A 72,089-nucleotide genomic window follows, 5' to 3' on the forward strand; every position below is an offset into this window, starting at 1 on the left:
AGCAGGGTTACGAACCTGTATTCATTATAAAAATAGTACAGGTTGTTGCAGATATCCAACAGGTCACTGATGTGGTACTGACTTTACAAACTCAATTGAACTCCCTGATATCTGTCATCCTACAACCAATCAGGTTAGAATGCTGTTTCTGTTAAACCAGTCAAGAGTGATGAGACAAGGTTAAACAGCTCTCGGACCACATAGAATATGGAAAATAAGTCTGAATCAGAAACCTTTTCAAATCTCAAATAGTGATTTTCAATATAATAAGTATACAATGTTACCCATCTTAATATTTCCTTTCTTAACGAGTCCTATCTCACAGCAGGTGTATTAAACCCATATGTTTTATTGTCTGGACTTATTCATGTGCAATATAATGCCTCACAAAATATATGTTATGTTAAATATGAAAACTGTATGTTACAACAATGTGCCAATCACCTTATGATAGAGTTCAGGGCAAATTTTTATGTTTCCCAGAAGACCAGTAGTCACCTGGGTCCCTGTGAAAGTGCTAAACATTTTATCTGAGGACTAATAGCTGGCATTGCTACCTTTGCTCAGATAATCACCTCTGCATCTACTGCAGGGGTGGCAATGTACCAGCAGGAACCAGCAACTCATTTCCTTCAACAATTTAAATTTTACTGAGACCTCATATACTCAAGTACATATTGATCAGAAACTTGATCCTTTTCATAATGCCTCTTTGGATGTGTTAAAATTACAATCTCAGGTTCTGGCCATCACCCATGCAAAAGTGCCTACTCACAATAATGAAGAAGTTTGGGGAAGTTTAGCTGAAGGAATTTCTTCTCTGAACCCTTTTAAATACTTTCTATACATGTAACTGGGTTACTAGTTATAATTATACTGTTAATTTGATCTGTGTTCTTGTTTTGCATAGTTTGTTAAGCAGGATGGACATTGTTAAAACATGAGGAAATTATGGTTCTGACATTAATCATGCTGGCTATGCTCCAGAGGACACAACTCCTGAAATCATGGAGAGGGTACCTTCAATTTAAATGGGGCACAAAAGGCCCTGACTAAGGACAATAGGGTCCTAACTGCACTACCACCTGAAATTATTCCCTGAGTACTAGGAAATCAATTAATTTTCACATTTCTTATAATCACGTGATTTCACTGAACTTGTAATAACGTTGTCTTTGCCCACTCTTAATTCCATATAGGAACAATTTCTTAATAAGTTTACCTCCTGGGACCCAGCTGGCTCCTGGAACACATGGATGCCATTCCCCTGCTCACCTCCTGACTCACTGAGACAACAAAGGGTAACTCCACCTATGAGGACTTCAAGATCCCCTCCCCTACACCTTTTTCCACCAGGGTCTCCATGCTCTGTTCCACAACACTGAAAAAAGGGGTCTCCCCACTTTGCCCCTTCTCAGTTCAAAGTAGCCAGATCTGACACAACACCCCATTTTTTATTTCCAATTCAGAGTCTGGAATGAAGGGTTATGGAAAATTATATTCCTATAACACAGCCTTCCAAGAAAAATGACGGGATGGTTTGGTTCAGAAATAAGAATGGGAAATTGACCAAACATTAAACATCTCCCAGTGCATTCTTTCCAGAACACAATGGGCCCTAAAGGAAAGGGATTGATATGCGTGCTGTGCTCTAAACTTTGACTTTTCTCCATGGCATTTTAGTCCTAAATGACAATGGGTAAGATTTGAGTACTCATCCCTCATGGTCTGGTTTTAACCTGTACAACTAGCCCCTGACAGTCAAAATTGCATGGTCAAAAATGCACATACATAATGGTTTCCAATGATTACATCATCTTCATCATACCCTTTAACACCAAAATCCCTCTGTAACTGAAAGCCATTTTTCCATCTGGATAATGGGCCCCAAATGTACCTGGATCCACAAAGGTATTAAGACTTCTCTAAATCCATTGAGGTCTGCTTCCCATCCTTTCATGCTTACAATTTCTATAACCTTTTTAAACAAATTTAGTTTTGAGAACATCAGCTTGGTAAAGTGCTTGCCTTGCAAACACAAGGCCCTGGACTCAATCCCCAACACCACAAAAAAACAAACACACAAACAAACAAAAAAACACTAATAGAGTCACCATTACACACAAGTTCTTATAACAACCAGGTTTAACTTTCACAGTAAAATTCATGATCCACAGATATTTAAAGGCTTGCAGAGTTTAGAAGTATTAGCAAAAATCAAAGTTAGCCTTAAATCTCTTAGAGAACATTGTTAACAATCAGAATTAAATAGGATAGAATATCTGAAAGACAGAACCTCAGACATTGCAGACAAAATATTTAATCTTGAAAACAAAGCGACCAAACAGAAAAGATGGTAAGAAATCATGAACAGAATCTACAAGAATTATGGGATATCAGGAAAAGGCCAAATTTAAGAATTATTGGGTTTGAGGAAGGCTTAGAGAATCAAAGCAAATCAATGAACAAACTATTCAATGAAATAATATCAGAAAATTTTCCAAATCTGAAGAATGAAATGGAAAATCAAGAACAGGATGCTTATAGGACTCCAAATATACAAAATTACAACAGACCCACACCAAGGCACATTATTATGAAAATACCTAATATATAAAATAAAGACAGAATTTTAAAGGCCATGAGAGAAAATTATCCAATTACATTCAGGGGGAAACCAATAAGAATATCAGCAGATTTTTCAATCTAGACCCTAAAAGCTAGAAGGGCCTGGAACAACATTTACCAAGCCCTGAAAGAAAACGGATGCCAAGCAAGAATCTTATACCCAGCAAAACTTACTTTCAGATTTGACGATAAAATAAGATCATTCCATGATAAACAAAAGCTAAAGGAATTTACAAAAAGAAAGCCAGCATTGCAGAACATTCTCAGCAAAATATTCCATAAGGAAGAGATGAAAAACAACGATGCAAATCAGCAATGGGAGGAACTAGCCTAAAGGAATAGCCAAATAAAGGAGAAACCAAATCATGTCAAAAAACAAAAATGAGTCAAATGGCTGGGAATACAAATCATATCACAATAATAACCCTGAATGTTAATGGCCTGAACTCATCAATCAAAAGACATATACTGGCAGATTGAATTAAAAAGAAAAATCCAACAATTTGCTGCCTGCAAGAGACTCATCTCATAGAAAGAGATACCCATAGACTGAAGGTGAAAGGATGGGAAAAAATATACCATGCACACAGACACAGCAAAAAAGCTGGAGTATCCATCCTCATTTCAGATAATGTGGACTTCAAGACAAAACTAGTCAGAAGGGATAAAGAAGGACATTACATACTGCTTAAGGGAAGCATAAATCAGCAAGACATAACAATCATAAACATCTATGCCCCGAACATTGGCTCATCCATGTTCGTCAAACAAATCCTTCTCAATTCCAGAAATCAAATAGACCACAACACAATAATACTAGGCAATTTTAACACACCTCTCTCACCGCTGGATAGATCGTCCAAACAAAAATTGAATAAAGAAACCATAGATCTCAATAACACAATCAACAATTTAAACTTTACCGACTTATATAGAATATACCATCCAACAAAGAATGAATATACTTTCTTCTCAGCAGCACACGGATCCTTCTCTAAAATAGAACATGTCTTATGCCACAAAGCTACTGTGAGCAAATTCAAGAAGATAGAGATACTACCTTGTACTCTATCAGATCATAATGGATTGAAATTAGAAATAAATGACAGAATAAAAAACAGAAATTCTCCAATACCTGGAGATTAAAAAATACACTATTATATGATGAATGGATAACAGAAGAAGACATCAGGAGGGAAATGAAAAAATTCTTAGAAGTAAATGAGAACAAAGACACATCATATCAAAATCTCTGGGACACTATGAAAGCAGTACTTAGAAGAAGATTTATTTCATGGGGTGCATTCAACAAAAGAAGTAGAAATCAACAAATAAACGACTTAACACTACAGCTCAAAGCCCGAGAAAAAGAAGAGCAGACCAACACCAAAAGTAGTAGAAGACAGGAAATAGTTAAAATCAGAGCCAAAATCAATGAAATTGAAACAAAAGAAACAATCAGGAGGGATCCAAGATCGTGGTCTAGAGGAAGGCTGCGTTCCTTGTCGCTCCACAACGCCGGATTCAAGCAGAGGATATCTGTTTCTCGGTGAGGCAGTTTTTGCTGCTTATCGATCCCCTGCTCTTTACCCCATTTGTCTGCTGTGATCACCTGCAATCTGCCAGCATATAGACGCCTTTTTTGAGAGCAGATTGCTCACTGTCAGGCGTCTGTCATCTGCCTTTTGCCTGCCTCTCGCCTGTCCATCGCCTGCCTTACCCCTATCCATCACCCAACACTCAAGGTTCACCTCCCGAACGTCCGACAGCTGCCAGCAGATTGAACGCAGACCGCCAGTGGAGAACCAGCTGCCTGCTGCTGCCTGGAGGTTCACTGTTACAGTCCCTGCAGGTTTGATTACACGTGGCTGCCACCATTTTGAGACAACAGCCAGGCCCCGTAGGACCCCTGGCGGGAATGACTGAGTCCCGTCTCCAGGATCCCTCAGCCCAACCGATCACTCCCTGCCTCTGGGGCCCTCACATCAACTGACTGCTCCCTGCTGCCAGGACCCCCAGACCAACTGACTGTGCCCTATCACCGGGAACCCAGACCAACTGATTGCACCCGGCCTCCTGGATCCCACAACCACACCAAACACACCTGACCTCCAGGACAACTGCTGGACCAACTGCATCCTGTCTCCAGGACCTCCAGCTGCCCACGTCCATCCCTGAACTGCAGCTCCCCATTTGCCAACACATTTGGAAGCCAGAGCAGCCATCTTGGATAATCCTGGAAGCCATAGCTCCGATCTTCGGGTGGGGCAAATCCCATCCTGAGACGCCTGCTGGGGCTTGAAGCTCATTGTCAGGTACATCTCATACATCAGGCTACTGAACACTGGGAGGTCTGATTAGTATATGACTATTATACAGTAGATTTTCTTTTTTCTCCTTTCTTAAAAAAATATTTAAGTTTTTATTTCTTTACGTTTCTTGCTTTCTTTTCCTTCTGTTTACCAGTTACCTCAGAGTCACTTTCTCCCTTAATTTCATGATGTTATTGTCCCCATAGGGGCTATTTGGTCTAGGATTGCATAGTGTCACATTTGGGCACTGCTAATATTGATCTCCCCTTAAACAAAGGGTTTTGGAAACCTATAGGGCCACTATAAGCCTATAGGGGGAAATCTGCAATACCCCAGATCTGCAGCGCTAGAGGGGAAGATACATGAACAACATGAAAAAACAAGGGAAGAAAATGATCCAAACAAATCTAGATTCTACAGTAATAGAATCCAATGACAGTATGCTAGAAGAAATGTCAGAAAAGGACTTCAGATTATACATGGTTAAGATGATTCGTAAAGCAAAGGATGAGATAAGAGAGCAAATGCAGGCAATGAATGAAAATACCAATAAGCTGAAAGAGCAACTGCAGGAAGCAAAAGATCATTTCAACAAAGAGATAGAGATTCTCAAAAAAAAAAAAAACAAACGGAAATCCTTGAAATGAAGGAGACAAAAAAACAAATAAAAAACTCATTGGAAAGCATCACCAGCAGACTAGACCACTTGGAAGACAGAACCTCAGACAATGAAGACAAAATATTTAATCTTGAAAATAAAGTCGCCCAAACAGAGCAGATGGTAAGAAATCATGAACAGAATCTCCAAGAACTAAGGGACATCATGAAAAGGCCAAATTTAAGAATTATTTGGATTGAGGAAGGTACAGAGATACAAACCAAAGGAATGAACAACCTATTCAATGAAATAATATCAGAAAATTTCCCAAACTTGAAGAATGAAATGGAAAATCAAATACAAGAGGCTTACAGAACACCAAATGCACAGATTCACAATAGATCCACACCACGGCACATTATAATGGAAATGCCTAACATTCAAAATAAAGATAGGATTTTGAAGGCCGCGAGAGAAAAGCATCAGATTACATATAGGGGGAGACCAATACGGATAGCAGCAGACTACTCAACCCAGACTCTAAAAGCTAGAAGGGCCTGGACCAACATATTTCAAGCTCTGAAAGAACATGGTTGCCAACCAAGAATCCTATACCCAGCAAAACTAACCTTCAGATTTGAAGATGAAATAAAATCCTTCCATGATAAACAAAAGTTAAAAGAATTTACAAATAGAAAGCCTGCACTACAGAAAGTTCTCAACAGAATATTCCATGAGGAGGAAATGAAAAACAACAATGGAGGTCAGCAAAGGGAGGAACTACTTTAGAGAAAAATCACTGAAAGGAGAAACCAAGCCAACTTAAAAACCAAAAATAAGACAAATGACTGGGAATATAAATCATTTTGCAATAATAACCCTGAATGTTAATGGCCTAAACTCATCAATCAAAAGACATAGACAGGCAGAATGGATTAAAAAGAAAGACCCAACAATATGCTGCCTGCAAGAGACTCATCTCCTAGAAAAAGACATCCACAGACTAAAGGTGAAAGGATGGGAAAAAACCTACCATGCACATGGACCCAGTAAAAAAGCGGGTGTTTCCATCCTTATCCCAGATAAAGTGGACATCAAGCCAAAGTTAATCAGAAGGGATAAAGAAGGACATTTCATACTGCTTAAGGGAACCATAAATCAGGAAGACATAACAATAGTAAATATTTATGCCCCAAACAATGGTGCATCCCTGTACATCAAACAAATCCTTCTCAATTTCAAGAATCACATAGACCACAACACAATAATTCTGGGCAACTTCAACGCACCGCTGTCACCACTAGATAGATCTTCCAACCAAAATCCAACCAAAGGAACCATAGAACTCAATAACACAATCAATAACCTAGACTTAATAGACATATATAGAATATTCCATCCATCAACGAGCGGATACACTTTCTTCTCAGCAGCACATGGAACCTTCTCGAAAATACACAATATGTTATGCCACAAAGCAGCCCTTAGGAAATGAAAAAAAAATAGAGATACTGCCTTGTGTTCTATCAGATCATAATGGACTGAGAGTAGAAATCAATGACAAAATAAAAAAGGAAATTACTCCAACACTTGGAGACTAAATAATATGCTATTGAATGAAACATGGATAACAAAAAACATCAGGGAGGAGATTAAAAAATTCTTAGAGGTCAATGAGAATGATGATGCAACCTATCAAAATCTCTGGGACACTATGAAAGCAGTACTGAGGAAAATTCATTTCATGGAGCGCATTCCAGAAAAGAATGAAAAGTCAACAATTAAATGACCTAACATTACAGCTCAAAGCCCTAGAAAAAGAACAGAATAACAGCAAAAGTAGTAGAAGACAGGAAATAGCTAAAATCAGAGCTCAAATCAATGAAATTGAAACAAAAGAAACTTTTAAACAAATTGACATAACAAAAAGTTGGTTCTTTGAGAAAGTAAGCAAAATAGATAAACCCTTAGCCACACTAACAAAGAGAAGGAGAGAGAAGACTCAAATTACTAAAATACATGATACAAAAGGAAATATCAAAACAGACACCACTGAGATAAAGAACATAATGAGAAGCTACTTTGAAAATCTATGTTCCAACAAAATAGAAAGTACCGAAGACATTGACAAATTTCTAGAGACATATGCTCCTCCCAAACTGAACCAGGAGGACATACACAATTTAAATAGATCAGTATCAAGCAATGAAATAGAAGAAGCCATAAAAAATCTACCATCCAAGAAAAGCCCAGGACCATACGGTTTCTCAGCCGAGTTCTACAAGACCTTCAAAGAAGAACTCATTCCAATACTTCTCAAAGTACTCCAGGAAATAAAAAAGGAGGGTACCCTACCAAACTCATTCTATGAAGCTAATATCACCCTCATACCCAAACCAGGAAAAGACATCAAGGAAAGAAAATTTTAGACCAATATTCTTGATGAATATACATGCTAAGATCCTTAACAAAATATTGGCAAAACATATCCAAAAACATATTAAGAATATTGTGCACCTTGATCAAGTGGGGTTCATTCCTGGAATGCAAGTATGGTTTAACATCCATAATTCAATAAACATAATCCATCATGTCAATAGACTTAAGGATAAGAATCATATGGTTATTTCAATCGACGCGGAAAAAGCATTTGACAATATACAACACCCCTTCATGCTGAAAACACTAGAAAAAATAGGGATAGTAGGAACATACCTGAACATTGTAAAGGCTATTTATGCTAAGCCCATGGCCAACATCATTCTTAATGGAGAAAAACTGAAACCATTCCCTTTTAAAATGGGAACAAGACAGGGATGTCCTCTTTCACCACTTCTATTCAACATTGTCCTCGAAACTCTAGCCAGAGCAACTAGGCAGACTAAAGAAATTAAAGGGATACGAATAGGAAAAGAGGAACTTCAGCTGTCACTATTTGCGGATGATATGATTCTACATTTAGAGGATCCAAAAACCTCCTCCAGAAAACTTTTAGACCTCATCAATCAATTCTGCAAAATAGCAGGCTATAAAATCAACATGCATAAATCTACAGCATTTTTATACGCAAGCGATGAAACAGCTGAAAGGGAAATGAGGAAAACAACTCCATTTGCAATAGCCTCAAAATAATTAAAATACTTGGGTATCAATCTAACCAAACAGGTAAAAGATCTCTACAATGAAAACTACAAAACACTGAAGAAAGAAATTAAGGAAGACCTTCGAAGATGGAAAGATCTCCCATGTCCTTGGATAGGCAGAATTAATATTGTCAAAATGGCCATACTACCTAAAGTGCTATACAAATTCAATGCAATTCCAATTAACATCCCAATGACGTACCTCACAGAAATAGAGCAAGCAATTATGAAATTCATCTGGAAGAATAAAAAACCCAGAATAGCTAAAGCAATCCTTAGCAGGAAGAATGAAACAGGGGGTATCGCAATACCAGAACTTCAACTCTATAACAGAGCAATAGTAACAAAAACAGCATGGTATTGGCACCAAAATAGACAGGTAGATCAATGGTACAGAATAGAGAACACGGACACAAACACAAAAAAATACAATTTTCTAATACTAGACAAAGGTGCCAAAAGTATGCAATGGAGAAAAGATAGCCTCTTCAACAAATGGTGCTGGGAAAACTGGAAAACCATATGCAACAGAATGAAATTAAACCCCTATCACTCACCCTGCACAAAACTCAACTCCAAATGGATCATGGACCTCAGAATCAGACCAGAGACCCTGTATCTTATAGAAGAAAAAGTAGGTCCAAACCTTCAATTTGTTGACTTAGGGTCAGACTTCCTTAACAGGACTCCCATAGCATAAGAAATAAAAGCTAGAATCAACCACTGGGATAGATTCAAAGTAAAAAGCTTTCTCTCAGCAAAGGAAACTATCAGTAATGTGAAGAGAGAGCCTACAGAGTGGGAGAATATCTTTGCCACTCATACTTCAGATAGAGCACTAATTTCCAGAATATATAAAGAACTCAAAAAACTCTACACCAAGAATACAAATAATCCAATCAACAAATGGGCTAAGGAAATGAACAGACACTTCACAGAAGAAGATGTACAGGCAATCAACAGATATATGAAAAAATGTTCAACATCTCTAGTAATAAGAGGAATGCAAATCAAAACTACTCTAAGATTTCATCTCACCCCAATTAGAATGGCAATTATCAAGAACACAAGCAACAATAGGTGTTGGAGAGGATGTGAGGAAAAATGTACACTCATACATTGCTGGTGGGGTTGCAAATTAGTGCAGCCACTCTGGAAAGCAGTATGGAGATTCCTTAGAAATCTTGGAATGGACCTACCATTTGACCCCGCTATCCCACTCCTCGGCCTATACCCAAAGGACTTAAAATCAGCACACTACAGAGATACAGCCAAATCAATGTTCATAGCGGCTCAATTCACAATGGCCAGACTATGGAACCAACCTTGATGCCCTTCAATTGATGAATGGATAACAAAACTGTGGTATATATATACAATGGAATATTACTCAGCTATAAAGAATAATAAAATTATGGCATTTTCAGGCAAATGGATGAAATTGGAGAATATCATGTTAAATGAGATAAGCCAATCTCAAAAATCCAAAAGAAGAATGATCTCACTGATAAGTGGATGATGACACTTAATGGTGGGTGGGAGTTGGACAAGAATGGAGTAAGGAAGGACTGTATAGACGGAAAAGAGAGTTGGGAGGGGTGGGGGGAAAGGAAAATTAATGGAATGAATCAAACATCATTATGTAAATTTATGAATATCCAAACGGTATGCTGTTGCTCCATGTACAAACAGAAACTCATATATACATTTGTTTACAATAAAAATAAATTTAAAAAAATTTAAAAAAAAGAAACAATCGGAAAAACTAACAAAATAAATAGTTGGTTCTTTGAAAAAATAAACAAAATTGATAGACCCTTAGCCACACTAACAAGGAGAAAGAGGGAGAAAACTCAAATTAATAAAATTCGGAATGAACAAGGAAATGTCACAACAAACACGAGTGAAATACAAAACATAATTAGAAGCTATTTTGAAAATCTATACTACAACAAAACAGAAAATCTTGAAGACATCAACAAGTTCTAGAGACATATGAATTACCTAACCTGAATGAGGAAGACATACACAACTTAAATAAATCAATTTCAAGCAATGAAATACAAGAGGTCATCAAAAGCCTACCAACAAAGAAAAGTCTGGGACCAGATGGGTTCTTACCGAGTTCTACAAAACCCTTAAAGAAGAGCTCATTCCAATACTTCTCAAAGTATTCCATAAAATAGAAGAGGAGGGAACCCTCCCAAACTCATTCTATGAAGCCAATATCACCCTGATACCTAAACCAGACAGAGACACATCTAGGAAAGAAAATTGCAGACCAATGTCCTTAATGAACATCGATACAAAAATTCTCAACAAAATTTTAGCAAATCGCATACAAAAATATATTAAAAAGATAGTGCACCATGATCAAGTGGGTTTTACCAAGGGATGCAAGGTTGGTTCAACATCTGAAAAAAAATAAATGTCACTCACCATATCAACAGACTAAAAGTTAAGAATCACATGATTATTTCAATAGATGCAGAAAAAGCATTTCGTAAAATAGAGCATCCCTTCATGCTCAAAACACTAGAGAAAATTGGGATAGTGGGAACATTTCTTAACATTGTAAAGGCCATCTACACTAAGCCCATGGCCAATATCATTCTAAATGTTGAAAAACTGAAAGCATTCCCCCTAAAAACTGGAACAAGACAGGGATGGCCTCTTTCATCACATCTATTCAATATAGTTCTTGAGATTCTAACCAGATCAATTAGACAAATCAAAGAAATTAAAGGGATATGAATTGGAAAAGAGGAACTCAAACTATCCCTGTTCGCTGATGACATGATTATATATATAGAGGAACCTGGAAATTCCACCAGCAAACTCTTAGAACTCATAAGTGAATTCAGTAAAATAGTAGGTTACAAGATCAATGCTCATAAATTCAAAGCATTTTTATACATAAGTGATGAATCATCAGAAAGAGAAATTAGGAAAACCACCCCATTCACAATAGCATCGAAAAAAATAAAATACTTGAGAATCAATCTCACAAAAGACCTCTACAATGAGAACTACAGAACACTAAAGAAAGAAATTAAAGAAAACCTTAGAGGATGGAAAGATCTCCCATGTTCTTGGATAGGCAGAATTAATATTGTCAAAATGGCCATACTACCTAAAGTGCTATACAGATTCAATGCAATTCCAATTAAAATCCCACTGATGTACCTTACAGAAATAGAGGAAGCAACTATGAAATTCATCTGAAAGTATAAGAAACCCAGAATAGCTAAAGCAATCCTTAGCAGGAAGAATGAAACAGGGGGTATCGCAATACCAGAACTTCAACTCTATAACAGAGCAATAGTAACAAAAACAGCATGGTATTGGCACCAAAATAGACAGGTAGATCAATGGTACAGAATAGAGAACATGAACACAAACACAAAAAAAATACAATTTTCTCATACTAGACAAAGGTGCCAAAAGTATGCAATGGAGAAAAGATAGCCTCTTCAACAAATGGTGCTGGGAAAACTGGAAAACTATATGCAACAGAATGAAATTAAACCCCTATCACTCACCCTGCACAAAACTCAACTCCAAATGGATCATGGACCTCAGAATCAGACCAGAGACCCTGCATCTTATAGAAGAAAAAGTAGGTCCAAACCTTCAATTTGTTGACTTAGGGTCAGACTTCCTTAACAGGACTCCCATAGCATAAGAAATAAAAGCTAGAATCAACCACTGGGATAGATTCAAAGTAAAAAGCTTTCTCTCAGCAAAGGAAACTATCAGTAATGTGAAGAGAGAGCCTACAGAGTGGGAGAATATCTTTGCCACTCATACTTCAGATAGAGCACTAATTTCCAGAATATATAAAGAACTCAAAAAACTCTACACCAAGAATACAAATAATCCAATCAACAAATGGGCTAAGGAAATGAACAAACACTTCACAGAAGAAGATGTACAAGCAATCAACAGATATATGAAAAAATGCTCAACATCTCTAGTAATAAGAGGAATGCAAATCAAAACTACCCTAAGATTCCATCTCACCCCAATTAGAATGGCGATTATCAAGAACAATAGGTGTTGGAGAGGATGTGAGGAAAAAGGTACACTCATACATTGCTGGTAGGGTTGCAAATTAGTGCAGCCACTCTGGAAAGCAGTATGGAGATTCTTCAGAAAGCTTGGAATGGAACCACCATTTGACCCAGCTATCCCATTCCTCGGCCTATACCCAAATGACTTAAAATCAACATACTACAGAGATACAGCCACATCAATGTTCATAGCTGCTCAATTCACTATAGCCAGACTATGGAACCAACCTAGATGCCCTTCAGTTGATGAATGGATATAGAAACTGTGGCATATATATACAATGGAATATTACTCCACCATGAAGAATGATAAAATTATGGCATTTGCAGGCAAATGGATGAAATTGGAGGATATTATGCTAAGTGAGATAAGCCAATCTCAAAAACTAAAGGACGAATGATCTCGCTGATAAGCAGATGAGGACATATGAGATGGGGTAGGAGGGGGTAGCATTGAGCTAGGGTTAGATTTAGGGTTAGGGATAAAGAGGGTGGTAAGAATGGAGGAAGGAAGGACTGTATAGAGGGAAAAGAGGGGTGGGAGGATTGGGGGTAGGGGAAAAATAACAGAATGAATCAAACAACATTGCCCTATGAAAATTTATGATTTTTAATTAAAATAAATGAATAAATAAATAAATAAATAAAAGAAAAATAGGGACTGAGCAGGAAGAATCACTTCCTATTCATTAACTATTACCAACAGTGCTAAGAACAGCAGGAGGGTGGTGGGTGTTCTCTAAAATGAGCATAGGTCATACATGGAATTTTCTTTCTATTCAAGAAATTAGAATGTCATATACTACATTTGTTTCAACTTCATAGTATGGAATAATTTATCAATGTAGAGACAGAAAGCTTTTGCTGTCCTACATTGTTTTAGCCAACTGTCTCACAGAATATGCTATTGGTTACTAAGGAGTTAGTGTATGAAGGTTTGGGGGTTGGGATAAATTCAGCCCCATGACTGACTTAAATTTCTTTCCACACCCCATGCTCAAATATGCTGTGTATGAGAGAAAATTTTCATCTTGAATTATATGACTTGATAGCAGCACACCAGTCATACCATGAAAGTATTAATTTTATTCTGAATAATAGAGTATATGTTACCCAATAGAGGTTTCAAACTGGCAGTCCTTGAGCTGATTTTGACGAACATGCACAGATGCATTGCTTGAACAAGACGGTGTATACCCCAACGTGGCTTACAAGAAGTGAAAAGGTCTAGAAATTTCACCTAAAATCCAGGTTTATGACTTCTTTAAACTTGCAGTATCTTGACATGTAAGTCTGTTTTCATACTGGCAGTAGTAAGCACCTGCCCAAAAGACTCTTAATAGTAATACAATTTCCACCAATACCTATTTATTTATTTGCAGTGCTGGGTATTGAACCTACAGATTCCTGCAGAGTAGACAAGCAATCTGCCACTGAGTTACACTAGCCCAATCTCTATTTTAAGCACCCAGTTCACTTTACATATTTATATTAACAGACTGGACTCTGAGCAACTGTTTGATCCTCTTGCAAAACTATCTATCTGGATTAAACTCAGTCTGAATCAGTGAAAGATGAAAATTACAATAATTTTTTAAAAAGACAGTTGTTCTCAAGTACGTAATTTATCATAGCACAAAACTAATCTTTGAATCATAGTTTGTGATATTGCTCCCAGAGTTCTTAGAAATAATCCAGCCAAAGAAAACCTGAGACCCACAGAGGATAAGCAAGTTGCCAAGATCTTTATAGTTACTTTATAAAACAAGGTGTATCAGAAAATTTTTTTATATTTGTTTTAAAACAATCCCACTATTTGTAGTTAATAGATATGATATTTTGAAATTAGATGTGATTCACATTCTTCTCTATTTTAATGACTCAGCTCATATTACATTTCTTCTCAGAAGTCTTCCTTGACTATTCAAACTTACCAGGTTCCCCTCTCATATGAGCTGCTTCAGAATGTAAGATCCATATCACTCACTTGGACACTTACTCATATATTGTCAATAAGGTTATAAGTTCTATAAGGGAAAGAACAGTATTGTGTATTTCTTTTCCCAACAATAGCATTGAACACCTTCCTCCATGCTTATTGAGTTCTTGATTAATAGTTGTTTTGTTTAAATTAGTTGAATTAAATAAACATGGCTGTAGCACAAATCAGGAAGTCTAGTTTACTTGTATGTGTGTAGAATAGCCAATCCCCTCCCTCCAGAAGAGTAGGGACAGTACTTTAGTTGAGATAACAAATTCATCTTTTGTTCTTTATTGTCTAACCTCTGGCCACATCAGGTTGTTGAAATATCAATTAAGAGATATTCCTTTAGCCAGAAGAATCACAGAAGGATCTTTGGGAAATACCTTTACAGTGAAGAAACCTAGAAGTTACTACCTTAACCTAGTTGTCTTTTTTTGAATTTAGATTTCCACAGTGTTTTTCACTGTATCATTCCACAACCTCTATCACTTTCTATCTTATGTTACAACTATTTTTGGTGATTGATTTGGATCTTCTAGAATTTTAAGAATTTAATCAGTCAAAGAGGATAGTATGTGGATATCCATAGCAAAGATAATAATACTGAATTTAGAAGTTCAAGAACGTCAAGAAAGAATAAATTCTCAGCATTTATGAGTCTATTCACTGAATATATCCATTATTTGTAGTTAAACACTTCTACCTCATAAATTCTTTTCACTGTTATTCTGGAACTACTGGACTGCTGTTACTTATTGAAGATTGGGAGAAAACAGAATTACAGTCAAAAGTAGGTCATGCTTTCACTCATAGTTTTTTGTTTTGTTACATAAATGGTAGTTTCCATGGCATTGCTTGGGGACCAGGGAATCTCATTTCTGGAGATAAAGCTAGAAGAATCTTTTTTTTTTTTTTTTCTGGTCCTCTTTACCACTCAAAATATCAAAATTTTGTTTGGAGACCTGGACATATTAATCATTTTACTGATCATTAGTATTTTATCACAGCCATTTTTTTCACAAGAAATGATAAAGTTAATCCTCTGAATTATGATGTATTCTAGTATTAACTAAATGCTTAGGTATTGTATCAGTTAATTCTAATCTGATTCAAATTTGGGATAGAAACTTCAGAAGATGATTAATATTATCTTTTTGTGTTAATTTTAATGATAAAGAGGGCACAGGAGTAAAAACCTGATATTTCACTTATATTGCATAACAAGCTATCCAAACTGGACATGGAGGATAAATTATAAAACAAATCATTTACTTATTGTTTCTATGACTTTTTTGATCAGATTTATGTCTTTTGAATAAGGCTGAGGTATAGTACACTGGCAAAAATAATAAGAGGCAAACAAGAATAGTGCCAAAGTAACAGATACCCAAAATCGAATACCATGTCAGAAAACATCATATAGTAACCATTTATCAGATTAGAGCAGCAGGAGAAAATTACTTCTAAATCATAATCATTTTAGTGGTATTTGTCAACTTCACCACGGTAACTTGGCAACATCATTCTTCATTTGTGAAGTAGTAAAATTCATGTCAAAAAAGGAAAGGGGGTTTGGGAAAGTCAGTTAGTTCATTCCAATAAATTACCTCTCCAGTTCTTATAAACATGCCCATCAGCACAAAATTGAGAAATACCTAAGACTAGAAGAGACTTGGTTTAAGTTATGAAGCAAATTAAAATGGAAAAATACAAGAAAATAGAACCAATGGGGTTGAAATAGTCCCTCACTGAAAATCTGTATTAAAAAAAATAAAACTAATAAAAATAAAAATAGAAACAAAACTCTACTAGTACAACCTAGCCTGAGTGGTTTGATGGACAAAGTGATGGGTCAACTGTCACTATACTTCCACATAAATGGATTTTCTTCATTCATGTTAAAGTAGCACATGAATGTAAGTTCTATTAAGGACAGGTACTATATTTTCATAGGACCCCAAAAGTTACTGTATATCCTATAAATAAAAAATATTTTACTTTGATAACTGACTGAATGTGTGGGGACTCTTTACTTTGATAACTGACTGAATATGTGGGGACTCCATGTAATCCAACCACATGGGTGTTTGCTATACAGTCCTGTGCAAATATAAAAATTTTCTTTTTTTTTGTATAAGGCTTTGACCCTACAGTTTTCACAGCAACATAACTACCATCCAGCATGTACCATATTTTGCAAGCCTTCAAGTTCAACAATCCAAATTGTCGATTCATATTATGTCCAAATGCAGCATCCTTGAGGAGTATAGTAGTAGGTCAGTTAATCATCCAGAGACATACAGATATTTCCTGATTCATCCCATCTAGATGGATCATTCTGATCTTCTCCATCATCAACCAGCTCTTCATCAGCTTCTCCTACGTCATTCTCCTCATACTCTTAATCCCAAGGGAATTCTGTATCCTGTCCCTGATCTATACCTTCTTGCCCTCCTGGTTGTGATTTATCTGCACAGTCTACACAAACACCATAGCATAGAGATCCATGTCTTATTCCAACACTGGCTGCTACCATGAAGATCTTCTTACACACCATACATTTGTATTTTTTATCCTTTTTATGCACCAGGGAATGTCTTTTTACATGTTCTCTTCGAGTAAACAGCTTTCCACAAGTATCACAGCTAAAAGATCTCAATCCCGTATAAATGAGCAAGTGCCTTTTTAGTGTTCGTCTGTATTTGGCTACATAGCTACAATGAGGGCATTTCAATTTGTTCATGATTAGAGATGATTCACCATTTTCCCAAGTTTCTTGTTTTGGCCACGATTCTGGCAATAATCCATACTTGAAATCATTTGAAGCACTTGGTAGCAATCCATACTTGAAATCACTTGAAGTACCTGGTATTAATCCATACTTGAAATCACTTGAAGGACCAGGCATCAGACCATACTTGAAATCATGTGAAGTACCAGCATCACCTCCATCTTGACCAGAACAGGCTTCAGCCAATAAATTTGCATTCATATTCCTATCACATCTGGCCCTGAGAGTAGAGCCCCATCCAAATCTAGTTCTTCCTTGATGATAAGGGTCTTATTTTCTTCTGGATAGGCAACAAGTGGCTGAATCACTGAGCAATCTTCTAAAATTGTTTCATTATTAGGTGGTATATTATAAATAAATCTCTTTGTAGTTTGGTTTTTCCTCCTTGTTTTGCCAGTGTCTTGAATTCTCTGGGAGCCCATATTATTCCAAATAAATACTTTCATTTGATCTTGAGACTCATTTTCACCCAATTCAGGAGAACCATCCTGGACCCAATTACTGTCATTCATTTGGTAGTTTTCTATTTGGCCCTCGTCGACATTACAACCATCATTTTCAATTTTTATATTACTTGCCAAATTGGTAAGATTCCTTGCTGCCCAAAAGCTGGCAACTTTTTGATCCCGTGAAGACAGACCATCTCTATTAACTGCTTTTCTGTTATTATAGTCCACAACTACAGACTCTGGAGCTTCTGATTTAATGCTCCAGGTTTTTCATGACTGAAAAACCTTGAAATGCAGCAATATCTAAAGGAGTAGTATTGTTTTGGTTAGGGCTTTCTTTGTTTGAAATGCAATATAAAGTCTTAAAGAAAAGGCTGCCTGCAACCAGGATGTTCTTATGAGCTTTAAAGCTTTTCCCGCTCACCACAATGCTGACATCACAAAGAATGTCTTTCTTTCTCTGTTCATCTAGTTGTCGAAGAAGTTGATAGCAATAAGAGTTCTCATTTGGCCTACTATTAAAGTCACAGTACCCCTCCTCTGATGGTCTTTCTGACTCCTGGGCATTGGCTTCATGGAGTTTGTGCTCGGTGGAGACGTGGTGCCTCAGAAGCAGGGTTTTCTTGTAGCTACGGGTTCCGGAGAAAGCTCATCATGCCCCACTTGCAGAAGGTCCATGCTTCCCCCATCATCAGGGGTCTTTTTCAATATTATCTTTAGTTTGTGATTTCCAGTTTGCTATAGTACTGTCAACTACCTAATTTGATACTAACATCCTATATAATTATAACTAAAAATAAAGGGTGTAAAACCCTCACTGTCAATTTTGATTCCATCATGTTGAAATTAGGCCTGCCTTATCATGCTTATTGCAGGGACCCTGGAAAATTTTGGCCATGCTTATTAAAAATGACCTAATTTACTTCATTTCTTCCTGATTGGATGATTCATCTTTCTCCTAGAAATTTAAAATCTATGTTAAAATTTTAGACAGATCTTCTTGTTTTCTAGTGAAGAAGTTTATTAGAATCAGTGTAATTATTTTTGAGTTTACTGAAATCTGAAGATGTGTTCATGTAGATCATCCATAAAAATAGTGTTAGATGTGTGAAATGATTTATAGAAAACTTGCACATAAGGACTTAACTATTTTGGGCTTATGTATGACTAATGAGGTAGAAACCTCTCTGCAACCTTTGTTAGTCCTCAAGCCTAGACACTCAAAGAGGGCAGAATGTGAATAGCCATGCCATTTAGAAGGCTTTTCTATAAAGTAAATAGAGAAATAATAGACTCTGGTGTAGAGGGGTAGCAAGTGTTAGCTTGATTTGGGCCTATATCCTTTTGCCCTCCCACCTTCAAGCATTAATCAGTTCTTAACATATTCCAGATGCTACTATATACTGTAGTCTAAGTCATCGTCTAGATATTGAGATGTGGAGATAAATGAGGTTTAGGTCTTTATTGAGACACAGTTGGGTAAGGAAAATAGAAATTCACTGTGATATAAACATTTACATTATAGGCACAGCATAGGTAAAGTGAGTGATTTGGTTTACTTGGATGGAGTTGAAGTGGAGTTCTCTGTGTATAGTACTTGGAACATAGTACTTGGTAGGAACAGCTGAAATACAGTGAGCACTTACTAGGTACCAAGTACTGAACTAAGCTCATTACATATAAAACTTCCATAATTTTCAGAATAACCCAATGAAATAGGAGCATTACCCCCATTTTATATAAAATGAGGCACTGAGATGTTAAATAAGTTGCTCAAGCTAACACAGCCAGTAAACAACATAATGAATATTTAAGCCCACATAGTGTGGCTCCACAGACTTGGTTTTTAATTACCATACTTCTCTGCTTCTCATTAAATGATAGTTGCTATACTAATTATGGTTATTATTCAAAGTTCTTTAATTGAGATGCCACTGTTGGTTGACATCAGAGTATGTAATTTTTTTTGTTTTCTGTATTGATGGAAATTTTTAAATTTCTATGATATTGTGAAATAAAGATAATTATGAGTCATTTTATACTATGTTAAAAAAATAATCAGAATTAGACTAAGTCAACACAGACAGACTTAAGTCAGTTTTTTTAAATGGCAGTGTTCCATTTTATGCCAGATACAATGTATAAAAGATAGCAATTCTTGTTTAAATGGAAATAAACTTCCAATTTATTAACTTTTTCAGAACATTTTGATGAGGCTTAGACAAACATATTTAGTTTCAGATGTATATATATCTCTAGTCACATATATTTAGATTATTTGTGAAAATCAAACCTGTCAAGATCTTAAGTCATTTCTTTGACAAAGAAAAATCATCGCCCAGTGAGAGCCTTTCGACACAGAGCCAGCCACAAGTCCCCAAGCCAGGGGAGACCTCCGACCTGCAAGCAGCTTCTGGTACCAGGGCTGGGCAGCCAGAGACCTCTCCAGGGAGCCTTGCCCCGCTCCAGCTGCAGGCTTCTTCCACGAGGTGATCCAAGATGGCGGACTAGAGGGTGACTGCACCTCCAGTCGCTCCAGAACCCAGGATTCAAGAAGGGGAGGCATTGAGAGACTCAGACTAAAATAGAACCATGGGGTGAGTCTCCCCCACCTAGTGAAGTTCAGCTGGGTGGCACGCCTGGATTCAAGTGGCTTATTAGAGTAGGACAGGGCAGATAGAGTCTCCCCCAGGCAGCTCTGTGCACTCTGGTGGTGGACTTCTCCAGATTCTCCAGCCTCATGGAGCAGGCCCCCCAGTGAGAGCCTTTCTGCACAGAAGCAGTGTGGCCAGCTCTGGCCCACCCTGCTGCCAACTCTGGCCCACCCACAGGTTGCTTTAGAGACCAGCACAGGGCGCCAGGGACTTCCCCAAGCAGCCCAGCCCCCTCTGACGGGAAGCGTCTTTCTAGGCTAGCTTCTCGGGGCAGACCGCCCAGTGAGAGCCTGTCTACACAGAGCCAGCTACAAGTCCCCAAGCCAGTGGAGACCTCTGACCTGCAAGCAGCCTCTGGGACAAGGGCTGGGCAGCAAGAGACCTCTCCAGGTCTCACTCCCTGGAACCAGTAGCGGGCTAGGGGCAGTGTTCTTCGGAAGCACTACATTACCAAGTTAATCCAAGACTTCAGGCTTCTGAAGGATAGTAGGTGGAAACACTGGAAACATACAGGGACACTCTAAGCCAATAGAGGAAATCTACCATATCACAGAGTCCCACTGACATCTGACCAATATGAGAAAACAAGGGAAGAAAATGTCTGAAACAAATCTAGATACTATAGCAATAAAGCCCAACAACAGCACAGGAGAAAAAATGTCAGAAAGGGAAGTCAGAATGTACATAATTAAAACAATCAGAGAAGCAAACCAGGAGATGAAAGAACAACTGCAGGTATTAAATGAACGCACCAATCAACAGTTAAAAGAGCAAATACGGGAAGCAAAAGAGCATTTCAATAAAGAGTTAGAGATACTGAAAAAAAAAAAAAATAAAACCAAACAGAAATTCTACAAATGAAGGAAACAATAAACCAAGTTAAAAACTCCATAGAAAGCATAACCAATAGGACAGATAACCTGAAAGACAGAACCTCAGATGTTGAAGACAAAATATTTTATCTTGAAAACAAGGTTGACCAAACAGAAAAGATGGTAAGAAATCATGAACAGAATCTACAAGAATTATGGGATATCAGGAAAAGACCTTAAGAATTATTGGGATTCAGGAAGGCGTAGAGAAAAAAACCAAAGGAATGAACAACATATTAAATGAAATAATATCAGAAATTTTCCCAAATCTGAAGAATGAAATGGAAATCCAAGTACAAGAGGCTTATAGGACTCCAAATATACAAAATTACAACAGAACTACACCAAGGCACATTATTATGAAAATACCTAACATACAAAATAAAGACAGAATTTTAAAGGCTGCGAGAGAAAAGAATCAGATTACATTCAGGGGGAAACCAATAAGAATATCAGCAGATTTTTTAATCCAGACCCTAAAAGCTAGAAGGGCCTGGAACAACATTTACCAAGCCCTGAAAGAAAACGGATGCCAAGCAAGAATCTTATACCCAGCAAAACTTACTTTCAGATTTGACGATGAAATAAGATCATTCCATGATAAACAAAAGCTAAAGGAATTTACAAAAAGAAAGCCAGCATTGCAGAACATTCTCAGCAAAATATTCCATGAGGAAGAGATGAAAAACAATGATGCAAATCAGCAATGGGAGGAACTAGCCTAAAGGAATAGCCAAATAAAGGAGAAACCAAATCATGTCAAAAAACAAAAATGAGTCAAATGGCTGGGAATACAAATCATATCACAATAATAACCCTGAATGTTAATGGCCTGAACTCATCAATCAAAAGACATATACTGGCAGATTGTATTAAAAAGAAAAATCCAACAATAGGCTGCCTGCAAGAGATTCATCTCATAGAAAGAGATACCCATAGACTAAAGGTGAAAGGATGGGAAAAAACATACCATGCACATATACATAGCAAAAAACCTGGAGTATCCATTCTCATTTCAGATAATGTGGACTTCAAGCCAAAACTAGTCAGAAGGGATAAAGAAGGACATTACATACTGTTTAAGGGAAGCATAAATCAGCAAGACATAATAATCATAAACATCTATGCCCCAAACAGTGGCTGATCAATGTACGTCAAACAAATACTTCTCAATTCCAGAAATCAAATAGACCACATCACAATAATACTAGGTGATTTTAACACACCTCTCTCACCACTGGATAGATCGTCCAAACAAAAATTGAATGAAGAAACCATAGATCTCAATAACACAATCAATAATTGAGACTTAACTGACTTATATAGAATATACCATCCAACAAAGAATGAATATACTTTCTTCTCAGCACCACATGGATCCTACTCTAAAATAGACCATGTTTTATGCCACAAAGCTACTGTTAGCAAATACAAGAAGATAGAGATACTTCCTTATACTCTATCAGATTATAATGGACTGAAATTAGAAATAAATGAGAGAATAGAAAACAGAAACTTCTCCAATACTTGGAGATTAAATAATACACTATTATACAATGAATGGATAACAGAAGACATCAGGAGGGAAATTAAAAAATTCTTAGAAGTAAATGAGAACAAAGACACATCATATCAAAATCTCTGGGACACTATAAAAGCAGTACTTAGAGGAAGATTTATTTCATGGGGCGCATTCAACAAAAGAAGTAGAAATCAACAAATAAACTACTTAACATTACAGCTCAAAGCCCAAGATAAGGAAGAGCAGACCAACACCAAAAGTAGTAGAAGACAGGAAATAGTTAAAATCAGAGCCAAAATCAATGAAATTGAAACAAATAAATAATTGGAAAAATTAACAAAATAAATAGTTTGTTCTTTGAAATAATAAACAAAATTGATAAACCCGTAGCCACACTAACAAAGAGAAAGAGGGAGAAAACTCAAATTGCTAAAATTTGGAATGAACAAGGAAATGTCACAACAGACAGGAGTGAAATACAAAACATAATTAGAAGCTATTATGAAAATTTATACTCCAACAAAACAGAAAACCTTGAAGATATCCACAAATTTCTAGAGACATATGAATTACCTAAACTGAATGACGAAGACATACACAACTTAAATAAATCAATTTCAAGCAATGAAATACAAGAGGTCATCAAAAGCCTACCAACAAAGAAAAGTCCGGGACCAGATGGGTTCTCACTGAGTTCTACAAAACCTTTAAAGAAGAGCTCATTCCAAGACTTCTTAAAGGATTCCATAAAATAGAAGAGGAGGGAACCCTCCCAAACTCATTCTATGAAGCCAATATCACCCTGATACCTAAACCAGACAGAGACTCATCGAGGAAAGAAAATTCCAGACCAATATCCTTAATGAACATCAATACAAAAATTCTCAACAAAATTTTAGCAAATCGCATACAAAAATATATTAAAAAGATAGTACACCACGATCAAGTGGGTTTTATCCAAGGGATGCAAGGTTGGTTCACCATCCGAAAATCAATAAATGTCATTCACCATATCAACAGACTTAAAGTTAAGAATCACATGATTATTTCAATAGATGCAGAAAAAGCATTCGATAAAATACAGCATCCCTTCAAGCTCAAAACACTAGAAAAAATTGGGGTAGTGGGATCATTACTTAACATTGTGAAGGCCATCTACACTAACCCCATGGCCAATATCATTCTAAATGGTGAAAAACTGAAAGCATTCCCCCTAACAACTGGAACAAGGCAGGGATGCCCTCTTTCACCACTTCTATTCAACATTGTTCTTGAGACTCTAGCCAGAGCAATCAGACAAACTAAAGAAATTAAAGAGATACGAATTGGAAAAGAGGAACTCAAACTATCCCTGTTCGCTGATGATATGATTATATATTTAGAGGAACCTGGAAATTCCACTAGAAATTCTTAGAACTCATAAGTGAATTCAGTAAAGTAGCAGGTTACAAGATCAATGCTCAAAAATCCAATGCATTTTTATACATAAGTGATGAATCTTCAGAAAGAGAAATTAGGAAAACTACCCCATTCACAATAGCATCAAAAAAAATACAATACTTGGGAATCAATCTCACAAAAGAGGTGAAAGACCTCTACAATGAGAACTACTGGACACTAAAGAAAGAAATTAAAGAAAACCTTAGAAGATGGAAAGATCTCCCATGTTCATGGATAGGAAGAATTAATATTGTCAAAATGGCCATACTACCTAAAGTGCTGTATAAATTCAATGCAATTCCAATTAAAATCCCAATGATGTACCTTACAGAAATAGAGCAAGCAATTATGAAATTCATCTGGAAGAATAAGAAACCCAGAATAGCCAAAACAATCCTCAGTAGAAAGAGCAAAGCAGGGGGTATCACAATACCAGATCTTCAACTCTATTACAAAGCAATAGTAACAAAAACGGAATGGTATTGGTACCAAAATAGACAGGTAGATCAATGGTACAGAATAGAGGACATGGACACAAAACCAAATCAATACAATTTTCTCATACTAGACAAAGGTGCCAAAAATATACAATGGAGAAAAGATAGCCTCTTCAACAAATGGTGCTGGGAAAACTGGAAAACTATATGCAACAGAATGAAATTAAACCCCTATCTCTCACCCTGCACAAAACTCAACTCAAAATGGATCAAGGACTTCAGAATCAGACCAGAGACCCTGCATCTTATAGAAGAAAAAGTAGGTCCAAACCTTCAACTTGTTGGCTTAGGAGCAGACTTCCTTAACAGGACTCCCATAGCCCAAGAAATAAAAGCAAGAATCAACAACTGGGATTGATTCAAAAATAAAAAGTTTTTCTCAGCAAAGGAAACTATCAGTAATGTGAAGAGAGAACCTACAGAGTGGGAGAATATCTTTGCCACTCATACTTCAGATAGAGCACTAATTTCCAGAATATATAAAGAACTCAAAAAACTCTACACCAAGAATACAAATAATCCAATCAACAAATGGGCTAAGGAAATGAACAGACACTTCACAGAAGAAGATGTACAAGCAATCAACAGATATATGAAAAAATGTTCAACATCTCTAGTAATAAGAGAAATGCAAATCAAAACTACACTGAGATTTCATCTCACCCCAATTAGAATGGCGATTATCAAGAACATAAGCAACAATAGGTGTTGGTGAGGATGTGGGGAAAAAGGTACACTCATACATTGCTGGTGGGGTTGCAAATTAGTGCAGCCACTCTGGAAAGCAGTATGGAGATTCTTCAGAAAGCTTGGAATGGAACCACCATTTGACCCAGCTATCCCACTCCTTGGCCTATACCCAAAGGACTTAAAATCAGCATACTACAGAGATACAGCCACATAAATGTTCATAGGTGCTCAATTCTCCATAGCCAGAGTGTGGAACCAACCTAGATGCCCTTCAGTTGATGAATGGATAAAGAAACTGTGGCATATATATACAATGGAATATTACTCCACCATGAAGAATGATAAAATTATGGCATTTGCAGTCAAAAGGTTGAAATTGGACGATATCATGCTAAGTGAGATAAGCCAATCTCAAAAAACTGAAGGACGAATGATCTCGCTGATAAGCAGATGAGGACATATAATGGGGGGTAGGAGGGGGTAGCATTAGGGCTAGGGTTAGGTTTAGTGTTAGGGATAAGGAGGGTGGTAAGAATGGAGGAAGGAAGGACTGTATAGAGGGAAAGAGAGGTGGGAGGGGTGAGGGGAAGGGAAAAATAACAGAATGAATCAAACAACATTGCCCTATGTAAATTTATGATTTTTAATAAAAAAAAGAAAAGAAAAATCATAAAAGTAATGGACATCACATTTTAATAATTTATAGCTCTCTAGTCTTGGACAACTTGGTGCTCATCAGTGTGAGATTTTTTTAAATGGGTAGAAGAGGCAGAGTAGGATATCTAGCAAAGCTGACCCTTTGTACAATTTAAACAACTGTACCGAAGTGAATGAATGCCTCTTTCTTAAGGGGTAATATCTCCAACTCTGGGGTGAGTTATTTCCTCCTAAAACAATCTTGGTAAAGATAATGTTGATCACTCACACCATCTTTCTCTTTCCCTTCTTTCCAGCCCCTGACCGGAAGCTCTAGTTGTCCGCATAATAATGTACCTTGCATGAGGTCCTGTGTCCCTTGCGGATTTCTGGATGCTGTTGCTGTACTGCAACTCAGACTGGGCATATGGAGCTCCTGCTGTGTCAGATTTAAGAGCCAGAACCTCGTGGGTCCCAAGCTGAGCTGCATTTTTCCTTACAGTGTTGTTTGACCAGTCTCCCTTATCATCATCATTATGCCATCAATTTTAAGTGACTTCCCCACTGTCAGTTGTACCCAGAGACTCTCTCTTTATATACTTATGTATCTAGGGCACTCGAGCCAATGAAGAGATTTAGGGGCCTCTCTTCAGAAATCAGCAGGGCCAAGAGAGAGTTGCTGGAATTTATGGGGACTCAGGGAGGCCTTTACTTTTAGTTCTCTGGGCAACAGACAGGGCTGCACTCAGAAGTATCCCCTGACCAAATAGGGCAGATCTTAAAAAAATGGAAGATTATTTTGTCCCCAGGTTATAATTTAATAATACTGGAACCTATTGTTTTATTCCTATTAATTGGTAGCTGTCATCTTCCTTCCAAATCAAGATAGGCTAGTGAATCATTAGTGAGTGTAATGGGTCCCAGATAAGGATTTTTCAAATATAAAGGCAACACTGTGAGGTTAAATAGTCCAGTGTATCCTTCATCCCAGATTGGTGCAAAAATGGAAATGGGATTGGACCCAAATGAAGGTGACAAGAAAATACATATTTAAGGACTAAAGGCACACAGCCAAATAGAAAGTTATGAGCCAGTCCAGTAGTCTTCATAGCATTCCAACATCTCTGTAGCATAGATTCCAACAATTAGTCTTAGTGCTTTTAATGTCTGTTCAGCATGGAATCTGATCAATGCTTTTCTCCAGAAACTCAAATGGAAAAGCTTTTTCTCCAGTTTCCCCTTCACATCACAGGGAATTCCACCTTATGTTTCTCTCATTTCAAACCAATTTTATTTCTTTTATTTTTGTTCTCTGTCAGCATTTATGGATTTCATTCATTGAACCCAGGAGATAAGAACCCAGAAAGAAAATATGTGAGGCCTGTAGCTCACATACATTTCTTTATCTGCAGAAGAGGTAAACCTAGCCCAGTTCTCAAAGTCCAATTTGATTCCCATGGGCAAAGAGTGACTGGAAAGCAAAACAAGATAGAGGTTGGGTCCTGTTTGTGCATTTCTCTACAGACTAGACAGTCTTCTGGGATTTTTTTTTTCTCCTATATCTCAGTATTAGTGTCCCTGATCCACAGCAGGATGATTAGCGGCTGCCTGCGGCCAAGCTGAGAAGTAGTATTCAGACTGTCAGCACCAGGTTGAAAAGAGAAAAGAAAAAAGAAAAAAAACTTTAACTCCTCCTTTGCTGTCCTGCTATACCCACACATTTGAGGTGGCACCTTTTTGCATCCAACTTAGTTTTTGTCTGTTAAGACTCATTAGGTAATGCATACATTCTTGTACATAGAGAATCTTTCACTTTTTTAAAGATCTCTGACAAATCAACTCCCAACTGCAAGACCACACAATAATTCAGAAATCCATTCAAAGATCAGATAAAACATCATCTTTACAGTAAAACATCATCTTTTTCTTACACAGCTTTGTACCTATAGGTGACCCATTCAGTCAAGATCTTTCCCAGGAAACAACCTATAGGTTCAATCCAGTTGTTGCCCATGTCTTAAGGGGCCAGAAACAAATGTAAACAAAAGACATTGAGATAGAGAGAAACCCCAAACCACTGCAAACAGATGTTAACCTTTAAAACATACAGACCAGTGGGGGGAGGGTGACTTGCCCCCAGCTCCTGACTCCCACTTAAACATAACTTCTGTACCAGCAGTGCCACTGATGTCCCCACAAGTTGGGATCAGGTATTCCCACAAAGGTGAACCAGACGTGTAGAATGAAGGGTGTCAGTGGGCACACCAGGGGAGCTTACCAAGTAGCCACATTGTCTGGAATTTACTGCATTCAGTTTACTTTTTCTCAAAGTAGACCAAGTTGGAGCAATCCTTACAGTGCAGAGAAGGCAGGCAGGAGTTGCCAGAGGCAAAGGGGGCTTCACCAGCTGCAGAGAGTCCCTCAGTCCCTTCCTTTACTTATAGGAATAACTCCTCTGGTTCAACCCAAGGTACACTCTCCTTGTCCTAACTTTACAGTGCTCAGCTCTCAAAAGTTCATTTACATCCTCAGCATGGAAGTGCAGTTGCTTGGAGTGCCAGGCCTGCCCAGGAAAATTGCAGTGGGGGCTACTCTTAGGTCCCATGTGGGGTGCAAAATTGTTGCTGAAATCTCAGTCCTTGTCCCTGATGCCAATTCAATAATGAGGACAGAGTATTGAGAAAAAGGGAAAGAAGTCTCATTGCTTTGTTAGCAAAGGAGAAATACAGGGGACCTCCCCCCACCCCCAAGTCTGTGATTTTCTGTGATTTTCAGAAGGAACAGTGAGATTTTAAAGCTCTTCAAAGGCTCCATTCCAGGTGTGCCCTGAGGAGGTCCCAGGGCCCCCAGAAGATGTGTTAACATTCACTTGTTTCCTTGGGAGATAGTCATCTCCCAGATCCTAAGCAGGCATCTCCTTCCTCTAGAGCACAGATAGCTCAGGATAACCTTGTTGTGTGCCTCCAGGTTAGGGAGGGGAGAGGGAGAAGGGGAAAAGAAAAACTTATCCCTTTTAAAAATAAGCCTCAGGGCTATATTCAAAAGTGCAAGTTGACCACTATTACACCATCACAGAACCTGAATCACCCTTAGGCCATAGGTAATCACCACATAACTGCAGGTTAGGACTCACTCAGGCTTTCTGATACTGCTGCCCTCCTTGTAAATGACCATGGGAGGTGATGGAGCTTCTCTTCTGCCCTAAGACAGGCCTGCCTGAGGTCTCAGGTTCAGGGAGTTGACCTTTATGCCAATGATTTTGCAGGTGTCCAGTGGCAGTAGCTGTGAAAAGATAGGCAGTTAGTGTAGATAGGTAATCGGGTTCGATTGAGAAAATGGAAACCAGTTTCAGTCTGTGAAGTTGGAGACCACCTTTGGGGGATTGAAATGTTCATGCCTCTGGAGCCCTTCCTTCCTCCACCCTTATCAAGATTACCTGCCTCCACTGCCCCTCCCTAAAGGTGGTTAATGAAGAACCTCCTGAGCAGGCAGGGAGCTGTTAATTAAGGCCTCCTGGGCTGCCCCCTTCCTGCCCTCTGCTTCTCACCTTTCAGCCATTCCACCAGCATCTCCTGAGCCTTGTCATGTAAGCAGCATGGGGAGAGATAAGAGGGGGAAGACAGCAGGAGAATAAAGAAAACCTAAAATGTGTAAAAGGAAAGGACCCTCCCATTGCTTTGGATACCAGGACATCAGCTATTTACCCTCCTCCATCCAGGGGAAGTCTATATTTGTATTTTTTTGAATAAAACTAGCTTTCTAAGCTTGCCTTGGCAATCTCTGGTATTTAATATTCACATCTGTGAAATGGAGCTCCTGTTACTTAACTGGTGGTTTCAGGTGCTGCAGATGTGCAGTTCCCCCAGATGAAGGCAGTCCCAAAAGTATTAGGTGGCTCTGTGTCTTTTAATTTTTTTATTGTATGCTATAGGTCCCAAGGGAAATAGAAACTCCAAATTCTGAGGCCCTACTCAGAGATTCTCACAATATTTATGAGCCATTTTTCTGTCTTAAATTTCCTAGTCTACTCTACTCTGTGTGGAGTTTCTAGCTGGCAGCATGTTTAGAGAAGCACCCGTGTGATAAGGGGAAGAACTGGCTTCTCTAACAAGGCCTTGGATCAATCTCTATACTTGAACCATGAGCCTCCACAAGTGTGTTTACACTTCAAGAAGGAGTAGTCAGACTCCCAGGGAAAGGTATCTACAATTTAAAAGTTAGGGACCTGTGGTCAATCAGGCTTCCTGGAGAAAGGCTGAGAGGGGTGAGGAACTGACCGTTGCCCCTGGCATTGGTTTCTTATCATAATATTTTTGTAACTTCATTTCTCAGTTGGGACTGGCTTTGCCAGCACAGATGAAGAATTCAGACAGTTTGATACCCAAGACCCTCATGACAAAGACCCTTCCTGCTTTTCCAATGTCATCTTCCTTCACTCAATTTGGCATTCATTTCTTCAAGCTGATAAAAAAAAAAAAAAACTAACAACAAACTGTTTCTGATTCTCTAGACATACACTGCTCACCCATAATGATCCTGAATAAGTGAGGAGAAAGAGTTTGCTACATCTTGGCACATGCATAATCTCCTCTCTAGCCATCTCATCAGAACACCTCAGGGGTAGTATTTATTTCAGTACCCTCTGATACTGCATTGAGATATTCTGCTTTGGGATGGAGAGCAAACTTAAAAACAATTTTCCCAATAAGATAATTGGTCAGGATTGTGGGTGAATGACCTATAACCACTATAATTTTAGAAGGTGTGGCAGAAGGATTACAAGTTCAAGGCCATCCTGGGTAATATAGTGATACCCTCTCTCAAGATAAAAAAAGACTGGGTTAAGGGTGTAGCTCAGCAGAAGAGAGCTTACCTAGCAAGTAGAAAGTCCTGGGTTTGATCAACAGAATCACTAAAAACAAAACAAGACAAAACAAACTGTAATATAATGCTGCTCCTCTGCCCTTTACGCTGCATTCATTTTCCTACCTCCCAACTTCTTGTTGCTCCCCCTGCCCTTTCTGTTGCAGTCATTTCCTTCCCTCCCAACTACTTGTCAGTCTGTGAACATCCTAGCTAGCTATTGGTTCATCAGTCAGCTTACAAGTATCCTTCTCCATTATTGGTCCCATTAGTCTGGCAGAATTCAATTGCTTAAGTATAGCTTCCCCACCATCTTTTCTCATGCTTTCTCTCTCCTACTCACTTTCTTTCTTTCACTTCCTCACTTTTCACACTCTCTCTTGCACATGCCCTTTCTCTTTTCCTCTCATTTTCTCTCTGACCCTGCAGGGAAACACTCTGTTTTGCTTAATAAACCCTCTTATATCAATTCCCATGACCTGCATGGTTTTCTGGGTTCTTACACAAACAACAACAACAACAAAATCTTGAATCAAATAAAATTTAATAAAACATGAGATAGAGCAGTACAAACTCAGAAACTTTTAGAAGAAACACTGACATTTAAAAAGAAAAAAGGACAAATGAGCAACATAGCAAACTAATTTTACATTTCAAGGCACTAGAAAAATATGGCCAACCAAAATATAAATTAAGAAAAGGAAGAAAATAATGCAGATGAGTGCAGAAATAAAGTAGAAATTTGGAATAGAATATGAAAAAACTCAACAGAACAAATAGTTGAATTTTTTCAAGAAATAAACAAAATTGAAAATCCCTTTGCTAGATTAACCAAGAGAAAAGAACTCAAACAATTAAAGTCAGAAATGAAAGAGAATACATTACAACTGATGCCACAGAAATGAGAAAGATTAAAGGGATTTCTATGAGCAATTATATATCAACCAAATGGATAACCCAGAAGTTAATGTGCTCTGAGAAACACAGCATACAAAGGCTTAACACATGAAGAAATAAAAATCTGAACAGGCCCTTACCTTGTAAAGAGATTTAGTCAATGCTCAGTAACCACCAAAGAAAGAAACTCCCAGGATCAAAGAGCTTCACTGAAGCATTCTACCAGACATTTAAAAAAAATAATATTAATTCTTATATCTTCAAAAATATATGACAGGAAGAAATACTTCCATACTCATTATAAGAGGTCAGAATTACCCCTTCAGAGCCTGACAAAGATGCTACAAAGAGACCATAAAATTCTGACAAATGTTGTGAAAAAAACTTCACAAAAATTCTAACAAAACTAAGTTCAAAAATATATTTAAAAATTATAGGGCTGGGATATAACACACTAATTGCCAACTTGCATGAGGCCCTAGGTTTGATCCTAAATGTGACACACACATACATACATATACACGCACACAGAAACAAGTGAAATTTATTACTGAAATGCAAGAATGGTTCACCATGTGACAAAATCAGTGCAATCGACCACATGCAAAGAAGGAAAGAAAGAAATCACATGATTCTTTCAGCTGATGCAGGAGGGGAAAGCACGTGACAAGTTTCAACACTTATTCATGATAAAAACAATTCACAAACCCGGAATAGAAGGAAACAGTCTCAGCATATGAAAACCATATAAGAAAATCCCATAGCTCACCCCAAATCAACAGTTAAAGACTGGAAGCCTCTCCTCTAGGATCAGGAAGGAAGCAAAGATGTCCATGCTTACCACTTCTATTCAACATAGTACTACAAGTTCTATGAGAAAGTCCTCAAGAAAAAGAAATCACAAACTTTCAAATTAGAAGAGAAGGAGTAAAATTCTCAGTTCACAGAATACATGGTTTCACAGATTGAAAAAAAAAAATTCCACACGACAGTTTCATAACTTATTTGAAAGTACATCAAAACTTAGGAAAAATAATCAGTTGTGTCTCTCCAAACAATGAACTCTTTGAAAAAGAAATTTTTAAAAAACCTCATCACAAAAGAATCAAAAGAATACAATATTTAACAACATTACCAAGAAGGTAAAACCTCAATTATTTACAACTTCAGAACATTGTTGAAAGAAATTGAATGAGACAAAATAAGTCAAACTTTTCTTGTGTTCAAGGACTGAAGATTTCAGATTGATAATATTTCCATATTTTCCACAGTATGTAAAACTTGAATGAACTGCTCATAATCTCAGTGGCCTTTTGTATAAATAGGACAAAAACAACTCAAAATTTATATGGAATCTCAAAAGATTCTGAAATACCAAAGCAATCTAGGAAGGGAAAAACTAAGTTAGAGATCACACAAATTCTAACTTCAAAACTTAATTCTACAAGAACTAAAATGATGGTGCTGGCATAAAGACCAACACACAGACAAATGAAACAGAACAGTGACACAGGAATAAACCCATGTGTATGTGGAATAATGGTCTTCAACAAGGCTACCAGTACACAATGGGAAAAGGACAGGACCTACAATATATAGCACAGGAAAAAAGGACAGGAACTTCAACATATAGCTCAGGAAAATACCTCAAAGAATGAAGTTAGAAACTTATGTCACACACATATAAAAATTAATGTGAAATAGAGGAAAGACTTGAATGAATATTGCAAGTTATTAAAACCTTATGAGAAAGGATAGCTTTATGACATCCAATTCTGTCATGGTCTCTTGGATTCAAAGAACAGGCAACAAAAGAAAAACAAAACAAATATGACCATATCAAGGATGAAATTTTTGGAGAGATGCAACCCATTGGTAAGTGTGTGCTGAGCATGAAAAAGAGTCCAGGTTCAAGCACCACTTAATACACACACAAAACTGACACGCTTCTCTGGGTGAATCATGATTTATACATATTTTACTACTACTTCTGCACAAGAATTTTTGGGTTAGTCACTGGATAGTTATACAATGTTAGGTTGTAGTATGACTGTGCTTTTGGCCTTGTTTGGAAAACTTGTGCTTATTGAAAATATTGCTTCACAAAATATGTATGGCTGCCAAGTTGACATGCCTGTCACACCTTTGGTTTAAAGCAATGGTTGAATTAAAACTTTTGCCAAAAAATAATTCCAGTTGTCTATACTGCTACAAGGAAAAGAGTATGTGCTTTAGATATTTAAAAGGGCAGAAAAGCTAGAGAATGTGTCAGGGGATGACTCACATCATCTGCACCCAAAAAGTTAATAGCTCTTATTGAGTATGGTACACATGTCTATGAATGGTCCATGTGTTATTACCAGGAAAAACAAACAAACCAACAAAAAAACAAAAACAAAAACAAAACAGGATTGAACTAAAAGAAACCATATTTTCAAATGAAGAAAAATTACCCATGGACCCAAGGAATTCTAACCAGATGAGAAAATACCAAAGGATCCATGGCCTCTAATGCTCCTACAAATGAGAACATGGAAGGAAAGGGAAAACCAAGGATCTAGATGGAGTACTGGATTTAGGGAGCAGAAATAAACCAAATCAGGGTAAAACACAATTGAAGCTAAAGGATGCTAAAGACATCTCCTCAGAAAAAATCTTGGAATTGCATTAGTGCAGTTTCTTACCCTTGTTTTTGTGTCAATAATAAACAAATGGGAGCCAAGTGCCACACCACATCAAGGATCATGGCAAGGCATTTGCCCCTGTGCTTACATAATGTACACAACCTGATTTAGGGATTGTTAAATAATATGTGTGGGAAGCCACTGATTTTGCCTAGGCTCCTGCATAGATTCAACACACCAAATGAACATGGAGTTGCATTTGGTGGCTGAGTGCTACAGGTTTCAAATGGCCCTAAAGTCCATGTGCTACAGGCACATGTCTGCAGTTGCCACACTGTGGTCCTACGTGGAGGTGGTAAAACTTTTAAGAAGTAGGACTCCATTGAATGAAAGTAGGTCTTTGGGCACATGTACTTCAAAGGGATGTTGGGATCTTGTCCTTTTTCCTCTGGTCTCCTTTTTCTTCCTTGTCACCATGATATCAGAAGTTTTTTAACCACATGCTCCCCACCATAATGTTTAGCCATACCACAGGCCAAAGTGATGAGGCCAAATGATCATGGACTGAAACCTCTGAAACTCCTTTGAAGTTGCTTAACTCAGGTATTTTGTCACAGTAGTGGAAAGATAGCATCGAGATTCAGTTCAAATGGAAAACTTTTAAGCCAATTAAGTTATAACTGTAATACAAAGCTGCTCCCCCCACTTTCTGTTGCATCACAACCTAACTTGTCAGTCTGAAAGCTGCTCTCCTCACTCTTTCCACTGCAGCCATTTTCCCCATCTCCCAACTACTTGTCAGTCTGTGAACATGCTAGCTAGCTATTGGTTCATCAGTCAGCTTGCAAGTATCCTTCTCCATTATTAGTCCCCTGTTAGCCCAGCAGAATTCAACTGCTTAAGGGTAGCTACCCTGCCATCTTTTCTCATGCTTTTCTCTCTCCTACTCACTTGCTTTCTCTCTCCTCCTCGCTTTTCCACTCTCTAGTGCTCACACTTTCTCTTTTCCTCTCATTTCCTCTCTTACCCTGCAGGGAGACACTCTGTTTGCTTCATAAACTCCCTTATATGATTTCCCATGTCTGGCATGGTTTTCTTACAATAACCAATTAAATTGTCTCTATAACTCACTTCCATTTTCTATAAATGCTACAAAATTATGTTGTTGTCCAGAGTTCTTATAACCTATTCTGATGCTAAGGACTTCCTAATTTGAAACTAATATTTTGGGTTTTCCTTAAGTAAACTTGATTAAATTGGCCTTCTCTAACAATTTTTTAAAGGACAAAAGCACCAGCTGTTTCTCAAAGCAAGCAAACAAAAAAACAAAAGCAAGATCATTATCTGGATTAAAGGAAGATGTCTTCCCATCTAGTCATATATTCTTGTAGGAAAAGAGAAACACCCCTGTATTATACCAAATCACTACTTGGAATTTTTCTTAATGAGAAAGAGGATGACAGTAACTCACAATACACAAGATAACAATATGAACTAGAATGCTCCTTGGCACATGTAAAGAGAGGTGGATCAGCCTCTGCTCATTAAGTAGGCTTCACTAAACCCAAGTCAGAGACACTGTGGAGCACCTGGATCTCTTCTGCACACAGATCTTTGAGAGCAACCCATCATTTTTAACAAAGATCTCACAGAAGATTACACAGACAGTCTCAGGGAGTGAGTAACAATTCCATGGTGCTCAGTCACAATCATGGAGGCAGGATGACACACTACAAAGGCCAAGACATTTTGTTGTCTTCTTCCCAGATTACCCTTTGATATTTTTACAGGGGTCACACATTCTCCACATTAGTTTTCTGTTAAGTACCATCTATTGAGATCAGATGTGTTCTTTTATAGCTGAGTCTATTTATGATGAAAAAGATGACATTCAAAGGATGTCAGGTGTCATCCTGAGGGGCAACCCTAACAATCATTCAAGTGTTCATTGACAGAAGATTGGATGAAGAAGCTAGATGATAGAGATATGGATAGGTAAGAGAGATCTCACATATGTCTGAGGAAGTAAATAATCTGTTATATAAACTACATTTTGCACCTCTGTGTTCCCTTTCCATGTGCCTCTCTAGACTTTATCAAACCCAGTTTGACTTTTTAACAATTGCACAGTGGACATGCAAATAGGCAGATTCCCTCATGAGACACTTTGTTATGGCATATCTCAGAAATGTGGAGTTGGCTTTTCCTTTGACTGCGTCTTAAGCACTGTTTTGAGGACCTACCAACCATGAAGTGAAAGAAGATCTAAAACCTACATGAAGCCAGGCATGCTGGCACACATCACTATGCTCAGTGGCTTGAGAGGGTAAGGCAGGAGAATCACAAGTTCAAAGCCAGGTTCAGCAACTTAGCAAGGCTCTCAAAACATACAGATAATTTCTTTAAAAAACAAAGAATGAAAAGAGAAACAAGCAAAAAAAAAAAAAAAAAGTGCTGAGTGTGTTGCTCATTGGTTAAGCACCAGTAGATTTAATTCGCAGTATCAACAATACAAAAATAAAATAAAGAAAAATAAAATAAAATAAAAAACCAAAAAACAAAACAAAAAAAAAAACAAATAAAATAAAATCTATATGGAACAACTATAAATTGGTGGAAATAACTGTAAAATTTCTCATGGAAATTTATTTTGAACACAGTTTATCTGAGCCAAACACTGACACATTTTTCAAGAAACTGAATACTTTATTCACCTGAAAATTCCGCATACACTCGCCTAAATTCCTCTTGGACATAAGAAGTCTTAAGCTGATTCCTGACCATCTGGAGTACACAGAGACCTTTATGGAGAGATTGTGGAGTGACCAGGGAATGTCTAATTCTCCAAGGAGAGACTCCTGTGTATCATGTCCACCTCATACTGCCACTTCCCTGTCCCTGAGGACCTTGGTCACCTGCTGAGGCTGAATATAGCCCCTCAGAAACATCAGGCAGAGTACACATATTTTGTTTGGGACCAGACAAAAACTCCTGACTCTGGGTAGCTGTGAGGTTCCAGTTGCCCCTTTGGGGATTCAGTCCACCTCTTCTGCCAGAAAAAGATGCCCTGACTTTGCTTCCAGTGTGGCAAATCCTACCTGAGAGGGGACAAGTGCATTGCAATTGTGCCTCACTGACCTAAAGCCCAATATGAGCCCCAGAAATTGAAGGGGGCCAGGTTCTATCTGCCAAGGCTTTTCCCTTCTTTACTAGGAAGTCACCAGACAGTGCCTAGCATTCAACCAAACCAGGAAGGGACTTGAGGGGTCAGAACTGCAAGCTGGATCAGGGCACTTCAACTCCTCATTTTTCAGGTGTAAGAGGTGGTAGGGAACTACTCTTAAGGTCACTGATGGACTTCCAGTATGTGCAGATGATTGTGCACAGGCTCCAAACCCCTGGACACCAATCTGGGTCATGTGCTAGCCACCAACTTCTTCTGGCTTGGACACCCAAGACTGAGTCCAGAGCTACCTCCTATAAGCACCCAGATGTCTTTTGACAACACTCTATCTGGAGTCAGAGAGATGTCCTAATGGAAAGCTGCCATGATCCTTAGGAACAGCTCCACTCCAGGGACCACATCTCTAGCAGAACCCCAGAGCATGTCCCTGACAGTGAATTGGAAAATCCACCTGTGCAACAGAACATGCATCTTACAAACTTATAACATAAAAGTAACACACCACTACAAATACTCTGTGAAGATTACCAGAATATTTGGAACAACTTCATCACAGTAAATTTGACATTTTTCATAAATAGGTTCTTGGAAAAAATCACATACCAAAAATGACTCAAGGAGAATCAGTTGTAATCATTTAAAAACATGGAATCAGTACTAAAAAGTGTTCTATAAAGGAACAGTCTGACTCAGGCAGTCCCTGGAAAATCCAAACATTTAATACAGATATACATGTAATTTTGCACAAGAATTTGGAGATTACTAAGAGAGGTGACATACCTGATTCATACTACAGCTAATTTAACATGACGCAAACACCTGAAGATAGAGCCAGCAAAAATCTGAGTATGAGGGAATTCCTGAAAACAGGTGCAACAATTTTAATTGAAACAGTTGGAACTTTAACAACACATAAATAGGATACATGTATCATGAGCTACGTGGGATTCTCTGAGAACATTGTTCTTTAAGAAAAAGTCTGTGGAAACAACTATATGTCTAGGTTATACTCATGCAATCACTGAAAAGAGCATTCTAAATTCAAAATCTACAGAGAGGGAAGAAATGGAGAAACTAAATGAAGAATTTCTCATAGTATGGGAGATAAAAATACCTTTCCTCCATGTCCAAATGCAACTTTCACTAATTTAGTGTATATAAATCTCGTCCATGTTTTATATTTTTGCTGGGTGACGATATATGTGTGAATTCAAGAATAATCATTACCATTTTACCCCGCACTTTATTTTCACAAGCATATTACTACAAAACTAATTTGGAACCTTGACATTTCACTGAACAGTGCAACCTAGAACATGCTCAAAATAACATAGAACTAGTCTACTATTTTTAACTGTGCTGTGCTAATATTAAATGTCCATCCAAACTACAAATGGTAAAGGTTTAATACCTACTGTGGTGCCATTAGGACATGTTGGGACATTTAAATGGTAGGGCATAGTGCGAGAAATTTAGTGAGAACAAGTGTCAAAAATAAAAAGAGCCAGGAATGTAGCCCAGTGTAGAAGACCTCTGAATGCACCACCAGACCACCAAAATAAATGAAATAAAATAAAAATTTGAAAAACACTCCTTCTCTCAGGTATCAGTTATGTGGTGGAGAGCTGACTAACACAGCTAACTTAATTACTTCATCTGAGGCTTCTTATCTGGGGATTCTGCATTCTGTAAGAAAGCATAAGTTTACCTGTGGAAACACATTGTAGCAGAATTGCTAGGCCTCTGTAACTTCAATAAACATTCCAAGTGATTGTCCAAAGTGATTGTGCAAAGAACACATGTCCCCTTTTGGAGAGTTGCTATTTCCCTACCTGCTCTCAAACTTATTATAGGAAGATATTTAAAAGTGAAAACAGATATGTTACATACCTTGGAAATTCATACAAAACATGCTTTATTTACAATTTAATAAGTACAATATTTCATCATTTCACATCAAATAAATGTGAGACACAGGACACACATAGCATATCAGACTCTTCCCAATGGTTCCAAGAGTGTAGACAAAGTGCAGTAACCATAGTGCAAGCTGACTCTACAAGTTCTGCTGTCGCTTAAATAATCACAACCAGTTTACAATGTTTTTAAATTAAATATCATAAGCATTAAATGGAAACATCTGACAAAGTGTGCTATAGTCCTGGCCTGCTTGCACACAAAACACCCAGAAGTAGAAATTCAGGAAGTGTTGCTCTACACTTCCATTGGCAAAAGATAATGGTGCCACCTAGTGGTTTATAGTATGTAGCCTGCAGAGATGTATAGGCAAGTCCTCTGAGAGAGGAAATCCTCTGCAATGTCCTAAACTTCCATATTATTAAAATGGTTCCAATGTGGGAAGTTTCCAGATATTTCCCAGTTTGAAGTTTTGTCTCAAAATCTCAGATTAATCATATCTGAATGCTTCCCTGGACATCCTCAGATATTGTTAACCCACATGTCCAGGTGACTGTCAAAACATTCTGGATACCCAAAAAGAAGTTTTCAGCCCAGTGCAGGACAACCCCCAACCCCTGCCAGGGTTCATACAATTTCAGTAGCTGGAGCTGGATCTCCACTGGAAGTGCTGCCTTCAGGGGGAAAACACAGGGAGCGCTGAACCTTTAGGTGGATGAAGATGTCAATCTAAATTACAGTAAGAGAAAAATTTTCCCAAGAAAATTATTTGGAAATAGAGTGACCATGCAATGGTCATATGCCTTCCCCAGGGATATTCCTTGGAAACACAGTCAGAGAGTTTATGGTTGGGGAAGATTTTAAAGTCAAACGTTAAAAGAATAACAATAGATATTTCAAAATAGAAAGCCATGGAAACAATGGTCACTAACAAGGGAGATGCAGGTCAAAAGAAAAGAGACAGTTGTTAGCAGACATCCTTGTAGAAGTCTTTTCTTAGAGGGCTGGATTCAGGCAGAATCTTGTGAGTTCTTTTCAGACAATCCTGGGGGAGATGGCTTCCTTCATGATGACGCATCTTGTTTTATTTTCTTGGGGTTGCCAATGGATGAAATCCATGGACACCAAAGATACTAAAAATTTTCAGAGTCCAGGCTATCCTGGCAGGTGATGCTGTGGCCTGAAGATGCTGTCCTGGTTCATGGAGGACACCAGTGGCCTGTGGACCACTCCAAACAAAGGCATCTCAGTGGATTTTCCCTCCTAGGGGGAGATAATGTCTGAGGCAGGACTGAGCAGGAAGTATCTATCTGAAGGACACATTGAATTTGTATATGGCAAGTGTTGTCTTTGTGCATATAGGTTTGGTACTTCCTGTATAAGTCCACCTTCTCAGGGACACTAAAAGATGCAGAGGCAGGGATATACCACTGGTGGTTAGAGCTGGCCGAAAAGAGGACACTGACAATTCTAAACTCTCTGTGTGTCTATGTCTATGTTCACAGAGTAGGGATTGTAGGAAGGATATGGAAAGTTTTGCTCCTGTAGTTTTTTTTTTTTTTCTACTTTTGTTTTGTGGGTTTTTTTTTTTTTTGGGGGGGGGTAGAGTTCCATGGATGCTTCTTGAAGTGAGCATTTTTATGTACAGATTCCAGAGAATACTTTTCTCTGAGCCTGTGAGGATGATTGTAGAATGATCTATCACTACAGCTTTCTAAACTGCAATGCCTTGTCCTTCAGTTATACTACTGGGCCAGTAAGGGTCCTCAGCAGACACTTCCTCCCAGAAATCTGGGGTTGGGAACCTGGGCTGCTTTGGGATCTCCTAACTGTCCATCTTGCCCAGGAGGCTCAGGCAGAGAACTGACCACCATTTGTGGAGGAGATGTACACTGCTCCTGAGAGCTCGGGGCCTCTCCATTGCCTTCACAATCTGCATGCTGTGGTTGTAAGAGGGAGGTCACCTGCTGCTCTAAGTCCCCCTGCTTCTGGGGCACTAGAAATGGATCCAGAAATAGCATCTCTTGGTAATACTGGGGCTGCAGCAGCTGGTGAAGATAATATTCCCAGTCATTCTGCTGCTGTCCTTCATATTCTGAATTCTGATATAGGAGCTCCTGTGGATGCATCTTTCCCTGCACACTGTCAACATAGGGCAAAAGCAAGGGGCCGCCATGTTGGTTTTCATCTGTTGAGAAAGTGGCCCTCTCAAAACCCTGCAGTGATGAAGCAGGATGACTATAGACTGCTGGTGTGGAGCTGGGAGAAGGTGCACTCCCTGTGACCATTTGCCACTCTGAAGCAGAACTTGCTTCCATTTTAATGCCTGGAACCATAGAGTCACAAGAGTGATCATGTTCACTGGCAAGTCCCCATGTCTCCTTAGAAAAATAGCCAACTCCTCCCAGTGGAGCCTGCTGGATCCAAGAGGGCTGTGCAGTGGTGCTGCTCTAAGATTGCACTTGGACATCATGGTGGCCAACAACAGGATATGCTTGGACAAGGGAGTCTTGATGTCTCCCGATGACAAACATTCTTTGTTTCTCTCTAGGTTGTAGTCTGGCTTTCTTATTTTGGAATCAGTTCTAAAAAGAAAGAGAAATTGTTTTCAATCTAATATTTTATACTTAAGCTGAGTTTCATCTTGATCACTGACTTTCCTCTTGGCCTTGAGTAGACACAAAAGAGAAAACTCTTCCTGGGATATTCATATTATGGGGGTCATGAATGGTACACAATCCCACACTCCAAACTGTCCCCACAGTCTACAGCAGTCCTTCTGTCCATATGAAAATAGGGTTTTCAAAGTCTCCCAGTAACTTCTCTACAACCTCTGTATTTAGAATGAGGAGACCCCCAGCTGGCCCTAAACACAGTTCCATAGCTTCTTCATTTCACTCAAGCTGCCCATCAGTACACATTCATGACTCAATGTACTCTAAGAATATTCTTCAATCTATTGTATTTAAAAGCCACATACAGAACAAGAAAGAGTTTGTCATCACTGGACATGCATTTTACGTGTGATCCTAATGAGTGCATTGAACACCTCTAATCTTCGTTTTTTCACGCGATAAATTATGGCTAACTGCAATGCCAGCCATAGGACTCAAGGCATTCAGGAGGATGTATGGCAATGATAAAATGTTTTTCAGACTGCACAACCCAATAGCTAGGCTTGGAGTGGGGTACAGGCAAAAGGATCTTGAAGTCTTTTGACATTTAATCACTCCTGAAACCCATCTCCAAGTTCAACATGGCTTTAAGTTAATAGCTAGAATGATCTTTCATCCACACTTACAATGGATTACCTTGTAAATATACATAAGAAAACTGGTACCTCCAAACACAGGCTTTCACTTTCTCTTTGAACAAAATTAAAAACAGAAAAAATGAGGTGGAAGAGCCCATAATATGTCAGCACTTACACAACCAATTAGCAAGTAGGTTACATAAAGATGAAACCCAAACGAGGTGCTCCTTTCTCACATTCAGACCTTCCAAGTTCCCTCTTCCCATCCGGGGTTACTTTCTGATCACACACACCTTCAATAAGCATGTGCACATCATTTGAATTTAAATTTCTTTCCATGTCATTTTCTTGTTCAGATTCTCTACTGCTTTTCATAACATCACTGACTTGCAGTGATATTTCAAGTTCATGGAAATTTTATAATGTAATAACTTAATTGCTTACACACTATGCCATTATGTTATTTTCCACTGCTGTCTGATATTTCCTTTCTTATTTCAACACAGAAACTGTCCTCCAAGGGTCAAACAATGAATATATTCATTGACCTATGGATAATGACAGAACAGAGATATATGGAAACCTTCTTCAGTGTGCATTAGGGCAATCCTAATCAGGTAAAATTTTAGGCAGCTTTAAAAATAATGTACAACATTATCATATCAGAAGTTCCAAAAACAAAATTCTGGTTCACGTCCCAAATAGCAACAAAGTACCTCTTAATGCTGTGAAGTGCAATGTGTGGAACACAATCAAATACATTCATTCTCCTGCCCTTTACATCATTCTTCTCCTAGAAGTCTGATTGGCATACCAAACTTAACATTCCTGAAATGAAAACTCCTAATGTCTCAGGCATAAAATTGATCAGGACAAAATTTTAGAGCCACCTTTAACTCCTCTCCCTCAATATCCAATATCTCTGCAAACTATCACTTCCATCTTTTAAAATATTCAATCTTACAAGCTCCTTATAATTCCACAAAAACACTCTCATCAAAAGTGTCACAGTTCCTACACAGCATAAGCACAAGAATGTGCTAATTGTTTACTACTGACAAACATTCTTCACAATAGTGGATTACTACGTAAAAGTCACATGACTCAATCACACCAACACTGGAATGAATACATGACAAGTATCAACATTCTCCTCTCTAAAGAAATGGCATGAAATTTTTCCAAATCTTCTTTGTATTTCCTGGATCATCTACAAAAAGATATGTACATGCAGTGTTTGGACTTTTGACTTACATTTATGACACAGAGGTGGCAATTCATTTGGTCAGCCAACTCCTCTCTGGTTGAAAACTCAGGGTAGGGATTCTGTTCAAATAACTGATTAAGTATCTCCAACTCATGTTTTGTAAATTTGTGCCGAGGTTTTCCTTTTCCTCTTTCATGTTTTCTTTCTCCTTCTCCCTTAGGACTGTGATCAACAGAAGATGCTGGAAAACACACAAACAGAAAAGAATTGAGGAAGGCTAGTAGCATTCAGAGAAAGAACAGATTATTTGTTGACTAAGAGTTTTAAAAAGTACAGCTCTGCCTCAAACTTATTCATAATAATAAAACCTACAATGGATTAAAAGCCAATCTTTAGCAACAGGAGGATACCATGAGATTATTATCTCCATGGTTGAAAAGGATTTGAATCTAACCAAAGTTCAAAAATATGGAGGGCTGGGGAGATAGCTCAGCTGGTAGAGTGCTTGACTCGCAAGCACAAGGCCCTGAGTTCGATCCCCAGTACCGCAAAAAAAAAAAAAAAAAAAAACAAAAGAAAAGAAAAAAAATATGGGCTGGGCTTGTGGCTTAATGATAGAGTTCTCACCTCACACCTGTGAGGCACTTGGATTCAACACTCAGCACCATGTAAAAAATAAAGGTATTGTGTTTATCTAGAAAAAAAGCTAATAAAAATATAAAGAGACCAGTAAAAAATGTTCAGAAACAATAGAAATTGAGGAAGTACAAAGAAGCCAGTTCACATTCATTTCATAACCAATAGTTTAAATGGTTCAGGGAAGTTTAGGGCAAGAATAAGATTAACTAAAATAGTCAGAAAGCATTGGGATGGTATAAGTATTGATTATGACTTCTTTGGCTTTTTGCTCTGTACTAGGAAGTACGAAGTGAAATTACCCTTCAATAGAGCAGTCAAATAACGGATACTTGATGTTTTTGAACATGTTTACATGAACATTTCCTAACCCCTCCTTAATTTGAAGGCAGACATAAAACTGGACTCAGATGGTCAAGTTTAGTTTTGTGGTAGTGGGAACTGAATCCAGGGTCTCAGACATGCTAGGAAAACATTGTACAACTCAATCACACTCCAAATGGGAAAATCTCAATATTTGGACATGTAGCTCAGTAGCAAAGTATCCCTGGGTTCAATCCCAGCACAACACAGTAATAATGAAATATTAGCACATAGGGCTGGGGATATAGTCAGTTGGAAAAGTGGTTGTCTCACATACAAAAGACCCTTTGTTCAATCCCTAGCACAACAAAATAATAAATGAATAAATAAATAAAATCAACAACTAAAATGGGGGTAGAACTGTAAGTAATAGAGACATTATAAGATTGAAGTTATATTAGTATTAACACTAAAGTGTTAAAACTTAAATTTTCTTTTGTTTAAGGAAAATAGCTACAGAATTGGCACATAAGGAAATATGTCACTGCCAAAAACAAATGGTACAAAAGGAAAGGGTAAGATTCAGCACTAATTTAATATGAAAATGTTGTTGGGGAGCTGTTTACAGCATCCTTTAGCTTCAAATGTGCTTTCTGCTGATTTGTTTAATTTCTGCACCGCAAATGAAGCACCCAGTCTAGATCCTTGGTTTTCCCTTACTTTTCATGATCTCATTTGTAGGGTCCTTAGAGGCCACAGTCTTTTGGTATATTGTCATCTCAGTAGGATTCTGTGGGTCCAGAAAATATTATTTCTTTATTTAAAAATATGGTTTCTTTTAGTTCAATACTGTTTTTTCTTGTAATAACATATGGACTATACACAGACATATGTATCATAGTCAGTAAAAGGTAATTAATGTAACTAATTATGTTTAGCTGCAGATGACATTAGTTATCCCCTGACACATTCTCTAATTTTCTCTGTCATCTTAAATATCTTAATGATACTGGTTGTACCAAAAGCACACACTCTTTCCTTGTAGTAGTACAGATAACTGTGATGGGCAGATCTGGCTCCACAAGAATGTTATAGGCCAGACTCTAAGGGAAATGACTAAACAGACTCCATTTTGCTCTGAGACTCCATGTTATGTAGGAAATAAGCTTCTCCCATGGGAACACCCTGCCTCTGTACCCATCACCAGTTACTTAGTGTAACAATATTCTTAGTGTAACAGTATTCTTTAACAATATAGAATGACAATTCCTATGTAAAGCAACATGGCTCTCTTTTGATTCCTATTGCTCCTAAACAATATGCCATGTGAACAGTGATTGTGTGGATGCTAACCATTCTTTAGTATGTACCTAGGTAAGGGTCATTTTGACCCACTTCCCCCTCTGTTGATGATCTCATGATGTTAATGTGTAATCTTGAATCATAGCAACAGACACTTATGATTAATGTAATTTTTGGTATAAGAACCCCTACAACCCTGTGGTCAGGGCAGTTCTCCCAATAGCCATTTTTGGAGCATTGTGTGAGACAGTCAGCTGGCCGGCTTAATAAAGACCCTCAAATTTGGACTTCTCAGTGGTGATCGGTCTGTTCTTAAGTTGTGCCCCATAACACAACTGAAATTATTTCTCAGTAGAAGATTTAATGCAATCATTGCTTCAAACCAAAGGTGAGACAGTCATGTCAATTTGGTAGACTTACTGGAAGCAATACTTTGAATAAGCACAAGTTCTTCAAGTAAGGACAATAGCAAAGTCATACTTCCACATTTTTATGACTCTCCTATGTCTAACACCAATATTTTTATCCTACAAAGGTAATAAAGTATGTATAAATCATGGTTCAACCAGAGAAACTGTGTCAATAATGTGTGTGTGTGTGTGTGTGTATTTAGTAGGGTTTGTAGATTCAATCATTCAATACCACATGCACACCTACACAAAAAATGAAAATTAAAGAATTATACATCATAATCAAGTACAATTTACCCCTGAAATGCAAGGATGGTTCAAAATGAGGAAAATCAATCCAATCTACTACATTCATACAAGAAAGGACAGTAAACACATGATCATTTCAGATGATGTAGAGGGGAGGGGGAAAAGCACTTGACAAAAGTCAATACTAATGGCTCTTCTACATGCTTAGCACATAGTCACCAATGAGCTGCATCACTTGTCCTACATTTTCATGTTTGATGTGGTCATATTTGTCATATTTATTTCCTGTGCTTTCAGTGTCATTCCAAGAGACATCAAATCAGATGTCATTAAACTATCCTTTCACATAGGGTTTTAGTCACTTCAGGCCTTAATTCAAGTCTTTCCTCTATTCACAATAATGTTTACATGTGAGGTAATATTCTATCTTCATTCTTTGAATGTGAACATCAATTTTTCCTCTAATAGATGAAGTTTTTGTCCTTTCCCCATTGTGTACTGAGATCCTTGTTGAAGACCCTTTTTCCATATACACATGGGTTTATTTCTGTGTCACATTTCTGTTTCATTGGTTTGTATATTGGACTTTATGTCAATTCCATCATTTTAGTTCCTGTCAAATTACATTTAGGCATTAAAATGTGTGAGATCTCCTAGTTCTCCCTTGGCTATATTTCTTTGGAAATTCAAAATCTCTTGAAATTTCATACCAATTTTAAGTGTTTTTATTCCTATTTAGACAAAAATACCATTGAGATTTTGATAAGGATTGTATTGAATTTGTACAGCACTGTGGGTAATATGGAAATACCAATCTGGAAGTCTTTCAGTTCTTGAACACAAGAAAACTTTTACTTATTATTGCTTCATTTAATTTTCTCCAACTCATTCTAAAGTTGTAAATAATTGAGGTTTTGCCTCCTTGGTGAGTTTGTTAAGTATTTTATTCTTTTTGATGCTTTTTAAATGAGATTTACTTCTTGATTCCTTTTTCTGACTCTTCAATATATGTAGAAACACATTTGATTTTTATCCTATAATTTTGATGAATTTTTAAGTGAGTTCTGAAAATATTGTATGGCATATTTAGGTTTTTCTTCCTGTGACACTATGTCATCTATGAACAGAGAAATTTACCTCTTTTCTAATTTGGATGTCTACTATTTTCTTTCCCTGTGGACTTGCTCATAGAACTTCTACTACTTTGTTGAATGGAAGTGGCAAGACTGGGCATGTTTCTTCCTTCCTAATCTTAGAGGAGAGGCTTCCAGGCTTTCACTGTTGGGTTTGATGTCAGTTGTGGGATTTTCTCTGTGTTGAGACTGTTTCCTTCCAATCCTGGTTTCTTGATTGTTTTCATCATGAATTAGGGTTGAGTTTTGTCAAGTACTTTCCCCCTGTACATCATCTGAAATGATCATGTGTTTACTGATCTTTCTTCTATGAATGTAGTAGATTGCATTGATTTTCCTCATTTTGAACCATCCTTGCATTTCAGGGGTAAATTGCACTTGATTATGGTGTATAATTCTTTAATTTTCATTTTTTGTGTAGGTGTGCATGATGTGGTGTTGAGGCTCAAATCCAGTGCCTCATGAAAATTCAGGAAATATTCTCTCACTGAATTAAATCTTCAGTCATATATAATTTTAAAGTGTGTTGTTGAATTCAGTTTTTTAATATTTTGGTGAGGATTTTTTCACAATTTTTCAGAGTTTGTTCTGATATTTTTTCTTTCTTTTTTTTAACACAATGGTTTTATATTTTATTCACTAGAATATGAAGAATCAAACAGTTTAGAATTCTGACCAAAAAAATCCCAGATAACTGTAATTGCTTAATGAAATACAAAAAATATTGTTGTAAAAAGACTTTAAGCCTGCCTTTTCATCTCAACATGTGAAATTTTACCAGCAACATTTTCTTCAATCCCTTCAGCAAGAAGTTCCAGCCTACATACAAATGTAACATTGTCTTTTTCTACTCATGAAACACTTGGATCACACCCCAGTATATAAAGACAAAAAATAAATGTATAATAAAAAGATTGGATAAATCAGGAGAGAATTTTTGGTGAATTCTTTACCCACTAACAATGAAGCAGCACTGTAGGCAGCCCAAAACACACCAAACAGTTTTATAAGTGTAGACACCACTTCAAATGATCCAACCACGAAAAGTACTGGAGCTATTACAATGAGAGGAAGTAATGAATATCCTATAACTCCAAGAACTTGGCCATATGCAACTTCACCACCAAGAACTCTGGCCAGCAAGAAAATTGTCAGTGAACCAAATATCCGAATGGTTATAATCCATGAGACCACCCTAAACTGTCCATTCAATGATATCATGGAAAAGAAAAGAACAACAGCCAGAGGATTGTCTCTCACCCCTTCTCTATTAAAACCAAGTGATGGCATTGGCATCAAAACACATCGGATTCTGTAGTAAATGTCCTTTAGATCGATATCCAATTCTTCCAAGAGTGGCTTGTTATCTTCAGGATCATCACCTTCAACTTCCAAAAGCCAGCCATACCCTCTTTGTCTCAGAAATGTAGTAGCTGTAGATTCTTTGATAAAATCACCACCGAGGTTTAATTTGACATCTGGGGATGCTATGGAACCACTGAGGTCTTTGGTGCCTGCTGAGGAGATAAAGGTGAAGTCCCCGTTAGCTGGGGCCTAAGCCTGTGGGGCCGTTGGCTGCATCTCGCCGCCCCTCCCCCGCTGCGGTGGAGGACGCTGCAGCTGGGCCCAGGTCCCAAAGGTCTCAAGGACGCGGACCCGCAGGCTCGCGCTATGGTGCGGCCTGCGAGACGCCAGCCAAGAGGTGCAGGTTGGGGCGGAGGTCCAAGACAAGCGCAGCAGGCTGCTGGGCTGCCCCGAGACTGCCCACCAAAGTCCTCCCGGTGGCGACTGCCCAAACACCACGACGCCTGGGCCCTGACAAGACCATAACCGGTATTTTTTCTTATACTGTCTCTGTTTGGCACTGAAATTTGGGTAATTCTGGCTTGGGAGAATGAGTTTGTAAGTATTCCTTCCCGTTACACACTTTTTTTTAAAAAGATTGAAAAGGATTTGTGCTAACGTGTGTGTGTGTGTGTGTGTGTGTGTGTGTGTGTGTGTGTGTGTGTGTGGTAGAATGTGCTCCAGTGAAGCTATATGATCCTGGGATGGTCTTTCTGTGCTGCTCAGTGACCATTGAATAAACCTCTTCACATGTAAAGAGCCTATTCAGATTTTTATTTCTTCATGTGTCAAGTCACTTCATGCTATTTTCTTAGAATATATTAACTTCTGAGGTATTCATTTCTTTGGCATATCAGTGTTCATAGTAATCTTTTTAACATTTCTCATCTCTCTGGCATTACTTCTACTGTATCATCCTTCATTTCTAACTTTCAATATTTTTGAGTATTCTCTTTTCTTATTCTAGCTGAGGCATTTTCAGTTTTCTTTCTTTAAAAAAAATCCAACTTTTTGTTGTTGTTGTTGTTTTGCTCTAATCTTACTTTTGGTAATTTAGGTTTAGGTTGTTCACCTTTTTCTAGAACCTTCAGGCACAAAATTAGTTTTGCTCTTTTTCTCATTTGAGTGCCTTTTCTTTATAAATGCCAGTGCTTATTCTGAAAGCATCATTGTTTATATTGCTTTTTCCTATGTTTTTCATTTAATTTTATTTGATTTGAGGTTTTTTCTGTTTTGTTTTGTTTTTAAGTGATTCTGGTGATCAAACCCAACGGGATTATGCTGGCTAGGCAGCTCTCTACCATTGAGCCAGGCCCCTGTCCCTGTCCCTGTCTTTTTATCTTGACACAAAGTGTCAGGACTAAGTTGCCCAGGCTGGCCTTGAACTTATAATCCTCTTGCCTCAGCTTCCTGAGGCACATGTGCTGCCATACCTGGTTTATAGCATCTTTTGTGGAGATATTATCTTAGTCTCTAGCAGGTGGGCAGCAAGATATTTCATTACACTTGAGAAGGTAAGCTCTGGAACATAGGTTGTGAATATTTTATCCTGTTCCCAAGGTTACTGAGTCAGTCCAACCTGGGAATCTAAGAAAACTGTGATCGTTCAGAAGTTTGTCATTTGAAGGTCTGTGCATGGTTTCTGCCATAGCCAGTCTTTGCTTTAATTCATAACTACCTAATAATTGAAGCCTTTCCCATACCTTGGAAGTTAGTGGTGAACAGTGAAATGGTTAATGCTTTCACCTAGTTTTATAATGAGTCACTAAGATATGGAACAGAGTACAGGGAAAACAAATTTAGACTTGTAATTGAGAAAGCAAGGAGAAAGAAAAGAGCTTTGAATTCAGTGTGTGGCTCCATTCCTACTGGCTTTAATGTGGCTGGCTTTGCACTTGCCTGGGTGTAGGAGCTCCTGAGCCAGCCTCTTAGTGTCTCAGAAAGGGAATCTGTCCAGGTTTGGGGGAATTGATATGTCCATGGTGGAAAAGAGGGTCCAAGGTTTTCTAGTCACCATTTTGCTGATGTTTTTTTCCTATTAGCCAACGGGCAAACCAGGGGTCTGTAGGGGCAAATACCTATACTTATGAGGGAGATAGTTTCTGTCTCTTTAAAGGATTAATAATCTACCTTCTTGCTTTTTTTTTTCTATTTTTATTACATCTAAAACTTATCCATGAAACTTATGCAGAACCAATCAAATTCACTAAGTCACTCTGAATATTCTTTTAGATACCCTAGAGCAGAACTTCCCTCATTATAAAATTGACCTCAACATTCCCAGAAGTGTTTGTGTTTCAAATCTCTTATCTGTGATCCTGATCTGAGCAGCTCAAATATGTGTCCACCCCTGTTAGAGGTTGGACCTAGAATGTCCCCCCAAGGGTCTAATGTGTGGAGGGCTTTTCCCTTCAATGGTGGTGCTATTGGGAGATGCAGGAAACTGTGAGATGTGGGCCTTAGATGGAGGATGTTGCTCAGTAGAGGCATGTTCTTGAAGGTCTAGCATGTCCCTGGCCCCTGATACCTCTCTGTGCTTCCCAGCTGTCATGACCAAGCAGTTTTGCTCCACCACCAACCTGTCATGATGCCCTGCCTCTCCTCAGACCCATAATCATTAGGAAACTGATGGAAGCTGAGCAACAGAGCTGCTCCACATGGTTTTCCATATGAATGTGTACAGGCTGTACAAATTAAATCCTCCCTTTCCTTTTTTGTAGGCAGCATTGTTTCACAAATAACCTTAGTGCTTTCCTTACTATTTCACATAACAAATCTTTCTCTGCTGTCTTATCTTCTGCCTAGGGTTTTTGGTTGGCATACACAAAGATTTGAACCCATTTTGTTTGATCATAAAACTAGCAAGTCAAAGGGGGCAATTCCCTCAGAGGCTCCCAGGCTTTTGCTCCTGGACTCAATGAGAGGGGCAGAGAACAATGGCAATTTGTTGCAGGATGTCAGACCCTGAGATGATAAAGGAAAGTGCCATTTTGGAGTCTGACTCAGTGGCCTTGCACAGCTGTCATTCTGGGACACCTTAGTGGCCATGTGGAGCCTTTTGCTTGGAAGTGTCCACAGATCAGTGAGTAGTGCTGGGCCCTAAGTTGCTTAGGACCTTGTGTAAGAAACCCACAAAAACCATGCCAGACATGGGAAATCACATAAAGGAGTTTATGAAGCAAACAGAGTGTCTCCCTGCAGGGTAAGAGAGAAAATGAGAGGAAAAGAGAAATGGCGCCTGCTAAAGAGAGTGGAAAAGTGAGGAGGAGAAAGAAAGCAAGTGAGGAGGAGAGAGAAAATCATGAGAAAAGATGGCAGGGTGCTATCCCCAAGCACTTAAAATCTGCCATGCAAATAGGGGACCACTAACAGAGAAGGATACTTGAAAGCTGACTGATGAACCAACAGCTAGCTAGGATGTTGACAGACTGGCAAGTAATTGGGAGGCGGGAAAAATGGCTGCAGCAGAAAAGGCGGGGAGAGCAGCTTTCAGACTGACAAGCTAGGTTGTGATGCAACAGAAAGAATGGGGGAGCAGATTGCATTACACCTTGCACAGTTGTTAATGCTGGCTTCAAAGTTACAATCCTCCTGCCTCAGCTTCCTGAGTGAATGGAGTTCCAATGTTACACCACTATACCCTGCAACCTAGGAATAAATTTGGTTGTGGTTTCAGTAACTGTCTCACTCCTTTTGGCAGAATTTTCCTCTTCCAGAGCCCTTTAACACTGCCAAGTCCATGATAACATTTTATGGCTTTTAAAAAATTCACTTTTAGGGGAATAGGCAAGACGACTGAGTGGAGGAAGGAGGAACTTTCCACATACTCTGTTGTTTGGAATTTGAATGACAAGAATATGGCTTCATAATGAGTTTAGTGTCTGAAGAAAAAAATGAGAAATCATTATTGGTCATCCAAGATGTGGAGAAACCAAGAGATTCTGGTGCAGTGAACAGAAAACTTAAGAAACTACACCGAAGTCTGGCAGCAATGTTGGTGCTATGTCACCACAAAGTGAGGAACAACACAAAAGAAAAGAGAAACACAATGGGCAAATTGGCACAAAGGAAGTGCTCCATCTTTCTCACCATCTAAGTGCAGAAGAGGTGGAGACCCTGCTCTAGGAGTTTACACTGAGGTGTGCTCCTATGGGAACCTGAGAGTCCTTAACAAATGCTTCCACTCTGTCTCATCCACTGTTTACTGCATGACCTAAAGCACAGCTGGCAAATCACGATCCTGAGGCAGTCCCAGACAATACTGGATCCAGCGGGTTGGAGTCAGAGATACAGAAGAAAATGCATCCTGCTTGCCCTTTGAACCCTCTGGCACAAAGGACCAGTGGAAAAGTGAAGGGGAAAATGTGCAGGCATTATTACTTTGGGTAAGAGAAGATGGTTGTGCTGGGAGCAGAAGAATGTAATCCAACTTCCTTTTGAGTTTTCTGATACCAATGATCAACTGAAAAGTGTCAGGGGAGATTAGTCAGGTGTGCATGATTATATTTGGGATGGAGACTTGGAAACATGAATTTGGGTGGCAGATTGGCTGCAGGAACCCTGCCTTGCACCATCCACTCAGAGGTCTGTCAACCCACCCTGAGTAGAACTCTGCAGACATTAGAGTCCCAGATGCCCAGGTGAGCTCAACATGTACTCTGCCCTAGGAGTGTAAGGACTTCATCTCCTCAGAGGACATGCCCCTAACAAAGTTCCAAAGTTCTGTTTAGAACTCAATTCCATTAGCTGCAACTTCCCACGCAGACCTCTGCATGACTTCCAATTGGGAAGAGCAGCAATTTAAGACTTCTCATCAAAATCCCAATAGAAGGTCCTTCCAGCTCCATTCCCCCTGTCCTAAGGGGTGAGCAGAGAAGCTGAGAGCCAGTTCAACTGGCTGCACTTCTAATTGACTCCAGCAGGTGGAGTGGCAGAAATGCTAACAGGAGGTTGGGCTGAATTCCACCCAGTTCTCACTCCCTGTGAGAGGCACAGTAAGGAACAGACGGACAATTTGCAATAGGATGTAAACACTCATATCATTGGAAAAAATTGAGTATTTTCAATTAAAAATTTAAAAAAGCAAGGGTAACTATTCTCATACCTGACAATATAGACTTCAAATCCTAATTAAAAGACACAAAGAAGGTCACTTCATAATTGTTAAGGGAATCACCCAGCAAAGAGATATAATTATTGTAAATATTTATGCCCCAATCATTTGTGCATCTACATATATAAAACAAAACTTACTCAATGTAAAGAATATAAGACACCCAATACAATAATAAGGGGTTATTTCCACACACCTCTCTCACAAATAGCTAGGGAATCCAGACACAAACCACGTACACTTTTCAGAACATAAAAATTCTATTAATCAAATGCATGTAATGGATGTTTATAGAGTTTTTCATCCAGCAACAACTAAATTTAATTTATTCACTGCATAGGCAACCATCTCAAATTAGACCATGTTTTATGGTACCCAATTACAAAAATACAGAGATATTGCTTGCATCCTCTCAGTTCATAATGGAATAAAATTATAAATTAATAAGATAAAAACAAATTATTCGAACACCTGGAAATTAAATAATACAGTTTTAGTGAAGAATGGGTCATTGAAGAAATGAAGGGAGAATAGAAAGAAGTGAGAACAGAGGGAGAACACATCAAAATATCTGAGAGAGTATGATGGCATTTCTAAGAGTCAAGTTTGTAGCAGTGAGTGCCCACATTAAAAAAAAAAATAGGAGTTGGTCAATTCTGGTTATTCAATTACCTAAAAGCACCTTAAACTTCCAGTCTTACTAAAATTGATGAGTGGTATGCACATTTCCTAAAAATTTATCCACAGCTGAATCTTTTGTAACCTTATAAAAGAAGTCATACTTAATACATACTCTAACTGGGATATACCTTATCCCAATAAAGATAAAAAAACAACTACTTAGAATGTGTGTTTTGCTAAACAGCTCGCTTATGCTTCTAGTTGCTACTTACAAAGTGACACCAGAAAAGACCTGTGTTGAGGACAGTGACCCCCAGAGAAGCTCATGTTTTGGGTCTGGTTGTCTCTTGATGGGGAAACTGCAGCAGCTCAGAGATGGTTGGGTGCTGTGGCATACAAGTTATATTCAAGGGACAATACTCATAAGGTCAAACTCAGGAGCTGGCATCAAACTACTAGTGTTAACTGTTTGTTGATAACTGTTGCCCGGTGCTTCCCAGGGACTTCAATGGGAATGTTCTGGTTGCCTGAATACAGAATGGAGGGGCAAGGCCAAATCTTGAATTTCACAGTAATATCTTGGTAAACCATGTTTTCTGTCCCATGAGTTAATTTTGTTTTCCATATACTAATGTGGCACAAGTACCATATTTTAGAGCACTTCTTATGTGCAGTGAAGATAAGTGACAAGTACACATATTTATTGCTTTACTGCTATTCTATGTTACACAGTTTTATTTTTTCCCCTCAAAGAAATTAAGTGATAGTCTGTAAAAATACAGTGTTTCAGGATACCATGGTGAATAAATGGAAATGTGATCAAGAACTGTTTTAAAACACGTCTGCAGCTTTTCAAAGTTGATTGTTTCAAAGTTGGTGTTTATTTACAATAAGTGGTAATGTACTTGAATATACTTTTTTAATGACAATGATTCAGTAATGGTAATTATACTATTAAAGAAAGTGAAAGGTTTTTAAAAAATAGAAGGATCCTAAATAATATAATTTACACCTCAAATCCCCAGAAAAGGAAGAATGAAGTAATTCCAAAATTAGTAGAGGACAGAAAATAATAAAGATCAGAGTCAAAATTGATGAAATTGTGAAGTAAAAAATTAATGAGTTGGTTATTTGAAAAGGTAAATAAGATTAAGCAACCCTAACTAAAAGAAGAGAAAACACAAATTAACAAACTAAAAGATGAAAGAGACGACATCACAATGAACATTTCTGAAATCCAGAGGACCATTAGAAATTATTTTTTGAAAATGTACCCTCCAATAAACAGGAAAACCTACAAGATATTGACAAATTTCTATACACATAAAAACTATTGCCAAATGAACCATGAGGATGTAGAAAACCTAACTACACCACTATCAAGCAGTGAGATTGAAGCAGCAAGTAAACGTTTACCAAAAAAGAAATGCTCAACACCACATGGATTCTCACCTGAGTTCTTCAAACTTTAAAAATGTCCTAATGGAAAAAAGAAAAAGAAAAAAGGAAAAAGAACAAAACTGGGTGCATTGATGGAGCTGTGGCTCAAAGGTAGAGCATTTGCCTAGCACGTGTGAGGTACTGGGTTGTATCCTAAGCACCATGTAAAAATAAATAAAGGTATTGTGTTCATCTACAATGAAAAAATAATACTTTAAAACTATCTAAACAAACATTTCCCAAAAGAAAAGCACACAAATGACCAATAAATGCAAGAAAACATGTTCAATATACATAACCATCAGGGAAATGCAAATTGAAACTACATGGAGATTTCATTTCACTCCAGTTAGAATGGCAATCAACAAGAATAAAAAACATTTTTAACATTTATTAAAAATTAAAGAAAACAAAAAGAATATACATATCAAATGCTGAGGATGATTTGTGGAGAAAATGCACAATCATACAATGTGGTGGATTATGAAGTAGTACTATCCTGGAAAGCACTCTGGAGAATCTTGAAAGGACTAGCAATGGAACCATCCCATGACCCAGCTATTTCATGTCTTCGTGTATATCCATAAAGAACTAAATTCAGCATACCACTGTGAACAGGGAGCTCAATGCTTATAGCAGTGCCATAAGAGTCACAAGACTCTTCACAAGAGTCAAGGTATGACATCAGTCCAGGTGCCTATCAACAGAAAAAGAAAATGTGGTATATATTCACAATGGAGTTTTACTGAGCCATTAAGAAGAATGAACTTATGGCATTTGCCAGTAAATAACTGGAACTGGAGAACATCATGCTAAGTCAAAGCAGTCAGACTAAGAAGGTCAAGGGTCCAGTGTATTTTGTCATATGCAGAGAGCAAAAAAAGGGGGGGGAAAGAGAGGGACACCATGAAAGAAAAAGGGAGTTCAGTGGAGAAGAGGAAGGGAATTGGGGCTGGGAGGAGATACAGAAGAGGGAGGAACCATGGAATGAAAATGACCCAATGATGCTCTGAACACAGGTCAGTACACCACAGTGAACTCCACTCACATGTTTGCCTACAAAACATTAATATAAAAATACAATAGGCAGCAGCTCAGTGTCCGCCCGAGGATTGTGGTGTGAGCTGGGGTCCAGTTACCCTCCTCCCCCGCCCCTGGCCACTGCTGTGACTGGGTGGAAGATGGTGCTGGGCGGATGGAAATCCTAATGAAAGTCTCCAAATTCGCTTCTGTGTGTACCATGGGCGCCAATGCCTCAGCATTAAAGAAAGAGATTGGTCCAGAAGAGTTTCCAGTTAATGAACACTATTTTGGATTAGTCAATTTGGGGAATATCTGCTACTGCAATTCAGTTCTTGAAGCACTTTATTTTTGTCGTCCATTTCGGGAAAAAGTTCTAGCATACAAGAGGCAGCCTGGGAAGAAGGAGAACCTTCTTACGTTCTTAGCAGATCTCTTCCATAGCATAGCCACTCAGAAGGAAAAGGTTGGAGTAATTCCTCCTAAGAAGTTCATAACAAGATTACAGAAAGAAAATGAACTTTTTGACAACTACATGCAGCAAGATGCCCATGAATTCTTAAATTACCTACTACATACAATTGCTGATATTTTACAAGAAGAGAGAAAGTAGGAAAAACAAAATGGTCGTTTACCTAATGGAAATATTGATAGTGAAAATAATAACAGCACACCAGACCCAACGTGGGTACATGAGATTTTTCAGGGAACATTAACTAATGAAACCAGATGTCTTACTTGTAAAAGTATAAGCAGCAAAGATGAAGATTTTTTAGACCTTTCTGTTGATGTGGAACAAAATACATCAGTTATCACTATTTAAGGGGTTTTAGCAACACAGAAACTCTGTGCAGTGAATACAAATATTACTGTGAAGAGTGTTGTAGCAAATAGGAAGCACATAAACGGATGAAAGCTAAAAAACTGCCTATGATTCTAGCTCTGCACCTGAAGAGATTTAAATATATGGATCAACTTCATCAATACACAAAACTTTCTTACCGGGTAGTTTTTCCTTTAGAACTCCGTCTGTTTAACACTTCAGGTGATGCAACCAATCCTGACAGAATGTAAGACCTCGTTGCTGTTGTGGTTCACTGTGCAAGTGGTCCCAATCGAGGTCATTATATTGCAAGTTAAGAGTCATGACTTTTGGTTGTTGTTTGATGATGACATTAGAAAAAAATAGATGCACAAACTATTGAAGAATTTATAGGTTGACATGAAAATATCTCAAAGAACTCTGAGTCTGGTTACATCCTTTTCTATCAGTCTCAGGACTGAGGGGGAACCGTGATGAAGAGATATTTTCTGCCTTATTTCTTCTCTGGTTATTTTTTGAAAGGATCAAGCACTGATTTTTCAAGAAAAGAGAAATGCAGGAAGCTCAGGGGGAAGTAGCACACTTTGCACACAATAAAGCAAAAACTCTGGATTAACAACAACAAAAAATACAATAAATAGTAGGAAGATCAGTAAAGTAAATGGAGGAGAGAGAGAAGGGGAGGGAAAGAGGAAGTACTGAGACTGCAATGGGGCAAATTCTATTCCATGCATGTATGATTATCTCAAAAGGAACCCACCATTATGCATAACTCTCAGGCACCCATAAAGACATTCAAATTGACTTTTCATTTGTACACCCAAGTTAATATTTTGTTTGATTGGCATGCCTAACTTAAAATTTATTTTAAACAACTTTATGATATATTAAGGGCTGTCTTGGACAAAATGGTGCCTGGCAGTGAGCCAAAGGGCACTGACTACCAAAATAAGGAAGTACCCCAAAAGACTTCTTGCTTACTAGTTCCTTGGAGACTTATGACATGTTAGTGCCAAGCTAAAGGATTGGCTATCTAATATCATGCCACGCATGGACAGCTCTTGATTTGTATAGTGTTATGCTGGCATTCCTCTGCATGCTCTCCTGTGTGAGAGAAAGCTTTGCTATAATTGGCTGATAAGCTAGGAACCTGGGGAAGGATAGAGGGAGAGAGAGAAAGAAGGAAGATAGTAAGAGAACAAAGGAGACAGAGAAACAGGGAGGACGCAATAAATCTCACAAACTAAAGATTAGTGGTGTCTCCTTTCTCTGCACCGGTTCCGCTGGACGGAATAAAGATAATTTTAATAACTACAATGCACTAATAAAAGAAGAAAATCATAATTTTTAAAAATTCATGGCCGTTTGGTGGTTTTCAAATTTCATCCTGTCTCATCCGGAAGGCAGATATCTGAGAAATAACTCTGAAACTCATCTGAGTGTGGAAAGAAAAAGAAAAGAAGATAAAAGGACTTTAAAAAAAACTTAAAATACTAACTATGCTTTTCTGGTGTCTTGGTGTTTATGGGTAATCTAGAAGTAACAGTTAGTAAATAAATATATTTGAGATGTGTTTATGAGTGTTGCTCTTCATGTACAGTCAAAAAGTCATGTCATGTGATTAATATAAAACATGAATTATTTCTTTTTTATTAAAATATTTTTTATTTTTACAGACACATTTTGATTCATTGTATACAAATGGAGTAAAATTTTTCATTTCTATGGTTTTACACAATGTATATTCACACCATTTATGTAATCATACACACATATAGGATAATACTGTCTGTTTCATTCTACTATTTTTCTATCCCCACCACCTTCACCTTTTTCCTCTAAACTCTCCAAAGTTCCTTCATTCTTCTCTTCCCTCAGCCACCCCCCCATCATTTTATATTGTCATACACTTATCAGAGAAAACACTCGATCTTTGTTTTTTTTGGGCTTGGCCTATCTCACTTAGCATGGTATTTTCCAACTTCATCCATTTACTAGCAAATGCCATAATTATATTCTGGTCCTAAGGCAACATGATGGAGATTCGGGCCTAATTTTTCTTCTATTTGCTGAAGAGTCTCAGGGCTAATTCCTAGATCCTTGATCCATTTTTGAGTTGAATTTTGTTCAGGGTGAGAGATAGGGTTTTAATTTCATTTTAACTGCATATGAATTTCCAGTTTTGCCAGCACCATTTGTTGAAGAGGCTATCTTTTCTCCATTGTAAGTTTTTGGCACCTTTGTCTGGTATGAGGTTACTGTACTTATGTGGGTATGTCTCCATGTCTTCTATCCTGTACCATTGATCTACCTCTTTATTTTGGTGCCAGTACCATGCTCTTTTGTTACTATTGTCCTATACTAGAGTTTAAGGTCTGGTATAATGATACCTCCTGTATCACTCTTCCTGCCCAGGATTGCTTTGAATATTCTGGATCTTTTCTACTTCCAGATGAATTTCATGATTGTTTTTTCTGTTTCTATGAGAAATGTCATAGGGATTTTAATTGGAATTGCATTAAATCTATATAACACCTTTGGAAGTATGGCCATTTTGATAATATTAATTCTCCCTATCGAAGAACATGGGAGATCGTTCCATCTTCTAAGGTCTCCCTCAATTTCTTTCTTCAGTGTTTTGCAGTTTTCATTGTAGAGATCTCTTGCCTCTTTGGTTAGATTGATTCCCAAGTATTTTATTTTCTTTGAGGCTATTGCAAATGGAGTTGTTTTCCTCATTTCCCATTCATATGTTTCATTGCTTATGTATAAAAATGTTTTAGATATATGCATATTGATTTTATAATCTGCTATTTTGTTGAATTCATTGATGAGGTCTAGAAGTTTTCTGGAGGAGTTTTTTGGATCCTCTAAATAGAGAATCATGTCATCAGCAAACAGTGACAGCTTAAGTTCCACTTTTCCTATTCATATTCCTTTAATTTCTTTAGTCTGTCTGATTGCTCTAGCTAGTATTTCTAGTACAATGTTGAATAGAAGTGGTGAAAGAGGGTATCCCTGTCTTGTTCCCATTTTTAAAGGGAATGGTTTCAGTTTTTCTTCATTAAGAATGATGTTTGCTGTAGGCTTAGCATAAATAGGCTTTACAACATTCAGGTATGTTCCTACTATCCCTATTTTTTCCTAGTGTTTTGAGCATGAAGGGTGTTGTATTTTGTTGAATGTTTTTTCTGCATTAATTGAAATAACCATAAGATTCTTATCCTTAAGTCTATTGATGTGATGGATTATGTTTATTAATTTATGGATATTGACCCAACCTTGCATTCCTGAACATATGAATTACTTCTAAGAAAGGTAAAATACTGAAACATTAGTAGGTAAATATAAATCCTAGTATTCATGGCTTGTTTTGAAATTTTTTCATTTGTTCTTTTTAGATGTACATGACAGTAGGATGGATTTCGACCTGCTGTACATACATGGAGTATAACTTCCCTTTCACTTGTGGCTCCTTGAATCCCATAAAGAAAATATATTTGAGTCTCTTAATAAAATGCGTTCTTACCAGTTGTTGGTGTAGGGGGAAAGATTTCAATATGACTTTCTTTCTGGGTCTTCATTAATAAACAAGGTGACCTCTCAAAATGGCTTGGGTTAAAAGACCATAGGGAGCTAGATTTTAGTTTTCTAGCATCTGAACCCAGTAAGTTGGTGGGAAGAGTGGGTGAGGAACACACTCAAAGGAGGAGAAGACAGGATTTTGAGTTCAAGTTCATGCACAGCAGTTTAGAGTGACCCTTCCTGAAAAAAAAAAAAATTAAAAAGACTGGGAACATAGATTAGTGACAAAGTGCCCCTGTATTCAAGTCTAAGTACTGAAAATAAATAAATAAAACCTTCAAGTATTGATGATTAATAATTAAATAATAATTTAAATAATAATTAAATTTTGTGAAGGAATTTGTCTTACTGATACTGGTTTACCTACATCCTTGAAAAGCATTTAGAGGTAGAATAAAGTATTGACTAATAAATGTGGGTTATTTGTACAGTATTATTCCAGGAAGTAATCTAAAAGCTGTGATGTGGGAGAATAAGGCAGGCAGCTAAAATTTAGGTGGAGAAGAAAAAATTTCAGTGAAGGGCAATTGATATCAAATCATCTGAACAAAACTCAATGTCCTAAAAACCCAACTGCTGAGTCATCACTTTGCCAAATTCAACCAATTTATGGGTGTGGTGTTGACACTTGGGTAGGAATGTTAAATGACCTTTTCTGAATATCTTCACTTTTGGTCATGGAGAAAAGAAACATTACTTTTTTTGTATTGAGTATTAAACCCAAGGGCACTTTACCACTGAGCCACATCTCCAGTCTTTTGATTTAATTTTGAATTTTGAGACAACTTCTTGCTTAGTTGATGAGAGTCTCACTAAGTTGCCATACAGCCCTAGAACTTGCAGTTCTCCTGCTTTGGCCTCCTGATTAGTTGTGATTTTAGGTGTGTACCACCATGCCCACCAGGAAATCTCTATTTTCAACAGTTCACCTGAATTTTGATGTTCCTGAGACCGCACTGTGCTGTTCCCAGCTCCATCACGTGGCTCCATCTACAGCACCTGATGGGTGCTGGTCTTTATCATTATGGGCATTTTAACAAGGATGAAGGACTTAGAGCATACTCTGAAGTCAAGATTCATATAAAGAATGTGAACTAGGAAAATCTAATACAAAAGTGCTTGGTCAATATGTTTGATGACTCAAGAAATGTAACCATGGGATTTGGCCACTTGGAGCTGATTGGTTTGTCTAAATAATGCAGTGAGCTGTGAAGAGAGCCTGACTGGGGTTGAGGACAGAATAAAACCAGGCAGGGAGGGGTGTGTCCAGGTGGATTTTGGAAGCATCTTGATGGAGGAGGGGCAGGAAAGGTCATGACCACCTGAGAATTCAGGCTACTGAGAAAGGAATGAAGCAAAGCTGATGGGAACGTTCAATTGTTGAGGTAAATGCAAAAGACAGAGAAATCAATCTAAGGCCATCCTTTTTATTTGATTATTAGAACAAATGAGAAAATTAAAATTTTGATATAATATTGGACAGCATGGTTTCACACAAATGGACCAATAACATATAATAACATAATAGATAATAAGAAAAAATTCAAAAGAAAGATTTTATCTGTAGCATTTAAGAATACTTCTACAACCTATCTGCTTATGGTGAAGCTAAGTACATAGACACAAAAGTTCCTGGAATGCTGGGAATAAGAGACCCACTCACTCTTTGCTCCAAAGTGAACCATGGCCTACCAACACTGACTTACATTCCCAGTATTTTCTTTCAATTTTTATTTTGAGAGAAGGTCTGGCTTAATTTTCCAGGCAGACTTTGGATGCTCTGCCTGTGCCACCTGAGTTGCTGGGGTTACAGTTTTGGGTCACTGCAGTCACTGTTCATTTTATTTTATTTTTTATTTTTTTCTTCTTTGAAATTATAATGAACATGGTCACACTGCAATGAAGTCAGAACTCTCTTAAGGCTGGTTTGGTTATCAGTGATCATTACAAACTCCTGACCCGTATCAAAATGTACAAATATATAAAATGTAAAATAAAAAGAGCAAACATTTCTTTTAAACACTTTGAAGAAATATGTCTGGACCCAGACATTCCAAATTCTGTGTTGCAAATTCTCATTGTGATTTTGGTATAGTGCTGTGAGAGCACATGCCATTTGCCAGTGGTGCTGAACAATGAGAGCAGGTGGGCCTCTTTTCTGAAAAGTGACCAAGTTTAGATGGAGATACAAAATGATGAAAGACTAGGTGATGTACCTTTTAAATTTTAGCTCTTCTCTGTTTCTTCTTCTTCTTCTTCTTTTTTTTTTTTTTTTTTTTTTTGGCTGGGAACTGAACCCAGTTGTGCTTCACCACTTAGCAACATGCCAGGTTCTTGTTTTTATTCTGATTTTGAGACAGGGTCTCACTAAACTGCCAAGTTCTGCTAAAATGCTGAGGATGATGCCAATTTGTGATCCTGCTACCTCAGCTTCCCGAGTTGCTGGCAATACAGGCCTGCACCAACACACCTGCCTTATTTTTTTTTTCCTTGCTTATGTGGCATCCTCACATGGTCGCCTTTCACATGGTGGATAAGCCCTGATGCCATGCAGAGGGTTCAGAAAGAAAACATGAGATCTGAATTCAGACTTAGACCAGCCAGGGTCCAGGTGGTGAAGAAGCCCATCACATAGGGGACTGTGTCTAGAGGTGTTTGCATCTGGGAACAATGCAGATGGCTTTTGGAGCTGCTAGTGGCTCAACTCAATTTTGATTTACTCATGTCTCTCAGTCTCTAATCTCCTCCAACCCTTCTGGTTTCCACAGTATTCCTCCATGTGACCCAAAGCACCTTTTTTTGACTCAAAAAACAGGATGAGGACCCACCTACAGTCATAGGACATGAAGTAACCTCCATGAATTTCTCTTCCCATCAAGGCTGTTCCTGTGCCTGTTCTTCATTTTCATTTGCAGGCACACAATCTGTCCTTAGAAAAGTAGATTCCTTCCATTTTTCTTTTTTTTTAAGTTTTGTCCTGCTGTCATTAACTTGCCCAGTTGAAACATTTTTTTTTTTTTAATTTTTACCTTTTACTTTTTGGTTAATGGGGATTGAACTCAGAGGCACTCAACTACTGAGCTACTTCCCAAGCTCTCTTTTACATATTCTTTAAGGATAGGTTCTCACTGCATTGCTCAGGGCCTTGCTGAGTTACTGAGGTTGGATTTAAACTTGGGATCCTCCTGCCACCACCTCCCAAGCTGCTGAGATTACAAGTGTGTGCCACCATGCCTGGAAAAACTTATTTTCATCTGCTTTATGTTTTGAAGTCAGGTTCCTCTGAATTTGTCTTCAGGTAAATTAATCTCTGGGTGCATCAATATTCATCTGTATAATCATGTATATGCCCACAGGGCTTCTAGGAGATAATGTAGGAGAATCTGTTTTGGCTGGAGAGTTAGCCTTCACAATTGTAGGTTCAATCAGAAGTATGGAAAAAAAAAAAAAAAAAGAAGACCTGCAGAATGTAGCTCAGTGGTAGAGAATCTGTAGGTTCAATCTGCTGTACATAGAAAAAGAAAAAAGTGGTTTTTTTTTTCTTTGATAAGCTAAAGTTCATGAAACAATATTAGTCTTATGTCTTCTACTGTTCTTATTCAATTTCAATCTGTGGTCTCTACTGTTGGGGGCTGTGCCATGTTGGCAGCGCCGGGATGGCACCTGATCACATCAGCAGCAAGGAGGTTAATTGACATAAGCACACTCAGGTGATTTTGTCATCCACACACACAATGTATGCGCATGTGTTCTTGAGCACTAATTGCCTGCTCGGAGCATCTCACCTAATCTTTGTGTAAGAGGCGTGGCCCTGCTCTCCGCCTCCTGGAGGTGATATAAGCGTAGACAGAGCGAGACAGACACAGCAGCCATTAGCAAAAAAGCAGCCAGAGGAAAAAACACACGGGGCAGCAGCCAGAGGGAAAAACACACACAGCAGCCATTAGCAGAAAAGCAGTAGAAGAAGACTCACGCACGGAAGCAGCTAGACACATGCGCGGCAGCAGCCAGAGGGAAAAACACATGAACAGCAGCCATTAGCAGAAAAGCAGTAGAAGAAGACACACACGGAAGCAGCTAGGACACATGTGTGGCAGCAGCCAGAGGGAAAAACATGCAGCAGCAGCTAGTAGGGAAAAGTGGTGGTAGCAGCCAGAAGAAAGAACACAGCAGCTAGTAGAAGACACACGAAAGCAGCTAGGAAACGCGCCATGGCACTAGTAGGGAAAAGCGGCACAGCAACTAGGGGCAGCGGCAGAAGGCAGATCGCAGAACAGAGAACTGAGACACATCACTAGGGCACCTTAGGTAGACGTTCCCTTAGTTCACAGGATGCAGGACTTTAAGGCATAGCAAGTCTCTTCCTCTAAGCTCTAATCAAAGTCTGTCCTTCTCTCAAAGTTTCTCTCTCTTAAGCAAAGTCTCTTTCTCTCTGATAAGCAAAGTCTCTCTCTCTCTCCTCTCAAAGCAAGTAAACCTCATTTCCTCTATCCTCTATAAACAAACAAGCAAGAAAGCAATGCACTAAAGAGAAAGATAGAAGTGCCTCAGTTTCCACTCCACCACCCGTAAGACCCGTGCAAGTTGTTGCTGCAGGTGGTGACAAATATCCACGGATTTTGGAACCGCAATGAGCCAGTGACACTCTCCTGCTCCAAGCTCATACCTCCTTAATCACAACTCTATTAAGCGATGTGGGTCATGTTTGAGTCAATACAATGGTCCTTACAGAGCATGTGGCCAGAGAGAATGTGATAGAGAGGAGTGGCAAGGTTCCAGGTTATGGGTCAGGGGGTCACTACAGCCTAAACATCTGTGTTCCTGACATCCTCCAGACCAAGTAAGGATAAAATAGTGCCCACATTATGAATACATTTTAGGGTTTAAGTGAGATTATTTTCAGTGTGTTCTCAATGACGGGAACCCTGGATTTGAACACATAGATAGATAGATGTGCCTGGGGTGGGGCTGCCGGCTAGGGTGGGGCCAAGTCTGCTGCCCCCTTCCTGGGGGGATCTTGCTGGGCCAGTGCATGGGTGGCAGGGTATGAAGGCGTGTCCACAGTGGGCTATATTAATGGATGCTGCTCCAAAATTTCTCAGTTTCCGACTGAGAACCACTGAGGAGCACAGGGCCAACATGGCTTCCAAAGGTGAGTTTCCTGGGCAGAGGACAGAGATGTGTATTTTCATGCAGCTGTGGACTCCTTGCACTGGGGTTTGGGTGTGGGGGTGTTTCCTGCTTCATCTCTTAAGAGTGCAGACCTGGGGGCAGGAACCTCTCCTGTCACCAGGGGAACTGTCTATGGCTGCGGCACTGTGCAATTGGAAAGCGGGGCTTCTCCAAAAGATCTATATTTAAAAATAAGCCTATGGTGACAGTCAAAGAAATTCCTTGTGTTTTAGAGATGAATGGGGGTGTTTTCTGGGATTTCCATTAGGAAAATGCAGGGCATGGCAAAGGGATGAGCAGAATGTTGAGTGGATCAAATAAAATTTGATGCTTTAACATGGAATGATAATTTTTTTTTTTTAGTATTCAGTCATTTATTCTATTTTTTATTTATCATTGCATTTGGATACAAACACTCTATTTATTTATTTTTAATTTATTTTTATTATAAACAAATGGGATACATGTTGTTTCTGTTTGTACTTGGAGTAACAGCATACCATTTGCGTAATCATACATTTACATAAGGTAATGATGTTTGATTCATTCTATTATTTTTCCTTCCCCCCACCCCTCCCACCCCTCTTTTCCCTCTCTATAGTCCCTCCTTCCTCCATTCTTGCCCCCCTCCCAACCCCCATTATGTGTCATCATCCGCTTATCAGCCAGATCATTCATCCTTTGGTTTTTTGAGATTGGCTTATCTCATTAGCTTGATATTCTCCAATTTCATCCATTTGCCAGCAAATGCCACATTTTATTATTCTTTATAGCTGAGTAATATTTCATTTTGTGTGTGTGTGTGTGTGTATATATATATATATATTTATATTTATATATATCACAGTTTCTTTATCCATTCATCAGATGAAGGACATCTATGTTGGTTCCTCAGTCTGGCTATTGTGAATTTAGCAGCTATGAACATTGATGTGGCTGTATCTCTGTAGTATGCTGATTTTAAGTCCTTGGCGTATAGGCCGAAGAGTGGGATAGCTGGGTCAAATGGTGGGTCCATTCCAAGTTTTCTAAGGAATCTCCACACTGCTTTCCAGAATGGCTGCACTAATTTGCAGCCCCACCAGCAATGTATGAGTGTACCTTTCTCCCCACATCCTCCCCAACACCTCTTATTGCTTGTATTCTTGATAATCGCTATTCTAATTGGGGTGAGATGAAATCTTAGTGTAGCTGTAATTTGTATTTCTCTTACTACTAAAGATGGGAAACATTTCTTCATATGTTTGTTGACTGCTTGTAGATCTTCTTCTGTGAAGCATCTGTTCATATTCTTAGCCCATTTGTTGATGGGGTTATTTGTATTCTTTGTGTAGAGTTTTCTGAGTTCTTTATATATTCTGGAAATTAGTGCTCTATCTGAAGTATGAGTGGCAAAGATATTCTCCCACTCTGTAGGCTCTCTCTTCACATTGCTGATAGTTTCCTTTGCTGAGAGAAAGCTATTTAGTTTGAATCTACCCCAGTTATTGATTCTTGCTTGTATTTCTTGTGCTATGGGAGTCCTGTTAAGGAAGTCTGATCCTAAGCCAATAAGTTGAAGATTTGGACCTACTTTTTCTGCTATAAGATGCAGTGTCTCTGGTCTAATTTCAAGGACCTCAATCCATTCTGAGTTGAATTTTGTGTAGGGTGAGAGATAGGGGTTTAGTGTCATTCTGTTGCATATGGATTTCCAGTTTTCCCAGCACCATTTGTTGAAGAGGCTATCTTTTCTCCATTGCATACTTTTGGCACCTTTGTCTAGTATGAGAAAATTGTATTGATTTGGGTTTGTGTCTATATCCTCTATTCTGTACCATTGATCTTCCTGTCTATTGTGGTGCCAATACCATGCCGTTTTTGTTACTATTGCTTTGTAGTATAGTTGAAGTTCTGGTATTGCGATACCCCCTGTTTCATTCTTCCTGCTAATGATTGCTTTAGCAATTCTGGGTCTCTTATTCTTCCAGATAAATTTCATGATTGCTTGCTCTTTTCTGTAAGGTACATCATTGGGATTTTAATTGGAATTGCATTGAATCTGTATAGCACTTTTGGTAGTATGGCCATTTTGACAATATTAATTCTTCCTATCCAAGAACATGGGAGATCTTTCCATCTTCTAAGATCTTCCTCAATTTCTTTCTTCAATGTTTTGTAGTTTTCATTGTAGAGATCTTTTACCTCTTTGGTTAGATTGATTCCCAATTATTTTATTTTTTTTGAGGCTATTGCAAATGGAGTTGTTTTCCTCATTTCCCTTTCAGCTGTTTCATTGCTTGTGTATAAAAATGCTGTAGATTTATGTGTGTTGATTTTATAGCCTGCTATTTTGCTGAATTCATTGATGAGGTCCAGAAGTTTTCTGGAGGAGGTTTTTGGATCCTCTAAATATAGAATCATGTCATCCGCAAATAGTGACAGCTTAAGTTCCTCTTTTCCTATTTGTATCCCTTTAATTTCTTTAGTCTGCCTAATTGCTCTGGCTAGCGTTTCAAGGACAATGTTGAATAGAAGTGGTGAAAGAGGGCACCCTGTCTTGTTCCCATTTTTAAAGGGAATGGTTTCAGTTTTTCTTCATTAAGAATGATGTTGGCCATGGGCTTAGCATAAATAGCCTTTACAATGTTCAGTCATGTCCCTACTATCCCTATTTTTTCTAGTGTTTTGAGCATGAAGGGGTGTTGTATTTTGTCGAACACTTTTTCTGCTTCAATTGATATAACCATATGATTCTTATCCTTAAGTCTATTGACATGATGGATTATGTTTATTAATTTATGGATGTTAAACCATCCTTGCCTTCCATGCATGAACCCCACTTGATTGTGGTGCACGATTTTCTTAATATGTTTTTTGATATGGTTCGCCAATATTTTATTAAGGATCTTTGCATCTATATTCATCAAGGATATTGGTCTAAAATTTTCTGTCCTTGATGTGTCTTTGCCTGCTTTGGGTATGAGGGTGATATTAGATTCATAGAATGAGTTCGGTAGGGTACCCTCCTTTTCTATTTCCTGGAATACTTTGAGAAGTATTGGAATGAGTTCTTCTTTGAAGGTCTTGTAGAACTCGGCTGAGAATCCGTCTGGTCCTGGGCTTTTCTTGGATGATATATTTTTAATGGCTTCTTCTATTTCATTGCTTGATATTGATCTGTTTAAATTGTGTATGTCTTCCTGGTTCAGTCTGGGAAGACCATATGTCTCTAGAAATTTGTCAATGTCTTCTGTACTTTCTATTTTGTTGGAATACAGATTTTCAAAGTAGCTTCTCATTATGTTCTGTATCTCAGTGGCGTCTGTCGTGATATTTCCTTTTTCATCACAAATTTTAGTAATTTGAGTTTTTTTCTTCTCTTTGTTACTGTGGCTAAGGGTTTATCTATTTTGTTTACTTTCTCAAAGAACAAAGTTTTTGTTTTGTCAATTTTTTGAATTGTTTCTTTTGTTTCAATTTCATTGATTTCAGCTCTGATTTTAATTATTTCCTGTCTTCTACTACTTTTGCTGTTATTGTGTTCTTCTTTATCTAGGGCTTTGAGCTGTAATGTTAGGTCATTTAGTTGTTGACTTTTCATTCTTTTCTGGAAAGCGCTCCATGCAATGAATTTTCCTCTTAGTACCATTTTCATAGTGTCCCAGAGATTTTGATAAGTTGTATCGTCATTCTCATTGACCTCGATGAATTTTTTTATCTCCTCTCTGATGTTTTCTGTTATCCATGTTTCATTCAATAGCATATTATTTAGTGTCCAGATGTTGGAGTAATTTCTGTTTTTTATTTTGTCATTGATTTCTACTCAGTCCATCATGATCTGATAGAACACAAGGCAGTATCTCTATTTTTTTGCATATCCTAAGGGCTGCTTTGTGGCATAACATATGGTCTATTTTCGAGAAGGTTCCATGTGCTGCTGAGAAGAAAGTGAATCCGTTCGTTTATGGATGGAATACTCTATATATGTCTATTAAGTCTAGGTTATTGATTTTGTTATTGAGTTCTATGGTTTCTTTGGTGGGTTTTGTTTGGAAGATCTATCTAGTGGTGACAGTTGTGTGTTACAGTCACCCAGAATTATTGTGTTGTAGTCTATGTGATTCCTGAAATTGAGAAGGATTTGTTTGATGTACAAGGATGCACCATTGTTTGGGGCATAAATATTTACTATCATTATGTCTTCCTGATTTATGGTTCCCTTAAAGAGTATGAAATGTCCTTCTTTATCCCTTCTGACTATCTTTGGCTTGGAGTCCACTTTATCTGAAATAAGGATGGAAAACCCCACTTTTTTACTGAGTCCATGTGCATGGTAGGTTTTTTCCCATCCTTTCACCTTTAGTCTGTGGATGTCCATTTCTATGAGATGAGTCTCTTGCATGCAGCATATTGTTGGGTCTTTCTTTTTAATCCATTCTGCCAGTCTATGTCTTTTGATTGATGAGTTTAGACCATTAACATTCAGGGTTATTATTGAGATATGATTTGTATTCCCAGTCATTTGGCTTACTTTTGGTTTTTAAGTTGGCTTGGTTTCTCCTATGAGTGGTTTGCTCTGAGGTAGTTCCTCCCTTTGCTGACCCACATTTTTGTTTTTCATTCCCTCCTCATGGAATATTTTGTTGGGAACATTCTGCAGCACAGGTTTTGTATTTATAAATTCTTTTAATTTTTGTTTATCATGGACGGATTTTATTTCAT

General features: G+C 38.1%; 1 protein-coding gene and 2 pseudogenes across 3 annotated transcripts; 1 reads left to right on the plus strand and 2 right to left on the minus strand.

Moving 5' to 3' along the window:
- Positions 1–16,871: 16,871 nt before the first annotated feature.
- LOC306658907 (zinc finger and BTB domain-containing protein 10-like) lies at positions 16,872–42,062 on the minus strand (annotated as a pseudogene). The gene is made up of 3 exons: positions 41,643–42,062; positions 40,408–40,503; positions 16,872–18,692 (listed from the first exon to the last, which is right to left on the minus strand). The product of its transcript is annotated as a zinc finger and BTB domain-containing protein 10-like (transcript).
- A 6,874-nt stretch (positions 42,063–48,936) lies between these two features.
- Positions 48,937–50,095, minus strand: LOC306658908 (protein YIPF4-like; the record flags this gene model as incomplete). The annotated part of the gene is made up of 2 exons (XM_079136209.1): positions 48,937–49,821; positions 49,949–50,095. 2 exons carry the CDS (start codon positions 50,093–50,095, stop codon positions 49,135–49,137), a joined length of 834 nt encoding a protein of 277 aa, XP_078992335.1. The 3' UTR covers positions 48,937–49,134.
- Positions 50,096–57,980: 7,885 nt separating this feature from the next.
- LOC306659154 (ubiquitin carboxyl-terminal hydrolase 12-like) lies at positions 57,981–59,089 on the plus strand (annotated as a pseudogene). Its single transcript has one exon. The product of its transcript is annotated as a ubiquitin carboxyl-terminal hydrolase 12-like (transcript).
- Positions 59,090–72,089: the final 13,000 nt, after the last annotated feature.

Source organism: Sciurus vulgaris, assembly GCF_902686455.1.
Source record: "Sciurus vulgaris genome assembly, chromosome: 4".
NCBI classification, from domain to species: Eukaryota; Metazoa; Chordata; class Mammalia; order Rodentia; family Sciuridae; genus Sciurus; species Sciurus vulgaris.